Source organism: Stylophora pistillata, chromosome 1 (genome assembly GCF_964205215.1).
Source record: "Stylophora pistillata chromosome 1, jaStyPist1.2, whole genome shotgun sequence".
NCBI classification, from domain to species: Eukaryota; Metazoa; Cnidaria; class Anthozoa; order Scleractinia; family Pocilloporidae; genus Stylophora; species Stylophora pistillata.
In genome coordinates, this window is record NC_142519.1 from 12,146,245 (window position 1) to 12,217,320 (window position 71,076).

Here is a 71,076-nt window from a genome sequence, read left to right on the forward strand (position 1 = left end):
TGAGACGGAGGAAACGCGATTTTTGTGGCCAGATTTGGCCTACTAACGCGGTTGCGATCTGATAATCTGTACGGAAAGTTTTTAAAGTTTGTAAGTATAGGAAGCGTTTTAATATTTTCCGGAGTTCTTTTTCCAGCGAAACAACGGTCATTTGTAGAATTTCAACTGGTGAAATTTATTTCGATTGTTAGAACTTAACTTTAAATTCGGTAATAACATTATTAGACAGTATCAAGACAAAGGCGGCAAGATCGAAAGACAACAGTATCGAGTGCTGCGCGCTGATTCAAACACCGTCCAGCTATCTATATATAATTTGGATATATCAACAAAGTTGAAATGGTAAATTGGCCACCGTAACGATTACAAAAGCTGACGTTTCAAGCGTTAGCCCTTCGTCGGAGCGAATGACGTATAGTCATTGGAAAATGAATAAATAATTTTTATCGATACACTTCCTTAATTCAATTTATCAAAGTCCGTTCCTTCTCAGACTCTACCAAGCAGCCGGCTGTTATTCCAGAGTATTGCTAGAGCATCACAGAAGACCAACATTTCAATAGAATGAATGTATGAGAATCCCAAAAGTTCTCGAGATACTAACTGATTACAATCCAATAAAAGAATATCATAGAAGTGCGCGGGGTACATAGTATGCGGTAACAATCGAATGAAAGATTAATTCTAAAAGTGGTTCTTTATACTAACGAGACAATCCAAAGAAAGAGAATCCTAAAAGTGCGCGAGATGGGAACGTAAGAATCCTACATTTAAAAGATTTAAAAACAACATTACCAACAACGTTAGCATCACAAAATTTCTTTAACTTTAAAGAGGTGGTAAGTAGAGGTTTTGTCACGTTGTAATTATCATAGGAATTTAAAACAGAAACAAGGTATAATTGTTTCAGAATCGATTGCTTCCTTGACAAAAAAACTGATTAATACTGCAAATATTTAGATCAAGTTTTCAATAGAATGACGCTGGAAGTTCGTGTTGCAGAAAACTAATACCAATTTATAAGCTTAATAGAAAAATTGGTGAGAATAAGGGTGCATTTTAATGTTTAAATCAGCCAATTATGCCCAGCAGAGCCTGAGAGGTACTTTTTTCAGTTCTTTCCGTGACACTATAAAGGACAATAAACATCTCACAATCATTCCAAATTGGCCTCTCCCCGATGTGTGATCACAAACAAAACATTTCCTTGCAGACAATTCTAATAGGCTTGATAGGTGCATCATAGAAACTAAGCGAAGCAAAATCTCATTTTCGGAGAGAGAAATAAGACGAGGGAACCATGATATTTCTTTTGACTCCACAATTCTGTAAGCTCTACCGCGTTCCCACGTTTATTGTGTGTCTAATGTGTAATCGCTTCTTTATATATATAGGTAATATGAGAATCACTAATTTAATCAATCAACTGTCACTGTATCGCCTCCCGGTTAGCTCAATGGATAGAGAGCTGGACTGTTGTGCGGGAGGTCGAGGGTTCGAGCCCCGGCCGGACCAACACTCAAGGTCTTAAAATAATTGAGAAGAATATGCTTCCTTTCTATAACATCAAGAAATGGTTAGATATTCTAGTCTTCTCGGATAGGGACGAATAAATGGAGGTCCCGTCTCCTACAGGGTTAGGGGTAGGAGACGTTAATTTCCCACGCACGAGATTACTGTGTGATGGATGTCCTCCCCCTGGGGTGGGATGGGCGAGTTAGGATTGATTGTAGAGCGCTGTTGATCTGTCATTGTAAATAGCGCTCTATAAGTGATAAATTGTAAATTGTAATTGTGCAAGCAAAACGAAATATCTGGTTTCACAGGTAAAGAAATTGTTCTCGCGTGGGGGCGTCTCCATGTTTCCGACACAATTCCCTTGTTTGCACTAAGCGATTTACTTTCCTAGACCTTAGACATCAATCAAATGAAGCTTTCTCAACCGAAAAAGGTGTTACCCTGGCCAAAGCAGAGAAACATTTTTCAGTTCTTATGTCTAATCCAAGTGCGTTATGGAAAACTCTTAACAACATAACATCTCGCAAAGAAAGAACTCCCATCTCTTGCATTGAAGCCGACGGTGTTCAATACTGTAGCAACAAGTCTGTAGTAAAGATTCTCAATCATGCATGACCATTTTACAACAACTGGAACTAAACTAGCGCAGAAGCTCGAGTCTTACAGGTCCTAAATTTTCTCGACACTTACGATAAACTCAAGTCTACCCTATGAATTTACTTCCAGCCAATTACGGAAGACTTCGTTATTCGTCAGCTACAACAGCTCAAAACCACTAAAGCTATCGGTCTCAATAACATCAGTGCTTGTCTGCTAAAAGATTTAGTGACTGTCGGTAATCGGTTAAAATTTTCGATCTTTGTCGGTAGTCGGTAGTATTTTTCGCCCTTTGTCGCTAGTCGGTCCAATCCATTTAAATCCTTTTTTATGTCACCTCCTTCAGTCATAATTCTCTTTGCCAAAATTTCATCCTCTCTCGCTTCTTCTCGTGATTTACGTTTTTTCCTCACTTCCCTCTTGTCGCCTTTCTTTTCGGAAACGTTCATCACCTTCTGCTTGCTCGTACATGTATCACCTGCATCTGTCGCCTTAAGGTGGCTCGTAGCAGTTTCCTCGCGCGGGGAACAGGTCACTCTTGCGTGACGCGCGGGAGAGAAACGTGCGAAAGAAGCGCGAGATCAAAAGATGAAAATTCAAAACAAAGATGGCGGCGCGTGGAATTTTTTCTACTTTTGTGAGAAGTTTACCTAAGAGCTTGTATTTGATGTGTTGAGCGGCCACTATGAATGCAGGAGATAGAAACTAAGATAACGAAGACGATTTTCGGAGAAGTAAAGGTTGCTTAACTTCACATTTAAAAGAAATATTCAACCGATATGAAATCTTGCGACGGCGAAAAAAAGAACTCAAGTGAAAGATAATCTACCTGAAGTAGAAGAAGACTTTGAAACTTCAAGGAAAATAATATGATACAGCCAGAAGTCATGTGTAGGATTTTTAAGATGAGCTCGGGAGGCTGTCTTTGACGGCTGTTTAATGATTTTCTTAGCAGTAAACGTCTGTAAACATCAGATCGTAGCTGCTCGCGCGAGCACACGCAATTGTCAGCGGTAGCTAAAACAGATCACGAGCAAATGTCGATCCTATAGAATCCAGATTTTTAAAACGCGCGTGGAAATTGCTAAACTCACGAAAGCTATTGCGTGAAAACAAGTCCGGTGACCCCTTTTTTTTATTGTTCCAATATGATAATAACGTCGAAAGGAATCATCAGAAAAAAAAAATAGAAAATTCTACGGAAGAAAATTTGTGATGTGTGAAAATTGTCCTTTTTGTAGATTTTCTGAAATTCCGCTCCGTAGAATTTTTTAAAAATCTTTGTGCATTTTCCTTTTCAAGTGCCAAAAGCAATCACTGAAAAAAAATCAGGGGGTCACCGGGTTAGTTTTCGAATTCTTTAAGCCACAAGCTAAAAATTGCGTCTGAATAAGCCTATGAAAGTGTTGCCATGGAAACTGCTAGTGACGAAATGACACTTATTTTTGGATAACCAATGATTATGTAATTCAACCCCGTAAAAGTGTTCAACTGGCCTTGGTCAGTCTTTCTGTTGTATTCTTTCAAAGTTACAAACCATCAAAAAGATGAAAACCGGTACGAGCCACCTTAAGCGGCACAACGGGTTGACCGGTCCAGTTTGTAACCTGGTGATGATGATGATGATAAACTTTATTCATGTGTCAATGTATTTAGCTGACGCTAATTGGGGACACAACGTAAATGAATAACGTATTACGTCCTCCGGAACCGCCGCATTTTCTATGAAATTGACGAATTCAGATAATTTATTAACTTATGCAGACATCTACAGCGGTAATCATATAGACGCATTTTCCACACTCCGCATTTTCCACACTCCTAATTTTCCCCACTCCTTCTTTTCCACACTCCTCATTTTCCACACTCCTCATTTTCCACACTCCTCATTTTCCACACTCCTCATTTTCCACACTCCTCATTTTCCACACTCCTCATTTTCCACACTCCTCATTTTCCACACTCCTCATTTTCCACACTCCTCGTTTTCCACACTCCGCACTCCCCACTTTCCACACTTCTCATTTTCCACCTAACCGCTCACTACTAGAAAAGCGGACGTGATTCTTACGTTATACAGTGTTGCGCAACGTTTTATATTTATAGAGGTTTGTATGGGATGTTATCGGTTTGCCTTAAAAGAGCGATAAAAATGTCCCGTTTTGAAATAAAATGGACATACCTTACTGCCTTGTTTTTTACGTTGTTGATTACCAACGTCTCAGGCCATTTTGAAGAGTTTTCGGCGAGTTAGCGCTATTTTGGTGTTCAACCGCTAAGAAAAGGGTGTCTCGAAAACGCAGACCTCGAAATCACAGACCTCGAGAAAGTAAACTCGATCTCAGTTGCCCAGAAAACTAAAATGATCCAAATATTTTTTTCGAAATTTCGAAGAGAACCTTAGTTTTGAAGCAGTTGTTTTTTTTGGATGGGAGAGATTTAGTCAAGACAAGCATTATGTGCGACCGGAAGTCGACAAAGATCAATTAAAATATTTGCTTCGTGTTAAAGCCAGTGGTCCACAAACAAATAAATTTTGGTAAAAGTCGCTCTCAGTTGCTTCAATAAAGCTTACTTCGATAATTTACGCGGACACGTCCAACTTTGAGGGCGCTACAAACTCATTCATGGCTCCTTAATAGACAATCCCTGGTTTCAAGTCGCGGTTTACAAATATTCCTTGAAGGCAAAAATTCAAGTCCCTCGTCAGTTCGGCGATAGCAATCGCTGCCTTGGGAAAAACCACCACAGTGTAAAATGTTGAAAGGCTTCGCCTGCTTGTGTGCTATCGAGGCCATTCAAAAATACGAGGATATCTGAAACCCAAACATCAATACCGAATGGCTGCCAGGAAATGAAAACACTGACTTGTACGCCACCATTACGCATTACAGCACAGGCGATCCAAGCTCTCTTTGAGAACCACACAAGGAACACAATTTACATATTTATAAGGATTTGGATGGGATTTTCTACAAGATATCCACAGAGATAGTTAAAAGTGAAAATATTAAATAAAAATGGCTTACCTTGTTCCATTTCGCGTGTTGTTTGCTCCTGGTGTCGTTATTTTACCGATTTCACTTGATTTAGGCGGTTTTTTCGAATCCTGGTTTTCTACCACATAAACCCGCATTTCTACCACATAATTTTTTTTTCGACATTTGGTTATGTTAAAAAAAGGACTTTTTTTACGGGAGAATATTTAAAACTGCTGCACAGACTTTAGCAAACCGTAACTCGTCTCGGTTCCAAGTTTTTGTACACACGTTGCTCGAACCTCCGACGGATTCTTAAGGCTTTATAACTAGACGTCATCTAGACTCTTTAAACATTCTTCTCCCCTCTTTGTTTTTTTTCTTCTCGTGCTTAATAAAAATGTCTTCAACACAATTTGATTGACATAACGCCTTAGTCACGCGAGGCATTGCGAGACGAATATTTCCGCGCTTGGATTGTCTGCTTCTCAAAACCATTAACCAAATGTAGAAAAAAAATTTCGACAACTGCTATGTCGAGGCCTCGAAAATGCTTATAAGACGAAGGTGTTACAAATATGCGGCATCTAGTAAAGTTTGCGGTTTGTCGAGGTCTGCGTTTTTGGGTCTGTGTTTTCGAGAAAACCTAGTGGGGTTCTCGAAAACGCAGACCAAACCACGCAGACTCAAATTAAAAACCCTGTTTTTAGACAGTTAGGAGAGAACCGTGGTTGTGAAGCGTTACTTATGAGACGAAGATGTTACAAAATACGCGGCATCTAGTAAAGTTTGCTGTTTTTTAAGGTCTGCGTTTTAGGGTCTGCGTTTTCGAGAAAACCCAGGAAAAATCGTAGCAAAGGAGACAAAGATGTTACGAAATCTGCGGCATCTAAAGGTCGCTGTTAAAACCGATCGTGGTAATGCGTAATGGTGGCGTACGATGCCATTCCGTATTTATGTTTAGGTTTCAGATATCCTCGTATTTTTAAACTGCCTCGATAGCACACAAGCAGGCGAAGCCTTTCAACATTTCATACTGTAGTGGTTTTTCCCAAGGCAACGATTGCTATCGCCGCACTGACGAGGGAGTTGAATTTTTGCCTTCAAGGAATGTATAAAGCGCGACCTGAAACCAGGGATTGTCTATTAAGGAGCCTTATATAAGTTTGTACCGCGCTCGCACAGTATGTCGGGTAACAAAAATAAGCCCAACGAGGGTAGCTAGCGGCCTGCAATCTACAAACAAACCAGTTAGCTCCCCAAAAACTCTTCAAAATGGCCTGAGACGCTTGTAATCAACAAAGAAAACAACAAGGCAATAAGGTAAGTCCATTTTATTTTAAAACAAGACATTCTTTTAAGGCAAACCGATAACATCCTATACAAACCTTTATAAATATAAAACGTTGCGTAACACTGTAAGAGTCACGTCCGCTTTTCTAGTAGTGAGCTTGGGCTGCCTGTGAGCAATGCGACACAAAACTTGCAGGAGACAAAAAACTGCGATCACGATCCCAGACGGGAAGTACGAAAATCAGACGATACAGGAGAAGACCGAACTGAATTCCGAGCATTCTAGAAGGTTTCTATTGTTACAGACATACAGACGAACTTACACTCTGGATAGCGTAGTATCTTCGACTTCACAGAAGTCCGTAGATAAAAGAATAAGTTAACATCGGGGACTCTGGGATCAAAATCAGCAGAGCTCGTTGTGGGCTCGGATTCTATTGTTACCCTCACTCACTCAACAGGACGGCAAAGTAGCTTACGCCTCTTTTAGAGGCAGTAAGCAACAGAAATGAAAACAACGAACGTCGATGACGGGTAAAGCGAGGCCAGCCAAAGTAATTTGATGCTGTTACCCAGTAAGCGAGGGTTTGCATTTTTATTCGACATATAGCAAAAAAAAAAAAAATTAAAGCATACTTTAGATGAACAATTGACGAGTATTCCCACGAACAGTACAAAGCCATTTTACTTACATCATGAGTACATTTAAGTACATAACACGTTTGCTTATTTAATCATCAGGAATAGTTTGAGCGGAAAAAAAAACATTGTCAGACAATTAAATTTTTCTTTTGTAAAAGTCCTTACAACTACTCAATAACTTATCCCATGGAGGGCCGCTGTATGATGCGCAATTACCCCGCGTGCACACGAAACGATCATGTCACGGAAGGTCTGAAATATCTAAATTGGCTCAATGTGAACGATAGACTACTTAAAAACGACTTCTTAATGGTCCATAAGTGTATTCATGACCAGATACCCAGCTACCTTACTGGAAAATTTATTCAGCGTTCGAAGATTTACGACAGAAACACTAGATACAGTGGTGAATTAGACCTCCCAATTTGTACATTAAAAACAGGGCAACGATCATTTGCTTTTCGGGGTGCAAATCTGTCTAATAACCTTCCAAACGAGATTAAGAAAACATCTGACGTAAAAAAGTTTAAGGCTAAAGTCTATAATTATTTTTAAATCTGTAAGTTTTAATTTTAGCATATTATGATATATTCATGTAATTAGTTGTTACCATTGACGGCGGAAGAGCCCTAGACAGGGAGCTGTTCAAATAAAGTATGTATGTATGTATGTATGTATCGCGATTTTCAATTTTTATGTTAGTTTTGAATTCTTGAGTCGCCATTCTCGAGGTTCGTATTTGTTTTTTTTTGTTTTTGTTTTTTTTTTTTTTCTGAGTTTACCGTGTTACCGTTTCACCGTTGTCCACTCGCTTCCGAACAAAATGGTGTTCAGCAACGAGACAGACGAACTTTGTGCATGTTTTGTCTGAGTGCCGGATTTTTACTTGCAGGTTGCAAAGGATTCATTCTTTAGACAGTGTAATCCTCGGCTCCAGTGAAATTAAACGGCTTAAATTCAGACATAAATATATACATTTGAATTTATCTGAAACTGGCCCTTAAGGGCAACCTACAAAGATGAATTATTTTCGCGAAGAACTAGGCGCCAGAGTCAATTGAGAAGGGCTACTTCAATTTGGAATGGCCGAGCCGTGGAATTTGATACGACTATTTCATGACAATATTTACGAATATAAAGTTTTTCGCCAATTTTACCACAATAACTAAGGTATTCAACCTTGGTGGTTAATCACAAAAGAGGTCTCGTTCAACATGTTTTAAAACCTGTGGTTTCCGCAGTAACTTTGGGCAACCTTCAGTCCAAAAGCTAAAACCATGATGTTTTGCGTTGGCTCGCTAATCTAAAACCTTAATAATAATCAGGATAATTGTGCAGGCGGAAGATTTACCTTTTGGTAATATGAGGGTCTGAATTGGGGAGGGGGTCCATCTGCCGATTGTCGGTTAGAATTTCGTTACGTCATCGGTAGTCGGTTAAAATTTTCAATTTTTGTTGCTTGTCGGTAAATGTCGGTTCATGATTTCAAACGCAACTCAGTTATTCATATTTGTTAGGTAATTCAGACAGTTTCTAACATGCGGTGCAGGCGTCTTATCAGGGCGAGTTAACGTTGAATAGCTTGCGATCGTTTGTTCGACCTGTCATGTTCCATTTGAAGCTTGAGTGGACAATGCGTGGAAGTTAGTTTTGCTCCTCTGCAAGGGGCATTTCATAGATCAGGCAATCAAATTTACTTTGGCACTTTATCGAGATCTTAACACCACAATATGTGTCACTTGGAAATGTTCCATGTTGCTCTTTAAGTGTTACGGTGATTTCCGATTGAAAACCGACGATCCCTTGTGTTCCTCAACGCGCTGATAGCGGTGTCAGAACGTATACCCGAAAAAGTTTGCATCGTAAAAGCCAGACTTTATAGCCAGAATATCCAGAAGGAAGCTATCTTCCTACTTTGAAAAATAAGTGAGGATAAGATTTAAAGAGAATAAAAATACGCAGACGCTCGATTATGCTGACTCAGTGCTAGTTGGTCTAAGCCACACCCTCTACCGCCTACCGCCGTGAAAAAAGCCGACCGACAAAAATTTAATACAAAGACACAAAGCGCACAAACTGATTCTTACAAAGCCCGGTCAAGCGGCCAGAGGGTCTCTATATTTAGCCGCCACTACTACAATAGACCGCTCTAGAAGAATGACACTTGTTGCCACCTACAGGTATATAAGCGAGAAATCAAAACAGTTTGGAGCCCCCCATGGGATAAGTTCTTTCGGATAAGCTTTTGCTTATCCAAAGTTCCCGTTTTCTTCACAACTTGTCGTTAATTAAGAAAAAAAATGATCGGTGAGTTCAACAGATTTAATCGTGTAAATTTTCTACCTTTAGAAATACAAAAAGCTAGCTTTGGTAGTTTTCATGGTAGCCAGTTTGTCAGTCACGTCAGTCAGTTAAGACGTTTCCTACCCCTATCAATAGGGTATGTTTTCCCTTTAGGTATGTTCGAAGTCAGGTCTGTTTCTTTCGTCAACTAGTAAATTTACCAGCGTTTAAATAATAACATTTTTATTACGGGCGTCCATTTTTGATAGGCGACAGCAGAATGTAAGATCAAAAAGCGCGGGAACAGGGGAGTTCTAGGACATGCACACGCAGATAATATTTTCACCACATACAAATAATATATTCCGTCCTAAATGAAAGTACATAACAACCCAACGTTTTTATGAACAAAACCTAAATTTTTAGTAATCGTTGTAATAACTGTAATTACAAACTGTCCTGTTTTCTGTTGTGACAACGGCAAACACACTTCGCCATTGTAACAGAAGATGAAAAATAATCAAACTTACCTTGCGCGAGGCAGTAATGAGGAAGTCGCAAGTTGAAATAATAGGCTGTTTTACCTTGTGCTTAGCAATGATTTATGGTCAGCTAAAGAGGTTCTATTCATTTTGTTCTAAACAACCGTGTGAAAAAGAGGTAATTTGCATAAGTGCGAAATAGTCAATTAGGAAACTGAAGAAAGTCACAGAATCATCGAAATTTAGATCGTTATTCGCTATTGCTAGCTGAGTAGACTCCAACAAGGAGAAGAAGAAAATGGTAAGTCCTTACGTCAGTATGCAGCTTTAGAGCAGGGCCCCACGATAAAGCTTTTAAACAGTAGTCGTAAAAAAAATGTTAATAGTAAAAATATTTATGGTAACCGGCGTAAGGAGAAAAAAAACCACCATCCGTAACGTGGCCATAATTTTATTCTTTAAACTTTCGAACCATCACCCAATAGGAACACTCCACTATTTGGTGCATCTTTTTAATATCATTACTATTATTCATTTATGAATTTTTTTTGGCGAGTTCAACCTCAACGCCGGTAGGTCGGTTGCCGAACACTGTTGCAACGACACGAAGTTAATTTTTTGCAGATTCCATGAAACATTCAACCCAAACTTAAAATGGGACTAATTCGGTAATCACCTCGGCCTATTTAAGAGATTAAACTGAAAGCGTTCTCCAAAGATGCCAGGCTTTAAATTGCGAACGAGGGTATCAATTTTTTGCAGCACGAGATAATAAAGAAATTATTTTGTACAATTCCTTTCCGCTTATAATTAAAGAATTGAGCATATGCCCAAAAGTCGCATTTCCATTTCAATGGTAATGAATTGTTTTTAGTTCGTGCACACAAATATTGCAACGTCTCCTTTTTAGTGGGCACCGTCAATTATGGATAAACCACATTTCGTTGGATTTTTTTTTTTTTTTTTTAACGCAGCGACCATCTTAACGCGCGGGGCTGACGTAAATGTACTTTGTATTAATTGAAAAACAATAACGGGGAAAGTGCGCTTTAGTCCTTCTTTCATCGTGTGCGTGCATTGGCACAAACGTCCTTTAATCTATCTCTATCATCTTATATAGTAACAAATTTTACGTGCGTCAGCTCGCTGTTCGTAGCACAAATTGGATTGACGCCTACGCGATAAATAAAAACTAAAAAAAAAAACTCAAAACAACACTAAAAGTATTGTGGATTACAATAATAATCATCGACGTACTCAGGTGCTGTTGTAGACTGCACTTTTCCCATTCGATGTGGAAGGCCTCCTTTATGTTAATTCAAAAATTCTCGAAGCAAGAGAATCCACCATAAAAGTCGTATCTTGTACGCGTCTATATGTTCAGGGGAAAAGAATGCTTATGCACAAAGTTTAAGCCGGTCATCTTAATTTGTTCAAAACCGTTAAAGGGTCTTTCCTTTTTAATGCTGTACAGGCGTTGCAGAAGATGCAAGAAAAGAGGTGTGAGATCAAACAGTTTTTCGAGGAGTTACCCAGAGTGCCACTTGGTAAACCCCTGCACGAGGTTTATTTCTTCTCTGCTTAGGATTCCCAGCAACGAATTTCCAGGCTTTCCTGGATTTGAATACATGCTTGAACACCAAGATTAGTAGACCCTTACAGGATGACTGCTCGAGATTCCTTTAGGATAGGCCAATTCTGCCCCTTGGTGGACCTGGGAAAGAGAGGAAGTTCATGGTTTATTTCTTCTCTGATTTAAATGCATGCTTGAATAGCAAGATTGGTAGACCCTTACAGGATGGCTGCTCGAAACACCTTTAGGAAAGGCCAGTCGCACGCTTTGGTGGACCTGGGAACGTGGTAAAATGCAACGAGAGCGAGTTCAACCACTTATCAAAGGTTGAAATCTCTATTTTCTCAAGTATATACTGAAACAGTAAATAGCGTCGTAAGATCGCTCTGATCGGCCTGCACTCAAAATCCGAGCATCCTTTACTATGCACCTCCGAGCAACTCACCCATTATTGGCACACAAAAATTATGATAACCGTTACTGGAATAAAAGAGTTAAAAAAGAATCACTGACATAGTATATACTAGAGCAGACATTGTCTAAAGATTTTTAAATGTAAATATTTTCATAATCTCATTGTTCCTTGATATTCTGCGACATGTGGTTCGCAAGCTGAAGAAGGTGGAAATGTGACAACAAAAAGTACTCAGGGCGCTTTAACATCAAAATTATTTCATACAGGCGAATGATAAATTACACATATATGCATAGCTAGGATAACGCCTAAATAAAGATATTGATGGGACAAAATCCATCTCAAATATATCTACTATTTTCAATATTTCAGTACAATAGGGGAAGACGTGCACGAAGGGAGACATGGGTTTTTAGAATTGTTACGATACAAAATTCACCTGCATAACACCACTTCCAGATAGTGGAAAGACGAGATATGGCCACCGCCCTAGATCCGAAGTGCACTCGGATTACTGGCCCTCCTTCCGTCAGATGGACCAAAGAATTAACAACATAACTGCACATCAAATGATTGTCCACCGACTTAATTTCGTTGACTCAGTCACTATGGGGTTGACACCCAAGAAATCGAATCCTGCTGGAAAATTTTAAAACTGGACCAGTCAACACGCTGGAGGATAAGGAGGGAAGAACGGGAGCCTCTCAGAAATCAAGGCAGCCTTTTTGGCCGTTTTAGCCAATCAGTATCTAGTTCAAAATCCGGTTTTGTAAATAAGCTACGGGTTTTACTTTCAGGTTTTGAGAGAAAGTTAGATAAACAATTAAGCTCTGTCCATGACTTTGTTGAAAAGTTTTTCATAGGTTAGGTCTATTGACCACACTGGTCCAGAAAGATTTTCTGACGAAAAGACGCACTTTTAAAATGTGCGACTTTACCTTGAATTTTAACTCACTTTTAAAACAGATCTTTTCGAATTCCCCGATGTTGATTTCTCTTGTAACATATTTTTGACGGGATGATAAGGGCTTTACTACACGCATCATCTAGCTGCAATGCGTTTTTTGCCGTAGGTGACTATTATAATAATGGGGAAAAAAGATAGTTTATTCATTTTCATGGATAGAGGCAAAGCCTTTGTTGGATTCAGAGAGCAAAATGACGTTTTCAAAGCACCTACAAAAGTCACTGTGGTGATGGTTTGCCTTTATTTTGGAAGTGTTTAACGCCGAACAATTCAGAGTGTTCAAAAATTAATTGTGATTGAAAGTTTAAGAGATTGGTGATTCAATCGTAATTGAAGGAGCAAAAATAGTAGCATTTTAAAACTAGAGTGCGATTTAATGTTGTTGTATCGATAGGTGACGCTGTTGTGAGTAGGAAAAAGGGTGCGGCGATATCCAGTTTTTTTTACTGCTTCATATGCATGTCTCAGTTTTCCGTTCTTTATTTAGCCTTTACAGATTTACAGTAAAAGTTCAATAATATCTCAATGCACGTTGTTGCAGAAAAAGCAGGAACGCGCGCAAGCGAAAAAAAGGGCGTCCTGATATTTGGGGAAGAGAATCGCCTAAACAAAAACGGCAGCATGGGAAAATTGATTTTCAATATTCTCCACTCTTACTTCATATCCTCTCTATGAATCCTGTGTCTGAATCTCCTTAAAAAACTTATGAAGTAAACACCGTTGGTATCGAGGTTTTTTTCCAAACCCCATCGCACTACATAAGACTCTACTCTCCACCAGTCTTTCTCGTCAGTTCTGTAACCGAGCTCGATAAACGAGCTTTGTCGAGCTCGATTAGTTATCGAGCTCGATAAGTTATCAAGCTCGATAAGTTATCGAGTACGATTAGTAATCGTACTCGATTAGTAATCGTACTCGATTAGTAATCGTACTCGATTAGTAATCGTACTCGATTAGTAATCGTACTCGATTAGTAATCGTACTCGACTTGTAGTTATCGAGCTCGATTATGAAACGTGGTTTGCTCATCGAGCAGGAATGGTAATCGAGTACGACAAATGCATATCGGGCTCGGTTGCCCAGGAACAAAATGTGATCCGAACTATTGATCCTATTGTTAAGCTTAACTAGTTAACCTGACTTCATGTGTCAGTCATGGGCTCAATTAATTCATTTTGCATGTCTTCGAGCTTCCAACTCACCTTGGAGCGAAATTCAGTCTAGTGTTTTTATCTGATGCAATAAACTTTTAGCGTTCAAGCATAAATTTTAAAAGACGGTCAAAGAGTAAGAAAATCAAATTCATAGCCAAACATGCACAAATGGTGTGAGGCGCTTCGTGATGTTTGATATGGCTCGAGGGGCTCAAGATACATCTTAATTGTAGAAAAAAAAAAAAAAAAAAAACTACAATTATTTGAAATAATGTGTAATAATACATGTAATCCGCTGGAAAATCAGTTAAGGTCTCAGAATTATTAATGTCAGTTATGTTTTTTTTTCCTTTTTCCTTTTACTTATTCATGGTATCACAAACGAAATGAGGACGAAATACCATATGGAAGGCAATGTCAATGGCCACGAATTCACGATCGAAGGTGAAGGAATTGGAAACCCTTACGAGTAAGTGTCTCTTAATTTAAAAATAGAACATCTTAGATTATTTCATTACCATGCATTACAAACAAGAGAACATCAGGGGATAGAGAATTAGGATTATGCCCAAAGATTAATCGGAAGATTTTCAGTCATAAACCATGAGCTTTTTTCTATTCGGGTTTGCAAATTACCTATGGTCCATGACATCGACTTCTCCATCAACTTCCAGAATCAGGCGAGAAGCTCAGTCACAACTAAACCCATTTACCATTCTTTTTTCTTACATGAAAGGTTGTGGAGTATTGTCTTATTGAGTTCAAATTGTGATAATAAATATTTGGTTCCCTCTACTGAATTCTCGTGCATTTCCAGTTACACATGAGCCGTTTCTGAAAACAATTTCCAATACACTTTTCCTCTTTTCATGTTTAGGGGGACACAGATGAGCGAATTATGCATCATCAAGCCTAAGGGAAAACCCCTTCCATTCTCCTTTGACATACTGTCGACAGCGTTTCAAAATGGAAACAGATGCGTCACTAAGTATCCTCCAGGCATGCCTGACTATTTCAAGCAGTCCTATCCAGATGGAATGTCATGTGAAAGGTCATTCATATTTGAGGATGGAGGAGTTGCCACAGCCAGTTGGAACGTTCGGTATAAATGTAACTTCTCGCATGGCAGTTAGAGAACATTTTTAAAAGAAATTAAATCTTCAAGAATATTTTTGACATAGAGCAGGGAGTGGCCGTTTTGAAGATGCAATTTAGTTGTGATTTTCTTCCAAAAGCTCATTTTGTTGACACACAGGTTGGGAAAAACCACATAAAAAATATTATAACCCGAGGATATGCAGCCTGCTTCAGTTTGAAATGAGTTTTGGCCTCATCATGTAAGACGCCATTTGTGAGTAAGAGGGCTAAAACTGGAAAATGACTAAATTTATGACTAGGCTTTTAAGCATTGCTCTACTGGATATACACTTTGCAGTATTATTATTTGAAGCAGCTGCAAGATTGATTTAACCTTTATTTTTAACTGATACTCCAAAGCTTTCTCAATTTTGCAGTCCTGAAGGAAATTGCTTCATCCACAATTCCATCTATCATGGCGTAAACTTTCCCGCTGATGGACCCATAATGAAAAAGAAGTCAATTGGCTGGGATAAGTCGTTCGAAAAAATGACTGTGTCTAAAGAGCTGTTGAGAGGTGATGTGACTCAGTTTCTTCTGCTCGAAGGTGGTCGTTACCACAGATGCCAGTTTCACTCTACTTACAAGTAAGATTTTCGTGTCTGCATCAGCTCTGACGATTGTGAAACGTCCTCTTTGAATATACGGCTCTCTTCTGTTTTGTGTTTCCCCAAATTAAAGAAGTTAAAGAGAACCCAGGGATGAATAGGGCTTCAACAGAACGGCAGAGTAACAATTCATCTTAAAAAAAATATTCGGTATCGCATGAGTGAACTCTACAAGTAAGGGCGATGGACAAAATAACCCTTTAATGATCAAAAGAATTGTTGAGTTAATTACTAAATTAAATTGCTATAAAATTACTAAATTCTGAGAAATCAAAGGCAAAGTTTTATTAGAGTTGTTCATAAAGCAAGTGTTGTCTATTTTTTCTTAGTTGTTTTTAACTGTTCTTTCGGATTTTTGGTTCTTTTACCTTTTTTTTTCGTTCTTTTAATTATTTTCTTTTTTTGCACAGACCAGAGAAGCCGGTCACACTGCCCCCGAATCATGTTATAGAACATCACATTGTGAGGACCGACCTTGGCCATAAGGAAAAAGGTTTTACGGTCAAGCTGGAAGAACATGCTGCGGCTCACGTTAACCCTATGAAGGTTAAATAACTCTATGTAAGATGCAAGCATTTTCATTACTTACAATTAAAGCCCTGAATTCATTGTAACTCGAATCAGGTCAGTTGAATAATAAAAAGAAAATTGATATAATAAACGGTGTATTGTCATTATCTTATTTCCTGCAGCCAGAATTGCTCCCTGAGACTAAAAACTGGGAGCACATGTATTGCAGATTTGTTTGCAACTATTTTCCGTGACTGCCTACACATAGTTAGACGCCCACAACTCTTTTTCAATAAATCTCATCCTCTCTATCGGGTCATGTAATAGGAGAGTCAATTGGTTAGCTCCGGAAACTGAATGAACTGCCAGCCAGAAGAGCGAAGACTCTATTTAATTTATCGCTGAATGAAAGTAATGACACAGAGAAACTGAGAAGAAATTATTTAAAAAAGCAATCGAGAAGAAGGGTTATGCTAGCTGAAGGCTCAAATCGTAGATTGCTCCTGGAGGGGAGACACTGATGTTTGCGGTGTTGCTTGTTGACCCTTTATTTAATGCGGTATGGAGGTGAAGAACAACTTACGTTGCGGTGTCGCAGAGATTCAAACCTTACAGTGTATGATGTTTGTAAGTTTAAAGCGACTGTGTTCGGTAAAATAAACCATTTTCGGTGTTGCAATTTATTCTTTAAACCTTTTGATAATCCGACTTAATCTTTGATCATTGGCTGATTGTCCCCAGGCTCTGCGTTCTTTTATATTTTACTTGACCTATATATGGAGCTCTACCGTACGCGCAATCGGCCAGCCAAAGATTAGGGCGTGGTAAAGATGAGTGAGACCAGACTAGGTAAATCCGGATGGTTTTTTTTTTTTATATCGAGGTGTCGGTGTGTTGATAATATTTCTTGCGGTGGTGCGGTGTTTTTCCTATTCTGTTTGCGGTGTTGCCGTATTCAGAACTACCCATGTACCTCTTTTACTTGAGACGGAGGAAACGCGATTTTTGTGACCAGATTTGGCCTACTAACGCGGTTGCGATCTGATAATCTGTACGGAAAGTTTTTAAAGTTTGTAAGTATAGGAAGCGTTTTAATATTTTCCGGAGTTCTTTTTCCAGCGAAACAACGGTCATTTGTAGAATTTCAACTGGTGAAATTTATTTCGATTGTTAGAACTTAACTTTAAATTCGGTAATAACATTATTAGACAGTATCAAGACAAAGGCGGCAAGATCGAAAGACAACAGTATCGAGTGCTGCGCGCTGATTCAAACACCGTCCAGCTATCTATATATAATTTGGATATATCAACAAAGTTGAAATGGTAAATTGGCCACCGTAACGATTACAAAAGCTGACGTTTCAAGCGTTAGCCCTTCGTCGGAGCGAATGACGTATCGTCATTGGAAAATGAATAAATAATTTTTATCGATACACTTCCTTAATTCAATTTATCAAAGTCCGAAATAAGACGAGGGAACCATGATATTTCTTTTGACTCCACAATTCTGTAAGCTCTACCACTTTCCCACGTTTATTGTGTGTCTAATGTGTAATCGCTTCTTTATATATAGGTAATATGAGAATCACTAATTTAATCAATCAACTGTCACTGTATCGCCTCCCGGTTAGCTCAATGGATAGAGCGCTGGACTGTTGTGCGGGAGGTCGAGGGTTCGAGCCCCGGCCGGACCAACACTCAAGGTCTTAAAATAATTGAGAAGAATATGCTTCCTTTCTATAACATCAAGAAATGGTTAGATATTCTAGTCTTCTCAGATAGGGACGAATAAATGGAGGTCCCGTCTCCTACAGGGTTAGGGGTAGGAGACGTTAATTTCCCACGCACGAGATTACTGTGTGATGGATGTCCTCCCCCTGGGTGGGATGGGCGAGTTAGGATTGATTGTAGAGCGCTGTTGATCTGTCATTGTAAATAGCGCTCTATAGGTGATAAATTGTAAATTGTAATTGTACAAGGAAAACGAAATATCTGGTTTCACAGGTAAAGAAATTGTTCTCGCGTGGGGGCGTCTCCATGTTTCCGACACAATTCCCTTGTTTGCACTAAGCGATTTACTTTCCTAGACCTTAGACATCAATCAAATGAAGCTTTCTCAACCGAAAAAGGTGTTACCCTGACCAAAGCAGAGAAACATTTTTCAGTTCTTATGTCTAATCCAAGTGCGTTATGGAAAACTCTTAACAACATAACATCTTGCAAAGAAAGAACTCCCATCTCTTGCATTGAAGCCGACGGTGTTCAATACTGTAGCAACAAGTCTGTAGTAAAGATTCTCAATCATGCATGACCATTTTACGACAACTGGAACTAAACTAGCGCAGAAGCTCGAGTCTTACAGGTCCTAAATTTTCTCGACACTTACGATAAACTCAAGTCTACCCTATGAATTTACTTCCAGCCAATTACGGAAGACTTGGTTATTCGTCAGCTACAACAGCTCAAAACCACTAAAGCTATCGGTCTCAATAACATCAGTGCTTGTCTACTAAAAGATTTAGTGACTGTCGGTAATCGGTTAAAATTTTCGATCTTTGTCGGTAGTCGGTAGTATTTTTCGCCCTTTGTCGCTAGTCGGTCCAATCCATTGAAATCCTTTTTTATGTCACCTCCTTCAGTCATAATTCTCTTTGCCAAAATTTCATCCTCTCTCGCTTCTTCTCGTGATTTACGTTTTTTCCTCACTTCCCTCTTGTCGCCTTTCTTTTCGGAAACGTTCATCACCTTCTGCTTGCTCGTACATGTATCACCTGCATCTGTCGCCTTAAGGTGGCTCGTAGCAGTTTCCTCGCGCGGGGAACAGGTCACTGTTGCGTGACGCGCGCGAGAGAAACGTGCGAAAGAAGCGCGAGATCAAAAGATGAAAATTCAAAACAAAGATGGCGGCGCGTGGAATTTTTTCTACTTTTGTGAGAAGTTTACCTAAGAGCTTGTATCTGATGTGTTGAGCGGCCACTATGAATGCAGGAGATAGAAACTAAGATAACGAAGACGATTTTCGGAGAAGTAAAGGTTGCTTAACTTCACATTTAAAAGAAATATTCAACCGATATGAAATCTTGCGACGGCGAAAAAAAGAACTCAAGTGAAAGATAATCTACCTGAAGTGGAAGAAGACTTTGAAACTTCAAGGAAAATAATATGATACAGCCAGAAGTCATGTGTAGGATTTTTAAGATGAGCTCGGGAGGCTGTCTTTGACGGCTGTTTAATGATTTTCTTAGCAGTAAACGGCTGTAAACATCAGATCGTAGCTGCTCGCGCGAGCACACGCAATTGTCAGCGGTAGCTAAAACAGATCACGAGCAAATGTCGATCCTATAGAATCCAGATTTTTAAAACGCGCGTGGAAATTGCTAAACTCACGAAAGCTATTGCGTGAAAACAAGTCCGGTGACCCCTTTTTTTTTATTGTTCCAATATGATAATAACGTCGAAAGGAATCATCAGAAAAAAAAATAGAAAATTCTACGGAAGAAAATTTGTGATGTGTGAAAATTGTCCTTTTTGTAGATTTTCTGAAATTCCGCTCCGTAGAATTTTTTAAAAATCTTTGTGCATTTTCCTTTTCAAGTGCCAAAAGCAATCACTGAAAAAAAATCAGGGGGTCACCGGGTTAGTTTTCGAATTATTTAAGCCACAAGCTAAAAATTGCGTCTGAATAAGCCTATGAAAGCGTTGCCATGGAAACTGCTAGTGACGAAATGACACTTATTTTTGGATGACCAATGATTATGTAATTCAACCCCGTAAAAGTGTTCAACTGGCCTTGGTCAGTCTTTCTGTTGTATTCTTTCAAAGTTACAAACCATCAAAAAGATGAAAACCGGTACGAGCCACCTTAAGCGGCACAACGGGTTGACCGGTCCAGTTTGTAACTTGGTGATGATGATGATGATAAACTTTATTCATGTGTCAATGTATTTAGCTGACGCTAATTGGGGACAACGTAAATGAATAACGTATTACGTCCTCCGGAACCGCCGCATTTTCTATGAAATTGACGAATTCAGATAATTTATTAACTTATGCAGACATCTACAGCGGTAATCATATAGACGCATTTTCCACACTCCGCATTTTCCACACTCCTAATTTTCCCCACTCCTTCTTTTCCACACTCCTCATTTTCCACACTCCTCATTTTCCACACTCCTCATTTTCCACACTCCTCGTTTTCCACACTCCGCACTCCCCACTTTCCACACTTCTCATTTTCCACCTAACCGCTCACTACTAGAAAAGCGGACGTGATTCCTACCTTATACAGTGTTGCGCAACGTTTTATATTTATAGAGGTTTGTATGGGATGTTATCGGTTTGCCTTAAAAGAGCGATAAAAATGTCCCGTTTTGAAATAAAATGGACATACCTTACTACCTTGTTTTTTTTACGTTGTTGATTACCAACGTCTCAGGCCATTTTGAAGAGTTTTCGGCGAGTTAGCGCTATTTTGGTGTTCAACCGCTAAGAAAAGGGTGTCTCGAAAACGCAGACCTCGAAATCACAGACCACAGACTGCAGACCTCGAAAACACAGACCTCGAGAAAGTAAACTCGATCTCAGTTGCCCAGAAAACTAAAATGATCCAAATATTTTTTCGAAATTTCGAAGAGAACCTTAGTTTTGAAGCAGTTGTTTTTTTTGGATGGGAGAGATTTAGTCAAAACAAGCATTATGTGCGACCGGAAGTCGACAAAGATCAATTAAAATATTTGCTCCGTGTTAAAGCCAGTGGTCCACAAACAAATAAATTTTGGTAAAAGTCGCTCTCAGTTACTTCAATAAAGCTTACTTCGATAATTTACGCGGACACGTCCAACTTTGAGGGCGCTACAAACTCATTCATGGCTCCTTAATAGGCAATCCCTGGTTTCAAGTCGCGGTTTACAAATATTCCTTGAAGGCAAAAATTCAAGTCCCTCGTCAGTTCGGCGATAGCAATCGCTGCCTTGGGAAAATCCACCACAGTGTAAAATGTTGAAAGGCTTCGCCTGCTTGTGTGCTATCGAGACAATTAAAAAATACGAAGATATCTGAAACCTAAACATCAATACCGAATGGCTGGCAGGAAATGTAAACACTGACTTGTACGCCACCATTACGCATTACGGCACAGGTGGCCCAAGCTCTCTTTGAGAACCACACAAGAAACACAATTCGCATATTTATAAGGATTTGTATGAGATTTTCTACAAGATATCCACAGAGATAGTTAAAAGTGAAAATATTAAATAAAAATGGCTTACCTTGTTCCACTGTTTGCTCCTGGTGTCGTTATTTTACCGATTTGACTTGATTTAAGCGGTTTTTTCGAATCCTGGTTTTCTACCACATAAAACCGCATTTCTGCAGCATGAATTTTTTTTCGACATTTGGTTATGTTAAAAAAAAGAGACTTTTCTCTACGGGAGAATATTTAAATCTGCTGCACAGACTTTAGCAAACCAATGTAACTCGTCTCGGTTCCAAGTTTTTGTACACACGTTGCTCGAACCTCCGACGGATTCTTAAAGCTTTATAATCAGACGTCATCTAGACTCTTTAAACATTCTACTCCCCTCTTTGCTATCAATAAAGCTTACTTCGATAATTTACGCGCAAACGTCCAACTTTGAGCGCGGTACAAACTTATATAAGGCTCCTTAATAGACAATCCCTGGTTTCAGGTCGCGGTTTACAAATATTCCTTGAAGGCAAAATTTCAAGTCCCTCGTCAGTTCGGCGATAGCATTCGCTGCCTTGGGAAAAACCACCACAGTGTAAAATGTTGAAAGGCTTCGCCTGCTTGTGTGCTATCGAGGCCATTCAAAAATACGAGGATATCTGAAACCCAAACATCAATACCGAATGGCTGGCAGGAAATGAAAACACTGACTTGTACGCCACCATTACGCATTACAGCACAGGCGATCCAAGCTCTCTTTGAGAACCACACAAGGAACACAATTTACATATTTATAAGGATTTGGATGGGATTTTCTACAAGATATCCACAGAGATAGTTAAAAGTGAAAATATTAAATAAAAATGGCTTACCTTGTTCCATTTCGTGTGTTGTTTGCTCCTGGTGTCGTTATTTTACCGATTTCACTTGATTTAGGCGGTTTTTTCGAATCCTGGTTTTCTACCACATAAAACCGCATTTCTACCACATAATTTTTTTTTCGACATTTGGTTATGTTAAAAAAAGGACTTTTTGTACGGGAGAATATTTAAAACTGCTGCACAGGCTTTAGCAAACCGTAACTCGTCTCGGTTCCAAGTTTTTGTACACACGTTGCTCGAACCTCCGACGGATTCTGAAGGCTTTATAATCAGACGTCATCTAGACTCTTTAAACATTCTTCTCCCCTCTTTGTTTTTTTTCTTCTCGTGCTTAATAAAAATGTCTTCAACACAATTTGATTGACATAACGCCTTAGTCACGCGAGGCATTGCGTGACGAATATTTCCGCGCTTGGATTGTCTGCTTCTCAAAACCATTAACCAAATGTCGAAAAAAAATTTCGACAACTGCTATGTCGAGGCCTCGAAAATGCTTCTAAGACGAAGGTGTTACAAATATGCGGCATCTAGTAAAGTTTGCGGTTTGTCGAGGTCTGCGTTTTTGGGTCTGTGTTTTCGAGAAAACCTAGTGGGGTTCTCGAAAACGCAGACCAAACCACGCAGACTCAAATTAAAAACCCTGTTTTTAGACAGTTAGGAGAGAACCGTGGTTGTGAAGCGTTACTTATGAGACGAAGATGTTACAAAATACGCGGCATCTAGTAAAGTTTGCTGTTTTTTAAGGTCTGCGTTTTAGGGTCTGCGTTTTCGAGAAAACCCAGGAAAAATCGTAGCAAAGGAGACAAAGATGTTACGAAATCTGCGGCATCTAAAGGTCGCTGTTAAAACCGATCGTGGTAATGCGTAATGGTGGCGTACGATGCCATTCGGTATTTATGTTTAGGTTTCAGATATCCTCGTATTTTTAAACTGCCTCGATAGCACACAAGCAGGCGAAGCCTTTCAACATTTCATACTGTAGTGGTTTTTCCCAAGGCAACGATTGCTATCGCCGAGCTGACGAGGGACTTGAGTTTTTGCCTTCAAGGAATGTATAAAGCGCGACCTGAAACCAGGGATTGTCTATTAAGGAGCCTTATATAAGTTTGTACCGCGCTCGCACAGTATGTCGGGTAACAAAAATAAGCCCAACGAGGGTAGCTAGCGGCCTGCAATCTACAAACAAACCAGTTAGCTCCCCAAAAACGCTTCAAAATGGCCTGAGACGCTTGTAATCAACAAAGAAAACAACAAGGCAATAAGGTAAGTCCATTTTATTTTAAAACAAGACATTCTTTTAAGGCAAACCGATAACATCCTATACAAACCTTTATAAATATAAAACGTTGCGTAACACTGTAAGAGTCACGTCCGCTTTTCTAGTAGTGAGCTTGGGCTGCCTGTGAGCAATGCGACACAAAACCTGCAGGAGACAAAAAAACTGCGATCACGATCCCAGACGGGAAGTACGAAAATCAGACGATACAGGAGAAGACCGAACTGAATTCCGAGCATTCTAGAAGGTTTCTATTGTTACAGACATACAGACGAACTTACACTCTGGATAGCGTAGTATCTTCGACTTCACAGAAGTCCGTAGATAAAAGAATAAGTTAACATCGGGGACTATGGGATCAAAATCAGCAGAGTTCGTTGTGGGCTCGGATTCTATTGTTACCCTCACTCACTCAACAGGACGGCAAAGTAACTTACGCCTCTTTTAGAGGCAGTAAGCAACAGAAATGAAAACAACGAACGTCGATGACGGGTAAAGCGAGGCCAACCAAAGTAATTTGATGCTGTTACCCAGTAAGCGAGGGTTTGCATTTTTATTCGACATATAGCAAAAAAAAAAAAAAAATTAAAGCATACTTTAGATGAACAATTGACGAGTATTCCCACGAACAGTACAAAGCCATTTTACTTACATAGTACATTTAAGTACATAACACGTTTGCTCATTTAATCATCAGGAATAGTTTGAGCGGAAAAAAAACATTGTCAGACAATTAAATTTTTCTTTTGTAAAAGTCCTTACAACTACTCAATAACTTATCCCATGGAGAGCCGCTGTATGATGCGCAATGACCCCGCGTGCACACGAAACGATCATGTCACGGAAGGTCTGAAATCTCTAAATTGGCTCAATGTGAACGATAGACTGCTTACAAACGACTTCTTAATGGTCCATAAGTGTATTCATGACCAGATACCCAGCTACCTTACTGGAAAATTTATTCAGCGTTCGAAGATTCACGACAGAAACACTAGATACAGTGGTGAATTAGACCTCCCAATTTGTAGATTAAAAACAGGGCAACGATCATTTGCTTTTCGGGGTGCAAATCTGTCTAATAACCTTCCAAACGAGATTAAGAAAACATCTGACGTAAAAGAGTTTAAGGCTAAAGTCTATATTTATTTTTAAATCTGTAAGTTTTAATTTTAGCATATTATGATATATTCATGTAATTAGTTGTTACCATTGACGGCGGAAGAGCCCTAGACAGGGAGCTGTTCAAATAAAGTATGTATGTATGTATGTATGTATTTATGTATCGCGATTTTCAATTTTTGTGTTAGTTTTGAATTCTTGAGTCGCCATTCTCGAGGTTCGTATTTGTTTTTTGTTTTTTTGTTTTTTTTTTCTGAGTTTACCGTGTTACCGTTTCACCGTTGTCCACTCGCTTCCGAACAAAATAGTGTTCAGCAACGAGACAGACGAACTTTGTGCATGTTTTGTCTGAGTGCCGGATTTTTACTTGCAGGTTGCAAAGGATTCATTCTTTAGACAGTGTAATCCTCGGCTCCAGTGAAATGAAACGGCTTAAATTCAGACATAAATATATACATTTGAATTTATCTGAAACTTGCCCTTAAGGGCAACCTACAAAGATGAATTATTTTCGCGAAGAACTAGGCGCCAGAGTCAATTGAGAAGGGCTACTTCAATTTGGAATGGCCGAGCCGTGGAATTTGATACGACTATTTCATGACAATATTTACGAATATAAAGTTTTTCGCCAATTTTACCACAATAACTAAGGTATTCAACCTTGGTGGTTAATCACAAAAGAGGTCTCGTTCAACATGTTTTAAAACCTGTGGTTTCCGCAGTAACTTTGGGCAACCTTCAGTCCAAAAGCTAAAACCATGATGTTTTGCGTTGGCTCGCTAATCTAAAACCTTAATAATAATCAGGATAATTGTGCAGGCGGAAGATTTACCTTTTGGTAATATGAGGGTCTGAATTGGGAAGGGGGGTCCATCTGTCGATTGTCGCTTAGAATTTCGTTACGTCATCGGTAGTCGGTTAAAATTTTCAATTTTTGTTGCTTGTCGGTAAATGTCGGTTCATGATTTCAAACGCAACTCAGTTATTCATATTTGTTAGGTAATTCAGACAGTTTCTAACATGCGGTGCAGGCGTCTTATCAGGGCGAGTTAACGTTGAATAGCTTGCGATCGTTTGTTCGACCTGTCATGTTCCATTTGAAGCTTGAGTGGACAATGCGGGGAAGTTAGTTTTGCTCCTCTGCAAGGGGCATTTCATAGATCAGGCAATCAAATTTACTTTGGCACTTTATCGAGATCTTAACACCACAATATGTGTCACTTGGAAATGTTCCATGTTGCTCTTTAAGTGTTACGGTGATTTCCGATTGAAAACCGACGATCCCTTGTGTTCCTCAACGCGCTGATAGCGGTGTCAGAACGTATACCCGAAAAAGTTTGCATCGTAAAAGCCAGACTTTATAGCCAGAATATCCAGAAGGAAGCTATCTTCCTACTTTGAAAAATAAGTGAGGATAAGATTTAAAGAGAATAAAAATACGCAGACGCTCGATTATGTTGACTCAGTGCTAGTTGGTCTAAGCCACACCCTCTACCGCCTACCGCCGTGAAAAAAGCCGACCGACAAAAATTTAATACAAAGACACAAAGCGCACAAACTGATTCTTACAAAGCCCGGTCAAGCGGCCAGAGGGTCTCTATATTTAGCCGCCACTACTACAATAGACCGCTCTAGAAGAATGACACTTGTTGCCACCTACAGGTATATCAGCGAGAAATCAAAACAGTTTGGAGCCCCCCATGGGATAAGTTCTTTCGGATAAGCTTTTGCTCCTCTGTAAGGGGCATTTCATAGATCAGGCAATCAAATTTACTTTGTCACTTTCTAAAGATCTTAAAAGCCCGATACATGTCCCTTGGGAATGTTCCAGGTTGCTCTTTAAGGTGATTCTCGTTTGAAAACGATCCATTGTGTTCCTCAACGCGCTGATAGAGGTGTCGGAAGGTATACCCGACATAGTTTGCATCGCAAAAACCAGAAGCTATCTTTCTACATTGAAAAAGAGAGGATAAGATTTAAAGAGGAGAAAAATACGCAGACACTCGATTGACCGACAAAATTTAATGCAAACACACAAAGCGCACAAACTGATCCTTTACGAAGCCCGGTCAAGCGGCCAGCCGGAGGTTCTCTATATTTAGGCGCCACTACTACACTGGACCGCTCTAGAAAAATGACACTTGTTGCCACACACAAGTAAATAAGTGATCAATCAAAACATTTTGGAGCCCTCTATGGGCCAGGTTATTAAATAGTTTTGCAGTTTGGCTCAAACAGTTCCAGATGAATAAGTAAACCTGTTTTGTAGGTAAACGTATTGCCTGAGTGGTATGTTGTTGTTCCTTTCTCTAGAGTACTGATCATTTGTTGAAAGAATTTTTTTTTATTCTGTCTTTTTTAAAAGCTGATTAAAATATGCACAGTAATATAATAATGATAATAATTTAAAGAAACTAGTTGGAAAGCCTCATGGTTACCCTAATCTCTGGGAAGCAACAATGATTACATAAAGTATGCTTCGTTTAATTTCTCCCTTCCATCGTCTCATTTTTACAACATAGAGACTGTTACGTATGATGCACGATCCTCGCAGTAGATAGCGCTATTTAAGCAATAGAGAAATTCAGACCTGAAAAAAATCAGGCCTGTACGGGACTCGAACCACTGACCTTAAGTTGACCACTCAACTTAACGGCCTGCTCTCAGTTGGCTTGTTAGCTCAATTGGTTAGAGCGCTGCACTAGTATCGCAGAGGTCAGTGGTTCGAGTCCCGTACAGGCCTGATTTTTTTCAGGTCTGAATTTCGCTATTGCTTAAATAGCGCTATCTACTGCGAGGATCGTGCATCATACGTATCAAATACCGCAGTTCAAAATATATGATTTTCATATATTTATTCTATCTCATAGAGACTGTTGCTACAATCTGAGGACACGGTCTTAATTGCACGTGGCAAAAAATTCTTATGCCAAACGTATCACGTTTTAATAACTACCACTGAATTTGCAGATAATTTTTTTTAACTATCCAGCATAACACAAACTTGAACTTAACTGATGAAGAATAGACGTAAAATTTTGAAATAAAGGAAAAAAGCGCCAGCTCACTCCAGAGGGTTGTAGCCTGTCAAAGCTACTTTTCAGAATGTTTGCCTTATCCAGAGTTAATATTTAGAAAAACTATCCTAGGTTTAGCTGCATTTATTGATAAACTCTGAGGGTCTTGTTGCTAAAGGACTTGTAATGCGTTCATAGAAAAGTTCGATTTGCCTGTTTCTGAAAAAAAGATTAAAGATTGCATGCAGACAGTGGTGGTGGATCCAACACTCGAAGTCAAAATTCCAAAAAACATATAGTTTACGCTGGTTATGTTATCAGTTCTGTCTTTCTGAAACTTAAACGGCAAACTTATTTAAAACAAATGATCATTCCAAAAACAAGCCTCTGATCGACGGAACGGGTCACTAACCAACTAATTGCAAAGGCTATAACCGAACAGTCTCACGTCCAACCGCAAGGACGCGAATGAATTTGTGAATTTTCACAGAATAGAGATTTTAAAGCTGAACTTTGGACCGTAAGCCCTTCGTTATTCACCCTGACTGTCAAAACGCCATATTTAGAAAAACATACACTAAGGTGACCAATTCGCATTATCGAATCAGTCGATGAAACCAAATTGTTTGAATAGGTTATCAGTTCTGTCTGTGTGCCACCTTTGAAAGTGCATATTTCCTCTTTTTTCCCTTTGCTAAAAGAAAAGCAGTAATTAATTTTCTTAGACGGCAAGTTAATTACGAAAAGAAATTCTTTTTCTATAAGCGAGCCTTCCATCTTCCTAACACTCTCCTATCCAACGACAAGGAATCGAAAGATTACTTATATTTTTGAAGGTTTGAACGTGCCTCTAAATATAATTAGTAGTAAAATTTTACGTAATCAGGGAAGGTTAGAGTGTCTGTTTATCTTCCATGATTACATAATCATTCATCTTAATTTAGTAACACTGCAAGAAATAAGTTTTTTCAGCGTCAAAACGCAGTGTGACGCGGACAAAATTAAATAAAGCCACTACGATGGCTGTGTCTATACAAGATGACACGTGCAGTTTTCATTTCATATTGCTGCAAAGTTCCCGTAGAGTTTAGCCGCAAGGTTTCAAAACTCTAGAATTTCCTTTTCTATTCCATTCCGATTGACAGACATTTTGGCGCCCAAATGATAAATAAGTATCCTAAATTAGAGTCGATTCAAAAAAGTGATGAATACATTAGACTTTGGAGCTCTTAGCTTTGAAAATTTCAACAATGCACATGCGTTGAGCATGAACCAATTGTTAAATTTCACATGATAGTTCACGTGGGATCGTTATCATTAAAGATAACATGATAGTTCACGTGGGATCATCATTAAAAATCACATGATGGTTCACGTGGGATCATCATCATCAATGAGTCTTTGTTTGTTCTATTTAGCTTTAAAATCAATTCACCCTAACACTGCAGTCAGTTCAGCTTGGTCGGCAACGGAGTGAACTTCAACAGATTATCTTAAACCCGAAATCAAGTTTTGAAAATCAAGCCATTTATCCTCAACATGTCTCATTCAAAGCAAGTAAGTTAATTCAAGTAATTCACTAAGCAAAGACAGTTGCAACTAAATCTACCCTGCTGACAAGGAATAACATAAAATCGTCTTAACGCAAACCGCTATGCCACACCCAAAACATGCTCTGCAAAACATGCTCTGATGAGCTGTAATTTTTAGCAATTACAGAAAAGAGACTTTAAAAAATGTAGGTTTCGACAGGATTAAAACTTGTGCCTCTTAGATACCAGTTGGGTGCTGCTACTAACTAACTAGGAGTCCGCGCGTTGGGAGCGAGGCAAATATTTGACGGTTATCCTTTCACGTGAAGGAATCTGACCTTATTCTTTAATGAAATGAATTTCATTTGACCAGCGGATGAAAATTAAATAAAGCAATGATCCTCGTAGGTGACTTCTAATTTTTCTGCGTGTTCTGACATGTTCTCGAGTAGGATTCGCAATAGCAAAGGGAAAAGTTATTGGAACAGATGCATGCCCCACATACCACAGACAGAAACATGCCATACGAAGAACTATTGATCCTATTGTTAAGCCTAACTAGTTAACCTGACTTCATGCGTCAGTCATGGGCTCATTTAATTCATTTTGCATGTCTTCGAGCTTCCAACTCACCTTGGAGCGAAATTCAGTCTAGTGTTTTTATTTGATGAAATAAAATTTTAAAAGACGGTGAAAAGTAAGAAAATCAAATTCATAGCCAAACACGCACAAATGGTGTGAGGCGCTTCGTGATGATTTGATATGGCTCAAGGGGGTGAAGATACATCTTAATTGTAGAAAAAAATAATTACCATTAGTTGAAATAATGTGTAACAATACATGTAATCCGCTGAAAATCAGCTAAGGTCTCAGAATTATTAATGTCAGTTAAAATGTTTTTTTTCCTTTTTGTTTTCACTTATTCAGGGTATCACAAACGAAATGAGGACGAAATTCCATATGGAAGGCAGTGTCAATGGCCATGAATTCACGATCGAAGGTGAAGGAATTGGAAACCCTTACGAGTAAGTGTCTCTTAATTAAAAAACAGAACATCTTAGATTATTTCATTACCATACATTACAAACAAGAGAACATCAGGGGGATAGAGAAGGAGGATTCTGCCCAAAGATTAATCAGAAGATTTTCAGTCATAAACCATGAGCTTGTTTCTATTCGAGTTTGCAAATTACCTATGGTCCATGACATCGACTCCTTCATCAACTTCCAGAATCATGCAAGAAGCTCAGTCACAACTAAACTCATTTACCATACTTTAATCTCTTACATGAAAGGTTGTGCAGTATTGTCTTATTGAGTTCAAATTGTGATAATAAATATTTGGTTCCCTCAACTGAATTCTCGTGCATTTCCAGTTATACATGAGCCGTTTCTGAAAACAATTTCCAACACACTTTTCCTCTTTTCATGTTTAGGGGGACACAGATGAGCGAATTATGCATCATCAAGCCTAAAGGAAAACCCCTTCCATTCTCCTTTGACATACTGTCGACAGCGTTTCAATATGGAAACAGATGCTTCACTAAGTATCCTCAAGGCATGACTGACTATTTCAAGCAGTCCTATCCAAATGGAATGTCATATGAAAGGTCATTCATATTTGAGGATGGAGGAGTTGCCACGGCCAGTTGGAACGTTCGGTATAAATGTAATTTCTTGCATGCCAGTTAGAGAACATTTTTAAAAGAAATGAAATCTTCAAGAATATTTTTGACATAGCGCAGGGGGTGGCCGTTTTGAAAATGCAATTTAGTTGTGATTCTCTCCCAAAAACTCATTTTGTCGACACACAGGTTGGGAAAACCCACATAAAAAATATTGTAACCTGAGGATAAGCAGCCTACTTCAGTTTGAAATGAGTTTTGGCCTCATCATGTAAGACGACATTTGTGCGTAAGAGAGCTAAAACCGGAAAATGACTAAATTTATGACTAGGCTTTTAAGCATTGCTCTACAGGGTATGCACATTGCAGTATTATTATTTGACGCAGGTGCAAGATTAATTTAACCTTTATTTTTAACTGATACCCCAGAGTTTTCTCAATTTTGCAGTCTCGAAGGAAATTGCTTCATCCACAATTCCATCTATCATGGCGTAAACTTTCCCGCTGATGGACCCATAATGAAAAAGAAGTCAATTGGCTGGGATAAGTCCTTCGAAAAAATGACTGTGTCTAAAGAGCTGTTGAGAGGTGATGTGACTCAGTTTCTTCTGCTCGAAGGTGGTGGTTACCACAGATGCCAGTTTCACTCTACTTACAAGTAAGATTTTTTTGTCTGCGTCAGCTCGGACGATTGTGAAACGTCCTCTTTGAATATATGGCTCCCTTCAGTTTTGTGTGTCCCAAAATTAAAGAAGTTAAAGAGAACCCAGGGATGAGAAGGGCCTCAACAGAACGGTAGAGTAACAATTCATCTTAAAAAAAAATATTCGGTATGGAATGAGTGAACTCTACAAGTAAGGGCGATGGACAAAATAACCATTGAATGATCAAAAGAATTGCTGAGTAGATTACTAAATGAAATTACTATAAAATTACTAAATACTGAGTAAATTAAAGGCAACATTTTATTAGAGTTGTTCATAAAGCAAGTGTTGTCTATTTTTTCTTAGTTGTTTTTAATTGTTCTTTGGTTTTTTTTTTTTTTTGCTTCTTTGCCCTTTTTTTTCTTTCTTTTAATTATTTTCTTTTTTGCACAGACCAGAGAAGCCGGTCACACTGCCCCCGAATCATGTTATAGAACATCATATTGTGAGGACCGACCTTGGCCATAAGGAAAAAGGTTTTACGGTCAAGCTGGAAGAACATGCTGCAGCTCACGTTAACCCTATGAAGGTTAAATAACTCTATGTAAGATGCAAGCATTTTCATTACTTACAATTAAAGCCCTGAATTCATTGTAACTCGAATCAGGTCAGTTGAATAATAAAAAGAAAATTGATATAATAAACTGTGTATTGTCAATATCTCATTTCGTGCGGCCATAAATGCTCCCTGAGACTAAAAAATGGGAGCACATGTATTGCAGATTTATTTGCAACTACTTTCCATGACTGCCTACACATAGTTAGACACCCACAACTCTTTTTCAATAACTGTCATCCTCCCCCTATCGGGTCATGTAATAGGAGAGTCAATTGGTTAGCACCGGAAACTGAATGAACTGCCAGCCACAAGAGCGAAGACTCTATTTAATTTATCGCTAAAGGAAAGCAATGACACAGAGAAACTGAGAGGAAATTTTAAAAAAAAGCAAGCAAGAAATAGCGTTATGCTAGCTGAATGCTCAAATCGTAGATTGCTACTGGAGTACCCTTCCCTTCCCTGGCAAAGGCTTCGCATCGACTTTGCTGGACCAGGTCAGGGAAAGATGCTCACTGTAGTGATTGATACCCACAGCAAGTGGCCGGTGATTTTTGTGATGGAGATCACTACTGCTGAAGAAACCGTTAGCACGCTGCGCTCTCTGTTTGCCCGCATGGGACTCCCTGACCAGATAGTATCAGACAATGGTCCACAGTTCACATCTGAAACTTTTAGGAAGTTTGCAACTGCGAATGGTATAAAACGTGTCACTGGTGCACCTTATCACTCTTCAACCAATGGTCAGGCGGAAAGATTGGCACAGAGTTTCAAGAAAGGAGTTAAGGCTGACAAGCCCGGTAGAACCCTGCAACACAAGCTTGATACGTTTCTGTTAGCTTATCGATCAGCGCCACATGTCATTACTGAGCTTAGCCCTGCACAGCTTCTCCTGGGTCAAAATGTTATGAGAAAGTTGGACCTGATCAAGCCAGATGTTACAAGCGAAGTCAACAAGAAGTTGCTCTAGTCCAATAACCACACCTTGAAGTCTTTGGACCAAAACCAGAACGTATGGGACCGCAACTACCGCAGAGGTCCAAATTGTATGCGTGGCACCGTCACTGAACAAACGGGTCCGAGTCCTGTACAAAGTCAAGGTAAATGACCAAACCTGGAAACTTCATGTCGAGCAGCTACGGGATAGCAACCTTTGCCCACCTGACGTGGAAACGATTGATGATTGTGCTGATCCTGGGGAGGTCGAACGTGGTATACCTGCTGTAGTTACGGATACCGAGTGAAAGGACACACCATCCCTGGCTGCGACGCCCATTGGGAGTTTCCCCTCCAGAATAGCAAGGTCATCAACTGGATCCAAAACCTGAGTTGATTACCACCCGTGCCGGTCGTTTGGTTAAACCAACTCCTAAGTTGAAGGACTATGTTTGCAACTAGAGGGAACTGTACTGTTTCTTTGTCGGTGGTCACAGTACCAGCATGTTATCTGAGATACTTTGAAATTTGTTTCTTGGATTTTGTTTTATTCTCTTTGTTTCATTAGTGTGTTATTAAGTCTTAAAAGGAAGAAAATTGTTAGATTATCCCCATTTTTGGGTTCCCTGTTTTATGTAGAAGCTAGTGTCACGTGACCTGTTTTCCATATTTGATACTGTACACGGGGTTTCGATCTGAGATTAAAAACAGCTCTTAGTGCCATCTTGATCTGGTTTACTGTGTTCCCGGCCTTGTATTCGGAATACACTACACATTGCCTTGACAAAATGAGCTTGTGGGGTTGAATAATAAAAATAATAATAATACAACTATCTTAAAATTTGTACAGTTGAAGTCCTCCTCTTTGCAGATGGTCTTCTTATGTTTATAATGTTTTCAAATAAAAACCTTACATTTCGGAATTCAATGGATTACCTTGAAAGGTAAGAACACACGTATGATGAACGTGAATGATCTTGAGCCTGAGTAAAGCAGAGTTAACTGTCTGTAGCTGTACCTGATCACGTTCTAAAACAACATTCAATAAACTTTAACCGTTACATACATACATACATGCATACATACATACATACATACACACATACATACGTTAATTTACCACTCCCCATGGGGGCTTTTCAGGGCCAATTCCCACCCAGCAACCACCCCGGGGGAGGACATCCATAACAAAGTAATCTCGTGCGTGGGAAATTAACGTCTCCTACCCCTAACCCTGTAGCAGACGGGACGTCCATTTATTCGTCCCTATCCGAGAAGACTGGAGTATCTGACCATTTCTTGATATAGAAAGGTAGCACATTCTTCTCACTTGCTTTAAGACCTTGAGTGTTGGTCCGTTCAGCTATTACTGATGTATAAATGCATCTACGCTCTATACAAATTGCTAGTTTTGTTTGATTCGTGGAATTACTAAGATAAAATGAGGCACAACCGTATAAAGCTACAGCTGAGGTTAAGAAAATGACTAAGCTCACCTCGACTTGCGCCTTCGTCAATCCATACCATCTCCTTGTACATGGTTCCCGTTCCAACCATCCCTCCTTCGAAACACCGCTCTAAAATACCTCTCTGTTTTATCTGAGATACGAGTACGTTTTGCCATTGTATTTCCTCACGAACAACAACAACTATTTCGCTAAAAGCTTACCAGACGGCACTTTGTGGAATTTGTTACTCGCGGGCGAACGCGGATTATTCCATAAAGCGATTTCATTGGCTGTTCTAGACAATGCTTCAAATCAGCGGCATAAGACGGCTCAGACGACTCAGACGATCATTTCACTTGGGTACTACCTACCTTCTCAATTGAGAAATACCGGGTGCATGTTATCCTGTGAGAAAATGTGACACGGGTGTGTTACTTGCAGGAACATCAAAGCATAATTACAAATAAATTTTTTATGCATGTCTTTTAATGGCAGAGATAAAATTTAGACAGTTCCAGAGGCTAGCTTCTCCTTTAAGTGCCACTCCCGCTAAGAGCGGTCCTCTCGACTTCCCGACCAAAGAAAATTTTCCTTATTTTTTTTCCTATGAAAAGGGTTTAGGACACATGTTGCTGCTGCTGCTGTTTTTATCGTTATTGCATGGAACATTAAAAGCCAATTTACACAACCAGCATACAGCATTAGCTAATCTTGGTGGGTATTAGTAATAAATAAGTAAATTCTACACATTGTAAACTGAAGATATTTCATTACTACTACAATATCACTGCAGCTATAAGCTATGCATGTTTCAAAAATAGTGTTTGTTTTCTAATTCTCTTTTTTTTTGCCTCGCCATAAGTGAAAATTGACTTTTGGCTAGACCAACCGTGTAGACAACTATCAAGTGTAAATTTCACAGCTTTTGTCGAGCGCGCTGCGATTGTAATAGTGTAGTTCACGGAATTCTCTCTGGCCTGGAGTTGTAGTAATCGAAACTATGTAAGTATTGTCGTTTTAAGTTGGCTCAAAGTATTTCTTTCCTATCACCTTTACTTATTTAGGTTTCAACCCACATCGTTCACCGTAAATAAATCGTCTTTTTTATCAGCAATTATGGTGTTGAGAAGTTACGATTACCGCAGTCACACCCACCCCACAATGGCAGTTAATTTTCGTTAGTCCCCCTTTAAATTCTGTTGGCGACAACTTATTCCCACTTCGTTTTCCCTAAGAACCACGTGATCCAGAATCCTCGGCCCCTGGCGATAAATAGTGACAGGTCCCTTAGCTTCTGTTTACACTAACTATCCCCACTGCGAATGTAACTTATCTCCGTATATAAAATACCTGAAAACTAGTTAATGTAACGATCGAACGTCGTGAAATGGAATCAAGCACAGAGTTAGAGATAGTCTTCCTAAATTTCTTGGAAACATGTGCATTCGTTACCATGTCACTCAGTTTCTTGAGTAAGGTGACCTTCAAATCTCTGCCTTTGAAAGAAATGTCAACAAAAGCACACATTTTCCTCAGCGTGGTGACTTTAAACTTCCCTAACGTGTCATTTGTAACATGTTCCCAAGTAATGTGCCCATCATATAATACTGGATGAGCAAGTCTGATCTCGGAAATAACATCCGCTACATCCTTTTTCCTTGCTTCGTGTTCAAGGTAACCGCTTTCTTCTTCAATGAGACTTTTGTCGTCGTCGTCGTTTGCATCCTGCTCCGGATCCTTCGGGACTGTGGCTTCTCTTCATCTCAAAGGAGAAAGCCACATGAAAAAGGTTTGAGCCTGGCTCTTCGTTAGCCATTCACTTCTGGTGAGTTTTTAGATAGTAGTACCTCAAATGACTTGATACGTCGTCCTGGCATTCCAGGAGAGATATCGGGGCTGAAACTCTTAAATACCTGTTGCCACTTCAATCTTTGCTTTCCATGAAGAAATTTTTTGCGATAAATTTCTCAAAACATATAAATAACTGAAGAACCTCTCCTCTCCGATAAACAAACACGTGGGTAACAGACTTAGTTAAAGCGAGGGAGCTGGATCGAGGCATGCCAGAACCTTCACCCCCTCAAAAACATCGAACAGCGTGGGAGGGTAGACCGATTTAAGCTCAAATACCATCCCCATTCCTTTACCTCACTCCATTTATAACATTCGGTTCTAATTCGTTACATCGACTACTTTTTAGTTACAATTTACATACCTGCTAAACAATGCAAGTCATGAAACAAATGGACTAGTTACCATAATCACGTCAAGCAATATATCAGGCCGGGTTTCGTTACAGGGAAAGATTAAGCTTGTCCCTAAAGAACGTTAGTAATAGTAATCAAATAGTAATCAAAGTTTAATGTCTTTACGTGGGGCATGGTTACCCATATTGCCCGAGCCAGAGGCTCATGTAGGAAACGCAAGACAACAACCCACCCATCCCACCCCAGGGGAGGACATCCATCACACAGTAATCTCGTGAGTGGGAAATTAACATCTCCTACCCCTAACCCTGCAGGAGACGGGACCTCCATTTATTCGTCCCTATCCGAGAAGACTAGAATATCTAAACCATTTCTTGATGTTATAGAAAGGCAGCATATTCTCCTCAATTATTTTAAGACCTTTAGTGTTGGTCCGGCCGGAGCTCGAACCCTCGACCTCCCGCATATCAGTCCAGTGCTCTATCAATTGAGCTAACGGGGAGGCGGTTAACGTTGTGGACTATAACAAAATAAAATCTCTGGTGATGGCAGCAAATGTTCAGCAAGAAGGGCCAGTTGACTGCATTCCGTTTGCTAAACCTCGGTAGAAACTGCAAGAATTCTTGCAGAAGGTTGTTTTGTAAATAACACAGTAACGTACATGCATTTTAACTTGTTTGTGTGTCCTTTTAAACTACACAGTATGTCTGCAATGACCAGAATGCCAAATTGGATTCTTTAATATTGATCTTCTCCACTCTGTACGTGGCTCTAGACCTGATTCAAGGAAAATTAACTCATGCAAGCACAGGTCGCCCAAGCTCTACCACTGGCTCTTTCACAGTGGTTTATTAAAGAGTTTGTATAGTGGTTTAGTTGGACTTGCTTTTGAGCTCCGTAAATGTAAAGTTGTGTGAAGTAATCAAAGAAATAAAGTCTTACCTTCATAGAGAGTGGTCTGTGTTGTTCTCCTCGCGATTTGTGGCCGTTTTGATGTGTTAGCTTGACTCCCTAATCACCACCGAGTCACCGTGCACAAGATACGGGAAGGTCGGAAACTTCTGTTGATACATGCTCGCCGAAATCGCTCGAAAACAACACTTAAAGTGGTACTGAAACGAAATTATCGTATCTGAGATTTTCGCTCTAATCTGTGGTTTTGAATATGCTAATCATCGTGAGATAGTTTGCTTTGGCCTAAAAGAAGCGAAATATATCTTTTTTAACCGTTCAAATAAAAAATTTTACACAAAACCATGTCCGGGCTCTGGTACAGAGCGAAATGGATTGATGACGTCACTGGTTGTGTTCACTCCGATAGCGTGATTTATTTCACTCACTGTTTGTTTGTATTCGTGGGCGAAGGAGATGGCAGATATTAAAGTTTTGTCAAGTGAATCTTCTTCTGAACGAAGCGAAGTTGTCTGCATTAGCGAAGAGGAAGATGGTGGCGTAAAATGGGGTTGACAGGCCTATACGACTCCCCGGCGTGTGTTTAGAGTAGCCTATTCAAAGTTTAGCCCTCACGAGTATGTCTTTGAGCGACCGCCCTCTTTTGTAAGATACGAGCGGCGGACTTTTGTATAGTTCGCTCAGTAGTGGTTGTGTTGCTATTAAATGCCAGTTTTTCATGAGAATTTGCTTTATGTGTGGCACTAAGTACGCACATCAGGGATTGCGTCTTTTTCGAATCGTTCGCCTTTGTAGAGGTACAGCTATTTTTTTGACTGTCTCGATCGTTAAGTTGTCTTGATTGCTTTCAGCTTGCGCCACGCGCGCTGATTCGATCGTACTACAGTTCTTAGTGTTCAGTGTTCCAGCCGTTTTAGCTCGTTTTCTTTTCTTTATTTCGGTATTAAAACGACCGATTTTACGTTCATAGAAGCACATGATCGCCTTTACTGTTTCTTGCTCCGCGTTGTTAAGGATTTGCTTTAACTCATTTTTGAAATCCTCGTCTGCTCTTATTTTGGCCCTCGCCCTATATTGTAGGGATTCTGGGCATGTTCTGCGAGGCATTTGGTACAGAGGGATTTGTTCGTTATCCTCAGACTTGCCGAGTAGATCATCTTCAGTGGCACTGTCGTATGAGGCTTCCACGTTTACTTCACTCTCTGAATGGCATTGCTTTGGCCTGGGGCATTTAGTAGCCCATCTGCCATTATAATGTCTTTCGACATTTTCTGTAGATGGTCAGGCAAGACCGCGGTTTCGATCCTAATCTTGTGGATCTCGTCAGTTGCCGATTAACTAAATATACTGGTAGAGATTCGTTCTCGGTATCAGTCGGGAATTTTGCTCCCTATCCAGGCGAAACTCTCGCAGATAGCCAAGATGCCGATGTGGCCGCCGATGAAGAAGAAGAGGATGGCATTTTGCCCGAAATCCTCTTTTTCGGCTTCCCAACATGCAAGCCACACTCCATGCTTTTACCCTTCTTTCACAGAAGTACACAACCAGTGACGTCATAGGGCTGTTTTGGCCGCGCCAAGATGGCCGCCAATTTTGATCTCAGCCGGTCAACTTGGAATGGTTAAAAATGTACTTTCCGCTATGCGTTGGCCCAAAAAAGTACACAGCGTTTGCAAATAACGTTCAAACTCTATTATATTGCAAAAATCTCGGATATGAAAATTACGTTTCAGTCAGGTAGCACTTTAACTACTTTCCCTCGAATCAAAACTTGGCAGCACCAAAGCCAAATAGTTTCCCTTTAAGTTCACCGAAAAAATCCCACAAAAGTTGGTTTGTCGAGCAACCAATCCAGCAAGAATTGCAAATTAACGGCCGTTCTAAGTTCTTCTAAAGCGTGGAAGGAACATGTTGTGCAGCTGAGAGACCGTTAATGTGCGGTCAACCTGGACCCTAGTCAAATATCTCTCAACGGGCTTGCCTGTAACGATGATGATCGCTCATCATTTCAGATTCTACCTCTGCAACATGGTTTTTTTTGTTTTGTTTTTTTTTTGTTTCATTTTTTTTTTCATTTGCATATGAACTGAAAATGTTTCGCTTCTTTGGCTGGGATTTGTCAAAGAAAGCTTCATTTGAATGATGTCTAGGGTCTAGGGAAGCAAACCGCTATGTGCAAGCAGGGGTAGTGTGGAGGGAAAGAGGGAGGAGGGGGGGAGCGGTAGAATTTACAGAATTTTGGACGCAAAATTAATGTATCATATCGGCTTGTTAGCTCAGTTGGTGAAGCACTGCACTGGTATCGCAAAGGTCATGGGTTCAAATCCCGTACGGACCTGAATTTTTTTCAGGCCTTTTTTCCACTACTACATAAGTAGGGTTTATAACTGCGAGGATCGCTTTCATACATTTCAGGAAACCGCAGTACACATATATTAATTTCATATATTCGAAATTCATTGATTTTAAGACATTCTTTCACTGGATTGTAAGGTTAGTATCTCGTGAACTTTCTGGATTCTTATGCATTCATTCCATTGGAATGTTAATCTTTTGTAATGCTCTAGCGATGCTCCAACATAACAGCTGGTAGAGCCAGAAAAGGATCAGACTTTGATAAATTAAATCAAAGAAGTGTCTCGATAAAAATTCTTTACATTGATTTCTGTTCCGTCGGTTGTGGAGCAAGACCGTTATCCAACACATACAATGAGCACAATCTGAGCGGGTAGGTATCTTCTGCTGAAATCTGAACCGGCTTAGTACTCAATATAGTAAAATAGCTTAATTTAGGATATTTCAATAAATATGCAAAGCAAGGGTGTTGTTCGAGATACTTTTGTTTTACAAAACGAGAATGAAACTGAAGATGCCCTTACAGCAGTCCTAATCTATTTTAGCGATTTTATTCATGTTTTGTTTTTGCTTCCCAAGTCGTTTGCCATTTCTTCCTTTAAATAAACCCCGCGAATGTAAAAAAAAAAAAAAAAAAAAAAAAAGCTGCGGTGGCAACAGACTGCAGACATATATGATTCATTAGGCAATGGACTTAAACTATCTCGAAACAAAAACAGAGAAGTGTAAACCAGATACACTTTTCAGAGATTTCAGTTGCTCTATTTATTTTTCTTCTTGTGTTGCGGCAGGAGTTTGTTTTCTATAAATTCTGAGATATTGTGCAAAAGTCAACTCAGGGTACCATGTCACAATTTCATAGCATAGCCCCATACAAGGGAGGCAAACAAAGTTGTGAGTGGCAAAATGGAGACAGTGATGGAACCGAATCGTTAAGAAAAAATCACTGAGAGACTTGTTCCCAATTGAGACTTGACTTGAGACTTGAATTGAGACTTGTTCAGAAATCTTTTTATTGCTGCAAAAAATGAGAAAATAACGGTGTGCGCAACATATTATATCGACGTCTTTCTTTATTTTTCAACTGACCTGCTTCGTGTTATAATGAATTTAGGACAGTGATTGGAAGTAATGAAAATCCCTCCAGCTTACAAAGGGTCAGCATGTGCCACAGCAATTTCTTCCAGCTTGACCGTAAAGCCTTCTTTCTTTTGGCCGAGGTCGGTCCTCACAATGTGATGTTCTACGACATGATTCGAGGGCAGTGTACCCGACCTCTCTGTTCTGTGCAGAAAAAGGTTAAAGAAAGAGAGAAAGAAAAAAAAGAGCAAATAAAAAACAAAACAGAACGATCCATTAAAACCAAATAAAAAACACATGGAAAGAAGTGAGTGGCTATTTTGTCCATCGCCCTTCGAATTATCATGTGTGAATAAAAGGAAGGAAAGAAAAGGTTCAGAAGTAATAAGGGGTTAGTTAACTTTCTGCTTCTTGTGGAGTTCACTTATTCGATCGCATGAATTAAAGAGCATTTCATAATCGTTGGAGTTTATCCGGAAAAAAGTATATATATATATTACTTGAAAGTAGAGAGAAACTAGCAACTGTGGTAACGAACTCCTTCGAGCAGAAAAAATTGAGTCACATCACCTCGCAACAGCTCTTCAGTCATTTTTTTTGAAGGGTCATATTTTCATTATGGGTCCATCAGCGGAAAAGTTTACGCCATGATAGATGAAATTTTATATCATAACCAAAGTAAAGTGTACGCTCTTATTGAATAAAGACTGATAGTTTCTAAAGAAACTGTTTGGGGCTGCGTCGGTGGGGGTAACGAAATAATTTGAATATATCAACAAGGTTGAAATGGTAAATTGGCCACTGCTACGATCATAAAAGCTGACGTTTCGAGCGTTAGCCCTTCGTCGGAGCGAATAGAGGAATTTTGGATTGTGTCTGCTTTTAAAAGCAGAAAATGGAGCTACGTTATTGGTGGGAACATGGCAACGAGAAAAACACGAATAAATTACTGGAATGAAAAGCGTTCGTTGATACCTGTGTGATTTAGACTGCCGGTTTTAAAGATGAGCCTTTGTTCAAGAGTTTTACGGCTTTCCGTGCTACCTAAGTGTAAGGAAAGACCGCAGATTGTCATATGTTACTTAGAATGATTAGGTAAATTAAAATGTCTAACGACTGGTTTCGATGTGTCCTTGTCATTCCTCTCCACGTCGCGAAGGTGTTCTCGGAATCGATCACCTAGTCTTCTGCCTGTTTCGCCGATGTAAATCTTTTTGCAATAAGTGCAAGTTATACAATAGATTACATTGGCGGAGGTGTACGTGAGGCGATCGGTGATCTTAATTGATCGTTTAAGTCCCGATATTTTCTCAGTGTTGTAAATGAAACGACACGTTTTTCATCGTGCACGAGCGCATTTATAAGTGCCTGGTTGGTCATTAGTCTGAAAAGAACTTCTGACCAAAAAATTGCTTATGTTTTTGTCGCGTTTCAATGAAAAGAGCGGAGGCTGCGAAAAGATAGTGCTTCTCTGGATCGTTTTGAAGTAATTTAAAGTTTTTAAGAATGATGGATTTAACTGAGTGGTTGTGAGGGTGAAACGTGAGAGTGAATGGAATGCGGTCGGAATCTTCCTTTTGTGACGTTTGTAGTGCTGAATGTCGATCAATAAGTTGGGCGCGGTGGTAACCCGCTTGAACGACAGAATCAGGGTAACCGGTGGCGCGGTGGTAACCCGCTTGAACGACAGAATCAGGGTAACCACGTTTATCGAAAAACTGGCACATTGACTCTGATTTGTGGTGGAAATCAGAGGCATCACTACATAAACGACAGTTTTTGGTCAGTTCAGTGTCCACTATTTACCCATGGGTGTACGCTGCCGATGGGAGTTAATGCAAAGACTAGTTTTCATGCGCTTGTTTTTCCTGGTCACGTATGATTTCAGTGTTAAATAAAAGGGAACTATGCATCAATTTTATGTTATAAAACAAATGGTAAACACCACAGCGTACATTAGTGAATTATGGATGTACTTGGGAGGTCTGCTACGCAATCAAGAAGCTAGAGTCGCTCTTGGATATTGCTTCATGCGACCTCCTCGCGCGATCCTCGCGCTTTTTTCGTGTGGTTTTTACCATAAATGGATGACGCAACTTTCTTCGAGACTGAAAATTGAGAACCTTTAGAGTATCGGTTAAAAAAAAAGGTTAAATTAATCTGCATCTGCGTCAAATGGCTGGCTTGACTTTGCAAACGAAGATTAGGAAGGTTGTCAACGTTGACGTCGGCTGCAGGTACGTTCGTGGCTGACCAGACCGATGCGGGAAAGGCAGATCCGCCGGCAGTATTTGCAGAGAAAGGTAGTGTCCGGAGTGATGGTAGAGGCGGCGCGGGCCTTCCTTCTCTGTCGCTTTTCTTTAAGTACCTCACGTCTATCCTCCTCAAATTGAGCGGTGGCTTGGTTGATTGGGTGGTGCCAGGTACCACGGTCTATAGCCAGGTCAGACCACTCTTTGCGGTCGATGTTGCAGGTGCTGAGTGACTTCTTTAGGGCGTCCTTTAACCTCTTTTTGGAGCCCCTCTCTCACGATGTCCGGTTGAGAGTTCACCGCACATGACAATCTTAGGTAGGCGGTGGTCTTCCATTCGGAAAACATGACCAGTCCATCGGAGCTGGTGCTTCAGGATCGTGATCTCAATGCTGGGAATCTTGGCCTGCTCCAAGACTTCGACATTGATGTTAAAATCACACCAGTGAATGTTGAGGATGGTGGGCAGGCAGCGCTGATGGAAGTGCTCGACGAGGCGGAGGTGGATGCCGTAAGTGACCCTTGTATTAGAGCCGTAGAGAAGGGTGGTGAGAACAAAATCCGTGTAGACGCAGATCTTTGTTTTGCTTTTCAGGTTCTTGTTGTTCCACACTCGTTTGTATAGTCTGCCGAAGGAACTATTAGCCTTTTCTATTCTGTTGTCTCTTTCCTTGTCCATCTTGGCGTCGGATGAGATGGTGCAACCCAAGTACGTGAACTGCTGGGTTGATTTCAGTTCTGTGTCACCTATGCTGATGCGGGAGGGTGGTATTCTACTTGAGGGGCAGGCTGGTAAAGGACTTCTGTCTTCTTGAGGCTGACCTCGAGGCCAAACAGCCGCGAGCCATCTGCAAAGCATGACGTAGTGCGCTGAAGAGCTCGCTCGGTGTGGGAAACAAGGGCAGCGTCGTCTGCGAAGAGAAGATCCCATATTAGGCTAGTGATTAAGACGATAAAACTGAGTTGATCTTAATAGGAACTAGACAACAATTAGGTAAGATCAACGATGAATGGAATATTTCCGTAGGTGATTGTGATATTTATCCTAGTTCCTGTGTTAGAAATCTCGGTGCATGGTTTGATAATAAGTTGTCTATGTCAACGCACGTTAATAAAATTTGTAATTCCAGGCACGCGTTTTATCACCTACGTAATATTAGGAGGATTAAGAATTATTTATCTCGCGATTCGTTATTAACGCTTATTCATGCTTTCATCATTAGTCGTTTAGACTATTGTAATGGACTTTTGTATGGCCTTCCTAAGTTGCAAATAGTCAAATTGCAACGTGTACAGAATGCTGCGACTAGACTTGTACTGAGTTTAAGTAAGTATTCGTATATTTCTCCTGCGCTTTGTCAAATTCACTGGTTACCAGTACAACATCGTGTTCATTTTAAGATCATAATTTTAACATTTAAAGCTATTCATGGATGGGCGCCTAGGTATATCATTAAACTAATTAACATCAAGCCTAGGTCTGTATATAATCTTAGATCAAATCAAAGTTTATTACTTGACCCTCCTAAGGGGAAAATGCTTGCCACGTTGGGGGACAGATCATTCTCTGCTGCTGCCCTGTACTTACGGAATGCTCTGCCAGCTGAATTACGTGATATTCAATTATTTTCCATTTTTAAATGTAAGCTGAAAACTTATTTATTTCGTGCAGCTTTCTCAAAGTAGCCTGCCTGACAATTACTTTAATTAGTATTACTAATTAAGTTCCTTATTACGATCCTTATTCCTAATTAAGATCCTTATTATGGATATTCCATATTATTCTTATTTTTAACATACATTGTTAATATTAATGTACATGTAGTTAGTTTTATAAATTTGAATTTACTGTAGTATTCTAATTTGTTAAGTGCTGTTGATCATTGAATGAAAATAGCGCTCTAGAAATTATTATTAAATTAAATTAAATCAAATATCAGCCTCTCCTGGGTCTTTGTGTGGGCACGGAGTCACCGTAAATTGAAGAGACTACCATCCAGACGGTACCTGATGTACACTCCTTCGTCAACATCCAAGTCTACAGTAGCTTGCTTGAGCATCATGCTGAAGAATATGCTGACGAGGGTCGGTGCCAGGACACAGCCCTGCTTCACGCCGTTGGAGATAGGAAAGGGTTCGGAAAGGTTGCCATTGAGTCTGATCTGGCCACGTTGGTTCTCATGCAGCTGGATAACCATCTGTAGAAATTTGGGGGGGACAGCCAAGACGTTCGAGAATAAGCCATAGACCAGACCTGCTCACGCTGTCAAAGGCTTTTGTAAGGTCAACAAAAGTGACATAGAGTCCTTTGTTGTGTTCACAGCACTTTTCTTGAAGTTGGCGGAGGACGAACACCATGTCCGTCGTGCCTCTGTTGGCTCTGAAGCCACACTTGCTCTCGGAGATGTTTTCTTCGGCGATGGTTGGTACAAGCCTGTTAAGAAGGATCCTGGCAAGTATGTGATGCCCAGGTAATTGGAGCAGTCAGACTTTACACCCTTGTTGTTGTACAAGATTATAATAGAAGCATGACGAACATCTTGCGGCAACTTGCCCTGCTCCCAGCAACAGACGAGGAGAACGTAAAGTTTCTTAAGGAGCGCCAGACCCCCATTCTTCCAGATTTCTGGTGGAATGCCGTCAACTCCTGCTGCTTTGCGACTCTTGAGTTGATTTATGACTACTCTCAGTTAATCGAGTGTGGGGGGGGGGGGGGGTTCATCGAGCTCCTCTTTGAGTGAGAGTTGAGGAACACGATCAATGGCAGAGGTCTTCACAGTGCGGTTAGTACTAAGGAGGGTCTGGAAGTGTTCGGACCAGCGAGCGAGGATGCTGGGGTTGTCAGTGAGGAGAACCTGACTATCTGCGCTGCGTAGGGGGCTCTGGACCTGGTGGGTAGGGCCATACACTGCTTTCGGCGCCTCGTAAAAGCCTCTATAATCACCCACGTCAGCACCCAGCTGGGTTTTCATAGCCAGGTGGTCCCACCAATTGTTCTGTATCCCTCTGAGTCCGCGCTGTAGAGCACTACATGCGCGTCGAAAGGTAGCCCTCTTCACAGGACAGGTCAGTTGTGCTAGGTGGGCTTTATGAGCTGCCCTCTTCTTTGCTAGTAAGTCCTCGATCTCCGTTTCATTTTCATCAAACAAGTCCTGGTTCTTCTTCTTTGAGTGCCCAAGAAGGTCTTCAGATATCTTTAGGATGGCCGATTTCAGGTTCTCCCAAAGGGTGTCAGGGGTGGGGTCAACAGCTTGGGGGAATTCGTCGAGTTTCAGCTGCAGGTCTGCCTGGAACTTGGCTTTCACCTTCTCCCGGCACAGACTGCTGACGTTGAATTTCTTCACAGGGATACCTATCTTCTTTGGTTTGGGTTTGAACTGCAGTTTGAGCTTGCAGCGTACCAGACGGTGGTCAGTGTGGCACTCTGCACTGGGCATCACTCTTGTGTGTAGAACGTCTTTCAGGTCTCTCCAGCGAACGAGCACGTAGTCAAGTAGGTGCCAAAGTTTTGAACGAGGGTGCATCCAGGTCGTTTTCAGGCTGTGTTTCTGTTGGAAGACTGTGTTGGTAATGACGAACTGTTGCTCTCTACAGAACTCCGGCAAGAGGCGCCCGTTGTCGTTACAGTTTCCAACGCCGTGTCCTCCGAGGACTCCTTTCCAGGCTTCGGAGTCCTTCCCAACTCTTACATTAAAGTCACCAACAATAAGGACCTTGTCGACTTCAGGGATGATAGATAGATAGATAGGTAGATAGATAGATGGTTTTATTAAAAAACTTAGCAGCCAAAAGGCTAAATTATGTTGTTGTTACAATACTAAGTAAAGATATATATAAAAACTAGACAAAAAAAATTACAAAATGTATTTAAAATGTGAAAAAATAATATATACCTGTTTATATATGTATATGTAAGTGTATAAAAGACGACAAGTTAAATAATCAGATATATTACATAATGACATGTTCATAATTGAGATAATTTAATTATAAAATGGTGCTAGCCTTTCTTGCATTGTTATTAATAAAACTTAATTGTGTTCTTTTAGTTGAAAACTTGGCGATACTAAATGTTCTTTTCTTCCTTAAATTGTAATGGCAGTTATTATCGGCAAGCAAAAGTTTGTTCAGTTTGTGTCCTGGTCTGCTTGCTTCCTTAAAAAGTTCACATGTAATCATGTGGCGCCTCTCCGATAGTTTTGCCAAGCCAGTTTCATCCAGTGCTTGCTCGTAACTTCTGTCCAGATGAATAATGCGTAAGGCACGCTTCTGACATTGCTCCAGGTAATTGGATAGGTATTGTGGTAAGCCATCATGAAATAATGCACATGCATATTCCATCACTAATCGAATACACGTGGTGAGGAAGGTTGTAAGTTCCTTTGGTTTAACTTGGGCTCGTTTAAGTTGACTCAGAAAGTATAAACGCTTGTTAACTCTCTTGCTAACTTCATCCAGAAGATCATTCCACTTAAGATCGTTTGCTACGGTTACGCCAAGAATTTTGGCTCTGCTGACACAATCAATGGTCTTGTTATTGACCTTTATTGGCTCAAAGACCCTTTTGGATCATGCAAAGCTAATCCGAAATTCTTTAAATTTATCTTCATTCAGTTGGAACTTGTCAGCAAACACTTGTTGGGAGAGGTCGTCGACATACTGGGTGCTGTATAAAAGTCTGCGCAGATCGGAATGGAAGCTGTCTTTGTCCGCAGGATCTGCCAGAAGAATTGGGGCGTAGACACTGAAGAGTGTGAGATGTTGCTTGCCCTCTAATGGTAGGCGCATGGACATGGTGCGGTCTGTGTGGCCTGTGGGTAGGCCATCGAGTTTGGTTGCGATGGAGTTCCTCACCATGAGTCTCACTTCCGACTGGCGTCTCTCATTTGGTTGTTTCCCAGAGCAGAAGAGGGTGTAGCGAGCGCTATGTTCTTTGAGGCTGCCGTCGTCAACAAAGCGGACCTCGCTGAGAGCTGCTATGTCGATGTTAAGGCGAGAGAGTTCGTGAGTCACAAAGGCTGAACGGCGTTCCGGACGGTTGCTGTCAGCCGTGTCGAACATAGTCCTGACGTTCCAGCAGGCAACGTTGATGACCTGTTTGTTTTTCTTTGGTGATTTCTTGCTTTGGTCGGCCGCACGATAAGATGCCCGTTTACCGCGGCTAGCCAACTGGGTGGTGATGAGGAGGCGAGTTTTCTTTAGGCGAACCTTTTCTATTGCCCCTCTCCATGTGGAGCAGGCAGTGCTCTCCCTAAATAGGGCTGCCCGCTCGCTTAAGGGTGCTACCGAGTGGTGTCGTCGCCTCCAGGTCGACAAATAGGCGACCATCTGTCCTGAGCCGTTTGCATGCAGAATCGGGAATATGGCTTCCAGTGAAGTCTTTATCATGACACCTTTTGCTGTTCCTTACGAGAAAGGGGGAGGGGGGAGGGGGTAGATTCTTAGTGGAGGGGGTACTACATGGTTATAACTAGAAACCACGGGGAACAGTCGCTGCCTACAAAACATACAGGGGGAACTATACAAAGGTGACTGCCAATTAAGTTGCAACGAAGGGGGGGGGGAGCGTCTTAAGGATACCGAGGAATCAGGCCAGTTTTATCATGAAACAAGCAAAATCCACAACCCCCTCCCAGGTGATAAATAAATACTAGCTCCGTAGATTAAGTTTACGCCCTATATAATTGCGAATCCTACTCAGGAACAGGCTAGAGCACCCAGAAAAAATTGCAAGTCACTTGTGAGGAACATTGATTTAGTTGATTTTCATTAGCACATTAAATGAAATACATTTCATTTAAAGATTGAACTCAGATTCCTCCACGGGAAAGAAGAACCCTAAAAATTTGCCTTGTTCCCAACGTGTGGACTCTTAGTCGGTTAGTTAGTAGCAGCGCCTAACTGGTATCTAAGAGGCACAGGTTTGAATCCTGTCGAAGCATTTAGGCATTTTTTCTGTAATTGCTGAGACTGCAGCTCACATGCGACGATCATTGCCTTACTTGATTGTAGTCTAGGGCCATAATGTTTGCAGAACATGTTTAGGGTGTGGTTTGCGTTAACAAGATGTTTACGTTATTCCTTGTTAGCAGGTTACATTCAATTGCAGCTCTCTCTGCTTAGTTTTAACTAATTAAAAGTTCTAGAATTGCTTTGAATGAGACATGTGGAGGATAAATGGCTCGATTTTCAAAACTTGATAGCGAGATAAAATAATCTGTTGAAGTGTTAGGGTGGATTGATGTTACGCTCGAAACTTCAGCTGTAGAGTCGCTGTTATGTAAAATTCACAGATCATTTGATTCCTTGTCGTTGGATTTGAGACTTCAGTTATAGCCAATGCATTTTGTTGGTAAGTGACCCGTCCGTCTATCTAAGGCTTGTTTATGGAATGATCATTTCTTTAAATCAATTTGCCGCCTAAGCTGATCAAAAGTGGCAGACAGAATCAACCTTACGTGAACTGTATGTTTTTGGAATTTTCACTTCGAGCGTTGGATCCACCGCTGTCTGCATGCAACCTTTTTATGCGTTGCTTCAGAAACAGGTTAAAATATGAACGCAAAACAAGTATTTTAGTTTCAAGATCTTCAGAGCTTTATCAACAAGTGCAGCTAAACCCAGAATAATTTTTCTCAACTGTAGGTCGGTAAGGCACACATCAAGTAACGTAGCTCTGACAGACCACACCGCTTTGAAGTGAGCTGTCTATTCCTTCCAGTTACCAGTGAACTTCAAGTTTGTGTTACACTGGATAGTTCATAAGAAAAATTATCTGCAAAGCCATTAAGGTAGAAACCAGTTATTAAAAGTGAGAGGTTTGGCATTATGATTTTTGCCACGTGCAATTAAGACTATTGAGTAGATTGCAGCAACAGTCTTCATGTTTTGAAAAGGTTCATTAAATTCATTTTCTTTTTCACAACGTATGCTTCATTGCTTTTTCCAAAAGTTATTAAGAAGCAACAACTTAAACACATTTGTTTACACGCGTGTCAGCGAAATGGTGTTTAATTTTTGAGTTTTGACGCACATCCAACCAAGATCAACGTAGAGAAGTTGTTCAATAATTAATCTCTGTCGTCTATATTTTAAGGAAACAAGCGCAATTTAAGTTCTTTTAAGTCGAAGCATACATATAAACGTAATTTGTTGCATAAGCGTCGCATTTTTGGTCGAAAAGCCCAGAAAAAAGGTTGTCTATCAATGTTGCTATGCATTAGATCTGTAACTGCCGCTAAATTACAACCGATACATGAATATATTTCCGTACTGAGCCAGTACGCTAATATATTCAATGGCTTTGCCATTTAATGAAAGGGATTTTCAATCAAACCATGTCTGTTACTCGAATGCAGACCTTTCTTTTTGAAATACAGTTAACTTTAAAAACGAAGTGCCTCGTGAGAACTTGGGAAAGTCACTCCATTCATTTAAGGATCCATGGCGTCTACACTTTTGTCCCATCTTCCTCCTTCACGGTATTGGTTCGTTACTTTCAAAAGCTGCATTTTGATTTTCATCTAAGCGTTCAAGAGTGTACAGTGCCAACCGTCAAATGCCGCCCATATTTTTGCACCACTAAATTAATCCAAGTTTTTATCCCAAAGTGGCATTTTCAAAGGCCGAACACGGATACAACTGATAACATGATCTGCAGGCTCAATCGCAGATCCAAATAGAAAAATGGAAACAACGAACGTCGATTGACGTGTAAAGCGAGGCCAGCCAAAGTAGTTTAATACTGTTACCCAGTATGCGAGGGTTTGCACTTTTCAATCCACATTGAGCAGAAAAAAAGGAATTTTAATTCCTTTAAAAAGCAGACTCTAAATGAACAAATGACGACTATTCCCACGAAAGGTATTACGTTTTATTACATAACACGTTTGCTTATGTAATCATCAGGAATAGTTTGAGCGGAACTAAAGCATTGCCAGACAATTAAATTTTTCTTTTGTAAACGTCCTTAAAACTATCTGATACGCAATTAGCCCGCGTGTGCTTGAAACTTCTTAAGCAAGTTATCACGATTTTCAATTTTTGTGTTTGTTTTGAGTGGCCATCCTCGAGGTTCTTAGTTTTTTTTTCTAAGTTTACCGCGTTACTGATTCACCGTTGTTAACTCGCTTCCGAACAAAATGATGTTCAGCAACGAGACAGACGAAATTTGTATATGTTTTGATAATAAGCTCTGAGTGCCGGATTTTTACTTGCAGGTTGAACAAAGGATTCATTCTTGAGACAGTGTAATTATCGGCTCTTCAACGGCTTCTATTTAATATAATTATATGCATTTGAATTTATCCGAAGATGGCCCTTAAGGGAAACTCACAATGATGAATTAATTTAGTTTCTCGAAGAATTAAGCCCCAGAGTCAATTAAAAAGGGCTACTTCAATTTGGAACGGCTGAGCCGTGGAATTTGATTGGAATATTTCATGACGATATTTACAAACATAAAGTTTTTCTTTTTTTTCGCTAATTTAATTACTAAGCTATTCAACCTTAGTGGTTGATTAGAGAGCAAGTCTTATTCAACATGTTTTAAGACCGGTGGTTTCTGCAGTAAATTCGAGCAACATTTTCCAAAATAAAGCTAACCTTGATGTTTTGCGTTGGCTCGCTAATTTGCGGGTTTTTATGAGCTCTCGTGGATAAAACCTTGATAAATGTGCAGGCGGAAGAATTGCCTTTTGGTAATTTGAGGGTCTGAATTGCGCAGGCGCGGTCCATCTGTCGATTGTCGGTTAGAATTTCGTTACGTTGTCGGCAGTCGTTTAAAATTTTCATTTGCATGTCGGTAAATCTTAGCTCTTGATTTCAAACGCAACTCAGTTATTCCTATTTGTTAGGAAATGCAGACAGTTTCTAGCATGTAGTGCAGGTGTGTTATCAAGGCGAGTTAACGTTGAATAGCTCGTGATCGTTTGTTTGCCCGGCCATGTTTCATTTGGAGCTTGAGTGGACGATGCGGGGAAGTTGGTTTAAGCTCCTCTGTAACGAGCATTTCGTACCCCACGCGATCAAATCTACTTTGGCTTTTTCGGACGGTTACATCGGTGATTACCGATTGAAAACGATCCTTTGTGTCCCTCAACGCGCTGATAGAGGTGTCGGAACGTATACCTGACATAGTTTGCATCGCAAAAAATAAGACTTAATAGCCAGAACAGCCAGAAGGAAGCTATCTTTCTGTATTGAACAAAAGGGGAGGATAGAATTTAAAGAGAAGAAAAATACGCAGACACTCGATTGTGTGGATAATCAGTGCTAGTTGGTCTAAGCCCCACCCCCCCCCCTCCCCTACCGCCCACCGCCGTGAAAAAGCCGACCGACAAAAATTTAATGCAAAGACACAAAGCACAAATACTGATCCTTACAAAACCCGGTCAAGCGGCCGGAGGGGTTCTCTATATTTAGCCCCCACTACTGCACTGGACTGCCCTGGAAGAATGACACTTGTTGCCACACATAGGTAAATAAGTAAGGAATCAAAACATTTTGGAGCCCTCCATGGGCTAAGTTATTAAATAGTTTTGAGGACGTATACAAAGGAAAAATTTAGTTATCTGACATTGTTCCGCTCAAACAGTTCCAGATGATTACTTACGTAAACGTGTTATAGAGGTAAACGTATTGCGTAATTGCTATGTTTTTGTCCCTTTCTCTAGAATACTCATCATTTGTTCAATGAATGTTCTTTTATTCCTTTTTTAATGCTGATTGAAAAATTCAGATTAATATAATAATGATAATAGTTTAAAAGGGCTAGTTCGAAAGCCTCATGGTTACCCTAACCTCTAGGTACCAACTATGATTACATAACATAAAGTATGCTTCTTTTAATTTCTCCATTCCTTCGTTTCTTTTTTTAAACATAAAGACTGTTGCTGTAATCTTAAGTCACAGTCTTAATTGCACGTGGCAAAAATCATCATGCCGAACGTATCACGTTTCAATAATTACCATTGAATTTGCAGATAGTGGTTTTTTTTTTAACTTTCCAGCGCAACACAACCTTGAAATTAACTAATGAAGAATAGACACAAAATTTTGAAAGAAAGGAAAAAAGCGTCAGCTCACTCCAAAGGGTTATGGCCTATCAAAGCTACTTTTTGGAATGTTTGCCTTACAGAGAGGTAGAGTTTAGAGAAACTGTCCTAGGGTTAGCTGCATTTATTGATAAAGCTCTGACGTTCTTGCAGCTAAAAGGCTTGTAATGCGTTCATAGAATTTTAAATAGCCTGCTTCTGAAAAAAGATTAAAAGTTGCATGCAGACAGTGGTGGTGTATCCAACGCTCGAGGTCAAAATTCCAATCAACATACGCTCCACGCTGATTATGTTATCAGTTGTGTCTGTCGGCAACTTAGACCGCAAATTGATTAACAACAAATGAGCATTCCAAAAACAAGCCACTGATCGACGGAACGAGTCACTAACCAACAATTTGCAAAGGTTACAACTGAATAGTCTCAAATCCAGCCACAAGGACGCGAATGATTTTGTGAATTCTCACCGAACAGAGATTCTAAAGCTAAACTTTGGAGCGTAAGCCCTTCGTCATTCACCCTGACGCTCAAAAACACCATCTTTAGAATTACATAAACTAAGGTGACCAATTCACCTTATCGAATCAGTCGATTAAACCAAATTGTTTGAACAGGTTATCAGTTATGTCTGCGTGCCACCTTTGAAGGTGCAATTTTCCCTTTTCTTTATTTTTTGCTAATAGAAAACCATTATTTAATTCAATAATACATTCTTAGACGGCACGTTAATTGTAAAAAGAAATGATTTTTCCATAAGCGAGCCTTCCATCTTCCTAACAGATTACTGTTATTTTAGAAGGTTTGAAAGCGCCTCTAAATATCATTAGTAGTCAAATTTACAAAATAAGGGAAGGGTCAAAGTATGCACTAGAAAGTTTAGTGTGTATGATAATCATTCATCTTGATTTAGTAACGCTGCGGGAAAGAAGTTTTTGCCGCGCCACAACGCAGTGGCGCGTCCAAATCCTATCTAATTTATTAAAAGCCACTACGATAGCCATGTCTATATAAGATGATAAGTGCAGTTTTACTTTTCTGCAAAGTTCCCGTAGAGTTAAGCCGCGAGGTTTTAAAACTTTCAAATTTCTTTTTCTGTTCCATTCCAATTGAGACAGACGTTTTGGCGCCCAAATGATAAATAAATATGCTGAATGAGAGTCGATTCGAAAGAACAATGAATGCATTAGACTGTTTGGCTTTGGAGCTCTTAGCTTTGAAAACTCAACAATAAACGTGCGTTAAGCGTATTGTATTGTATTGTAATGTTTATTTAGACACGATCAATTCATCAGCCTATAAAAATACATATCACATACGCTAAGATATTTAAAATTAAAACTACATACTATAACACTAAAGCTGTTTTCCGTGAGTGCCGTGCGTTAGACTTAAAAAATGTCATTGATCTTACGTTTAAATAACCCCAGAGACTCTGTGTTCCTTATATCGCGTGGTAAACTGTTCCATAATGTGGCGCCATTGTAGCTAAAGCTTTTTCTGTAATAATTAGTGCGCGGTAGTGGAACATTAAGCTTATTTTCAGAGTCCCTGAGGTCATAAGCAGAGTCACGCCACGTAAACTTTGAATATAGATACCTTGGAGCTAGCCCGTGCAGACATCTAAACATCATGGTGGCTTTATGGATTTCCTGCTGGCGTGCAAGATTTTTCCACCCTAAAAACTCGAGTAGCTCAGTTGCATCAGCATCATAGTTAGAGAATGTCAACACACGGGCTGCTCTATTCTGCAATTTCTGCAGTTTGTCTCGTAGCGTTTTCCCACAGCTACCCCAAACAATGTCACAGTAATCAAAGTGAGGTTTTACTAAAGCTTGGTAGATGAGATGTAAGGTTGATGCTGGGATCAGGTGCCTAATTCGCTTTAGGGCCCCGATACCAGAGGCGATCTTTTTCGTTAGTTTTTCAATGTGACTATGCCAATCGAGTTTATCGTCTATTATTACACCAAGCGATTTTGTAGCTGAAACCTGGCTCACTTGAGTATAGTAACGCTCGAAACGTCAGCTTTTGTAATCATTACGGTGGCCAATTTACCATTTCAACTTTGTTGATATATCCAAATTATCACTTGAGTATTGTTCATTCTAATTGTTGGTGAAGCTGTGAGAGTATTCAGTCTCTGCCTCGACCCTATTGGCATGAATTCGGATTTAGTCATGTTCAACGTGAGTTTGTTCGCTTGTAGCCAGTTGAAGACGTTTTCTAGGTCTTCATTTAGACAGAACTGAACGTTCTCAAGATTGCTTCCCGCATATGCGAGGTGCCTGTCATCGGCATACATTCTCGGTTTACAATTTGATAAGCAATTTCGAAGATCGTTGATATATAATAAGAACAATAATGGACCGAGAATGGTCCCTTGAGGGACGCCGCAAGTCAACGAGTAGCTACTGGATAGCGACCCGTTGACAGAGCATTTTTGTGTTCGGTTTTCCAAATATGACTGAAACCATCTGAAAGATTTTCCATGTATACCATAATAGTTTAGTTTCGATAGAAGGATCTGATCAGTGATCAACAGTGTCAAAAGCCCTTTTCAAATCTAGAAAAATGACTCCATTGATTTTCTCGTTATCAATATTATATGCCCAAGAATCTGTCGCTTCCAACAAAGCTGTTACAGTTGAATGATTAGCACGAAACCCTGATTGGTTTTGACATAAAATATCGTGCTCTTCCAAATAGGCATATAACTGTTCATAAACTATCCTTTCAAACACCTTCGCCATTATTGGAATCACCGATATTGGGCGGTAATTGTTAGCATCACCGCGGTCACCTTGTTTATAAAGAGGGGTAATCCTTGCATATTTCCAGTCGTCTGGGAACGTCCCTTGGCTAATAGATTGATTGAAAATATCACATATCGGCACACAAATGAGATCAGCACATTCCCTGATAAGCCTAGCAGATGTTTTGTCAAGGCCTGTTGCCTTTGACTTGTCTAGTTTATTTAAAAGTGAAAATACTTTAGTTGGATTGGCGTCAACCAATTATTAAATTTCACATGATACTTCACAAGGGATCATCATTATTCAAAATCACATGATGGTTCACGTGGGATCATCATCATCAATGAATCTCTGTTTGTTCTAGTTAGCTTTAAAATCAATCCACCGGGAACTGAATGAACTGCCAGCCAGAAGAGCGAAGACTGTAATTAACTTATCGCAGAATAAAAACAATGGCATGGAGAAACTGAGAATAAATTTCTTAAAGAAAGCAAACGAAAAATAGCGATATGCTAGATGAAGGCTCGAACCATAAAGAGCTACTGGAGGGGGAACATTGAGGTTTGCGGTGTTACGTATTGATCCTTTTTGCGATGTTGCGGTTATCTCAAACCTTAGAGTGTGCGATGTTTGAAAGCGACGGTATTCGGTGAGATAAACCATTTTCGGTTTTCCAATTTATTCTTTATACCTTTTAAATAACCCGTGGTTAATTGTCAAACAATTAAGCAATACATCCAACTTAAACATTTAGCGATAAAAACGAGCGATAAAAAATCTGAACGACGTTTTGACCGCTCTACGGTAATTTTCAAGTTAGAGTGCTTGAGTAAATTTCCGCATAAATACGATTTCTGAAACAACGGAAGGAAGGTAAAAGCTAAGTATTTACATATAAACAATAGAGGTAATAACTATTAACAAAGTGCAAAAATGAAGTGTAAATAAGCGGTGAAAAGGATAAAAATTAATTAATATGAAGTGTTAAGCAAACAGCTTCGCGCGAGTGTAATCGCTCTGTTTGTTCAGTTTTGGCTGAAGGTCACGAATAGAAAACATTTAGAAAATCAAACAATCGAACTTGTTTGAGCATTTCCTCAGGACCCTAAAGTTCTTTGCGATTTCACATGATTCGATTCCATGTTCTCTTACATGGTTGCCGATTACCGATCGTTTATGTTCCTCCACACGTTGATGTAGCTGTCGGCTTGTAAAGCCGACATGATCGGTATCGCACAGATCACACTTAAAGAGATATACAACGTTTTGCTGGTTGACAATTGGAGATTTAAGTTCCTTAGCTTTGAGCTCATCTTTGATCTTGCGGCTTGTAAAGACAGGGGGTACTTCGGTATTTATCTTCCGCCTAAGATCACTAACAACAACAAACATATTAAACATATGTGTGAACTGCGGTTATGAGACGTATATGAGAACGATCCTTCGCAGTAAAGCACTATTTGAGCAATAGTGGAAATCAGACCTGAAAAAAATTTCAGGCCTGTACGGGATTCGAACCACTGACCTCTGCGATACTAGTGCAGCGCTCTACCAATTGAGCTAACAAGCCAACTGGGAGCAGGCCATCAAATTAATTCGATATAAACCCGTAGATGATAAATCAAACAACAACAAACATATGAAACATATGTGTGAACTGCGGTTATGAGACGTATATGAGAACGATCCTTCGCAGTAAAGCACTATTTGAGCAATAGTGGAAATCAGACCTGAAAAAAATTTCAGGCCTGTACGGGATTTCAGGTTGCTCAAATAGTGCTTTACTGCGAAGGATCGTTCACTCACCAGAACAAAGGAAAGGTAATAAGTAAGCGCAATCGCTTGCGCATTTTTTTTCCTCTTCTGCTGAACGAAATAGGTACTAGAAAAAGAAAGATCGGTTAAACAAGTCCCCAAAAAATGTGTGTATGAATTTTCCTGGTCTTGGGCATTTTCTGCCCAAACATCTCCGACAGCGGCTGAGCCAATCAAAGGTACCTCATTCTGAAAGAAATTTGTCACCTTTCGTAAACATAGGCATACTACGCATGCGGGAGTTATTTTTCTGGGTATGTGGGTTGAAATGGGACGCTAAGTAACTACTGCTGGTGTCTGAATAATTGTTGGCAAAAATAAATTGCATTGGCACCACGCTAACCGCAGTCCCCTCCACAGCCCTAGTTTGAACTCGTCGCGCAACGCTCTCTCTACAACTTTGCGTGACGAGACCAAACAACGACCTGCTCGTAGGCTGTAATAATGCGTACTGCCACCTATTCGTCAGAGACAAAGTCGTAATTATTATTCTGGCCGTAAAGGGCCAGAATCAGCGATTCCGTTCGGCTTTTCTGTGCAGTAAAATGCACAATAGGCGTTACGTAGCACTTTTTAATTGGGCTACCGAGCAATGTGGTGGACAAAGCCTGGGAACGAGATTAAGTTTTGGCATAGAGTGTCAGTCAGGCTTGAAGTGGTGGACCGCGCATAAACGATAACCAGGCTTGTTACAGTTTATACTTATCTTTCGAGTGAACTTAAAAATATCTATTTAAAGCACAAACCATAGTTAATCGAGGGGACTGGTTATGAAAGCCGGCGAACTTCAAAGGACCGGCCTATTGTTTGGGTTTTGAGGTTGAGATGCACCGTCACGTGACATTGACCGTGCATCTAAAAACAACATGGCGGACGCGTGTGATGACATGTTCTTCTTTGGAGACGATTTAGAGGCAATTTTAGGAGTTTTAGAAGAAGAAGAAGACCTTGATGAGTACTTCAGAGAAGCAGCTGCTGATGTAAGCTATAGAATCTGTTTTAATAGTTAAAATATAGCCTAAAAACGTCAAAAAGGAAGATTGAACATGAAGGTCGAACAGACTAGCTTTCGACATCATGCTTTCGATCAATCACTCTTATTTCGGGCTCTATTTATAAACCATTTCTTGCCTAAACGTTATTTTATCAGCTGTTGATTTAAAGATGATTTATGAACCTAAGTAGTGTGTGATGTTGATCGTGAATTTGGTTTTGCAGGTTCACCCACTGAGCGTCACTTGCCCTCATTGTCCAAAGAAATGTAAGAGTAAGAGCGGACTGAAACGTCACATCACTGTTAAACACAAAGATAAAACAGAAGAAACAGAAGAAACTGAGACAGACAAACCAGAAAATCGAGATCTATTAACTGTGGAAACGTATGCAAGCATCGTTGGCAATGCTAAAGTGAAACTTAGAGACAGCAAAATTTATCCAAAGGTAAACAGAGACGAGATATGGTCCTACAACTGCAACACTCTACAATCTTCAACACCTAAATTTTCTGAAATTCAGGGGCTTTATATTCAATTGGCAAAGTCTGGAAATGCAGAGAGGTTTTATGCAGCCTTTTACGCTAGCATAGTCTTGCATGCTTCGAGCCATTTTGTAGGATTATCAAGAAACTCTGCTACATTACTTTGTTCAAAAGTGGCCGACTGCCTTTTAACACATAGCAAAGAAAAAGCAGAAACTCACACATGTGAACCATTGACGAAATTATCTGATAAAGAGAAGTCAGGGTTACAGTATATTGGAGGCTATGTACTACATAAGCTACATAACAAGCACAAACAAGCAAGTAAAACACTAGAAAATGACCACGCAATCTCACTGATAATGGCTGGGAAATGGGACAATCCTATTGGTGAAGATCAGAGATTGACTACAACATTGAATCGAGGTGGACTGTGGAAGATCACAAGAAATGCTCAGTCTGTTTTTGAAAGAACTGAACACTATTTCAGGGAAGCTACACGTAAAACCAGTCTGAAAAACATTCCTTTAGCTAATATTATTTCAAGATCAATGCATGATGTAACTGTTGTCGCATCTCACTCTGCCATGTTAGCCGACTCTGAAGTTGAGATTAGTAGCCATGTTGCCAAAGATGTTCTCCACAATATTATTAGTTTGTATGTTAGAGTTCGTTCTTTTTCATTTGTGAAGGACGTTATTCAAAAACACAAAATTAGATTGAAACAACTGAAATCAAAAGCTCTTCGCTAGGACATCAATAGGTCATCAACAGACTAATTACTGTAATATTCTTTAAATTCCCAAAACAAATAGACTTTTCTGTAAATTTAATGTTCCTGTTTTATTTAAAAAATATCATAATAAGTTTGACTGACGCTGTGCCTAGAATATGTATTTCAGGAATTATGCTACAAATATTCAAGTAGAAATACAAAGGAGGCAAATGTTTGAAAGTCAGTCCTTATGTATTATATTATTAAAACTTATATTAAATTATTAAAGCACAATTGTTAAAACCAATGATGTTTGTGAGTTGAATACATTGATATGAAAATGATATGGAATATATCAGACTGTTTACAGATAAGTAAGAAACCTTTCCCAACAATAAATGGGAACAATTAATCCTATTGATTTATGAAACACCAAATAAAACAGTGTTATGATATAATGCTATTTACAAATTTACAAAAAACCTGATAGAGTGAGCACACTTGAACAATGAAAGAAAATATTTTTAGGGGATAATCAAAACAAGGGATTAGTCTCTAAGATAACTATTAATCCAAAATCCTCACAGAATAAGTATGCTCACTCTAATGTATTATTTTAAAATTACAAGATCACTCACTATATATTTATGAATAACCCTATGATACAAAACAAGAAATTGATACTTTTTATATTTTCCTAAGTTTTAAGCTATGTTTTAAGTTAGATACACACTCATTTGGAGATACACAGGCTATAATAATCAGCAATGTCAGCATTATTTAGTTTTCTTCCTTTTTGGGACAGGGTCATCTGAGACATTAACCCATGCCTTGTTTTTGTCTTTCCTGCCTCGGGTATTACCAGACTGACAGGTGACAACGCGTTGCACTCTGATGGTGTTATTGTTGTAACCAAATTGACGCATATCTGGGTTGTCACTTCTCCTACCAAGCTTCCTCTGGTTCCCAAAATACTCCTCAAGGAGATCTTGGCAAAAGCGCTCAGTGAGCACATATTCCATCCCTTCATTAAGTAGAAACTTTGTAGCCTCTACAACTGAATGAACTGTGATTTTCAAGCCTTCGTAGGTTTGCCAAGAGAGAAACATCTTGCTCCTTGCATTGTTGGTGTACTCACCAGGACGATTGGCCACACTCTCTCTCCAATTTCTCAAATAACCAAGGAAATCATTGGTTAACCAGGCAAACCGTTGATCATTCACTGATGAATATGGCTTGAGAAATGGCTTTCTTTTACGCACATGCTCATGTTGGTTGCGAACATTCAGACAATCAAAGAAGTTGTCCATCATTTCGCACAATTTAGATGTGGCGATGGTGTCGGGAGGACCAAATGACTTAAGAACATTTGCCACTGAAGCACTGAGGATCTGGACAGCAAGGTTGACTCTCATTGTAGAGTAAGCACTGAGCTTAATATGGTCATAAGTTAACCGAGGAAGCAGCTTTAGGCCATTGTCAAGGTCTTGATGAAACAGCTGGATAAAATGCTGCCAGAGGATATAGTGGCCATCATTCCACATGTACCTACAGAATAAGACATTGGTTATTACTATCAATCACTAAATCAAACTACTTCCTTATCGTAGTTTACACCTAAATCATTATATGAATTCTGTAAATGTAATGTTGTTTTGAATAACTAAGGAAATGTAAATCCACCCAAGTTTTCAAGGGAGTTCCCAATCACAACCCCCCTCCTTACGTAAAAATCTTATTGTTTGTAACCATAGTAACCATGTTAGCTAATGTTATCTAGTCAAAATACCAATAATTCTAGCTTGACTATATTATTTCACCTCTTACTAAAAGCAAGGGAAATGTTTGACTCTGTTGTCAATTATATGAATAAATCATACAATTTCTAACATGGATGCATTGAAAGTGCAAATTTTATTCTGTGAAATTATATCTTTACAATAATAGTTTCAAATATATCGACTTACCGAGTACATGTACCATGACCAGAGCTGTAGACACAATTTCTTGTAGTCTTAATGAGATGGGGAGCATCAGAACAAAAATATATGAACCTGTCGGGTGCATAGAGGTTCACAGTGCGATAGCACACATCAGTTCCAGCATTACCATCAAGAGCTTTGTGCATTCTGTACAATGCTCGGTTGGGTGACGCTCCATCTGATGTACTTGCAATCACCCAAAGATTACAAGCTAACTCAAGCACACATACTGCTTGCCAAAACAATGGCATAAGCTGATAAGATGTAATCCCATCGGTGGCAAAATAGGCTAAGCTGAACTTCAACTCAGTACAGAGACCTCTGATATAAAAGACCATAGCATGGCTTGCAATCTTGTCAGCTTTTTCAAGTGTTCCAAAGTTTATATCAGGATCTCCCAGGTCAAGGAAACCAGTTAGTTCCCCAGATACTTTGTCAAATACCAGATTTGACAAAATTTTCATTTCGTCAAAAAGGAGCACAATGTATCGTTGCACATCGAAGTAGCTGTTTGTAAGAACATTCAACTCCTCAAGTACTTCCTCTTGAATGCCAGCTTTGGGTCGTATACAATTTCTATAGTCCTTCAATGTGCGTTGGCTCGGCAGTACAAGGATGTTACTTTTCCTGAGCTCTTCATAGCATGCTGGGGACTTGGTAGCAAGTGACAAGCAGTATCGAATGATCATAGGATGGTATCGGACACCAGTTTTACTCTTTGTCATCAATTTCTTTTGCTGCTGCCAGAACAGATCCATGAATGGAGTGATATTTTCATTGGATGTCCCCAATATACTTGTAATGTCATTGCTTAACTGGTTGTCTACTTCTACACTTGACTTTTCTATCTCTGATTTCATTTCTTCAAGCTTTCGTTCTAGTTCTGCACACTTAAGCCTCTGTGTTTTTAGGGTTAGCTTTATTCTCTCTGGTGTTGTGTGAGAGACTGGAGCAAACAAATGAGCAGGCTTTGCAAGCTTTCTTTGCTTTGCTTTCTGATCCACCTCTGACTTGTGAGAGTATTTGTAGCAAACACAGCACTGCTCACCATGCTCCACCAAAACTTCACAGTCCCGTGTTCTCCAATATTCCAGCTGTGGGAATATCTCAGAATCATCTCTGAATAACGGATCCACTGACTTCGGTATAATGTGGTGTACGATATCGGATGACAGTTCAAATGGTCTCACTCCAGGGCAAATCAAGAGAACATCAATTCTCTTGATAAGTTCAGAGACTGTGATGTTCATAACGGATCGCAAGGTTTCAAGATGAATCGCATGATCATCTGGCAGAAACCATCCAAACACAGACACAGAAAAACCAAGACTATCATCGATGGTGAGCTGAATCTTTGGTAACACAAGCAGAGAACTCTCCTTTGTCAATACAATTCGATCGATTGCTGCCTCTAAGATCCACTCACTTAGAATTTTCAAAGATTTCACTCGTTTTACTAGATCTTTAAAGTCACTGTAGCATTTTTTAGGGGCCACTTCTGGGATTTCGTTGACTGCGCTTCGAGGTGGACGCACATTTACTGGTGTTGTGAAGCTACGCTTCGGCATGTTTACTGTTGGCAAGGCACCAAACTTCGGTTTCTTTTTCTGCATCTTTTCAGATTGAACTAGAGTAGAAACAATCACAAACAAACAGAATCAGAATATAACGTTTGAAGTTTATCAAAGCTCAAGTTAATTGATAAGCTATGCACCTAAGCACCGCGCAGATTATGTCTAGGATCGCGTGTAGTTAAACTTATAAGATTGCATTTAATACTTACAAATCTCAATATCCTCGGGCCTAAAATGGTTTTCGCACGTAAAGACACGATCATTGTCGATCTGGCGCTTGAAATCTTTGTCTACAACGCGTGTTTTGGTCAATTCGTTTAGCCAAAGTTCTCGCCATTTCTTGTATTCAGCATTGCGAGGGGCAGGAAGTTTCCAGATGCCGATTCCTTTCGTTTTGCGGGACGAGCCGCAACCAAAAACAGAGCAGTTATCTCCGGGCATTCCTTCTTCATTTATAGATACATACAAGCAGTATTTAAGAAGGAATAGTAATATTACAGACGTAAAACGTGCAGTCATCAGTACAAACGCTCACATGTGAGACGCCATCTTGAATCTATGTGATGCACGGTCACGCTAGGTTGAACTCGAAAAACCAAAACAATAAGCTATCCCTTTGAAGTTCGCCGGCTTTCATAACCAGTCCCCTCGATTAACTATGCACAAACCTAATACTGTGAATCGCTTCTATTGTAAACGTACTCATAAAAACAACAACCGCGGGAGCAGTAAAAGTTTATTTGCTGATTGTTTCAATTCGATTAATAATACAATTATCTTATGTGAGCATTGGCGATTAGATCCGTCAGTAGATTAACGTAGCGAACGAAACAAGTATACCTTGCTGACAAAAAAAATCTTGTGGAAGTCACTACCACATAACTTTAATTTCAATCACTCAAAAAACTTGCAGTCCATAAAATGCCTTCTGTGATACATCGTTCCGAAGCAAAAAAAAATTCATAGCTTTGTTAATAAATGTAAGCAGGAGAAATCCTTGTAAACAAAGTCATCGTGTTCAAATGCAAATTTTTGTTAAGCGACCCCGCATTTCCTCTAGTGATTTTAGTTTTTCCAAATTGTCATGGATGGCATCAATTTGTTCCAAAGTCTTAATCTCCATAACTCTCCATGTTAAGAAACAATGAAAAGCACTCAACAGCGATTTTGCTAAAACAGCAAAGCCTTCAATAGCGCTGCGCGGATAGTCTAAAAATAGATTTGTGATGTTTGGATCCCCCCGCCAATTTAGGACAAACACTTGGAGAAAGTTTTTGGAACGTGACGACTATCGAGAACCTAATTTTGCTCTAATACTTGCTTTTAAAGAAGAAACGGTCGCAACTAGGAATTGTTGTTGGGGAAAATGTGACAACGACTCAAGGTATCCTGAAAGTGTACCAGATTCTCTGAAAGAATTGATAAAAAACGGGCAGAAGGCATTCATACCTTTCCCGAAGCCGAAGTATGGATTAAAGCGTTGTCAATGATGGGTCAATGCGTGCTCTTAAGAGAAAATTTCACTGTGGAAAATGTTAATTATAATACATACATTTCTGCAGTACACTGGCCAGGTGGGAAAGTACCGACCGATAAGTTTCCTGAGCCTTTAAAGGCGAATTTGTCCAAGAAAGAAATTGACCTTAAGTCGCGAGTTAAGCGAAAGGCGCCAAAACAGCGACCATACGAACAAGGAGTGAAGAAGACAAGAAAACAATTCAAAATCGACTCTGTAGGAGAAACAACTGATCATTTATTCGAAAGTGACGCTAATTTAAATTATTTTAGACAAGTAATTTGGATATCAGATACAATTAATATATGAATTTCATATATTTTGAACTGCGGTATTAAATACGTGTGATGCACGTTCCTTCGCAGTAGATAGCGCTATTTATGCAATAGCGAAAATCAGACCTGAAAAAAATCAGGCCTGTACGGGATTCGAACCACTGAACTCTGCGATACTAGTGCAGCGCTCTACCAATTGAGCTAACAAGCCAACTGGGAGCAGGCCGTTAAGTTGATTCGTAATAAACCCGTGATGATAAATCAGATACAATGAATATATGAAGTTCATATATTTTGAACTGCGGTATTAAATACGTATGATGCACGATCCTTCGCAGTAGATAGCGCTATTTATGCAGTAGCGGAAATCAGACTTGAAAAAAATCAGGCCTGTACGGGATTCGAACCACTGACCTCTGCGATACTAGTGCAGCGCTCTACCAATTGAGCCAACAAGACAACTGGGAGCAGGCCGTTAAGTTGATTCGTAATAAACCTGTGATGATAAATCAGATGCAATGAATATATGAAGTTCATATATTTTGAACTGCGGTTATAAATACGTATGATGTACGATCCTTCGCGCCGGTGGGAGTAACGAAATAATTTGGATATATCAACAAAGTTGAAAAGGTAAATTGGCCACCCTAACGATTACAAAAGCTGACGTTCGTTACTCCCACCGACGCAGCCCCAAACAGTTTCTTTCGAAACTATCAGCCTCTATTTTAGAGAAGAGGAATTACCAACGAAGGACAAGAGCACACAAACGGCGTCGAGTGCAGAGCTGAAGTCAAAGATCGAGACGCTTTTAACAACAAACGAGCTAAAGACCAAGCTCTCAAGTAATGTTATTAATCATGTCGCTATGGTCAGTACTGTTTCATATGAAATTGCCATAAATGACTCAAACACTATGAAACATTTGACTGGTCTTTTGAGCGGTCAATTTAAGTTGCTCTTCAATTTTCTAAATGATGTTTGTCCACTTGATAACCTCACTTATTGGAGTCATAGTGGCAAGAAACGTTTGGCAAGAGAACCAACAGCCACACGAACTGACTCTCGCAAATCAGCTTGTAAGTGGTCTCCAGAAGAAAGACTCTTCATCTGCTTGCTACGACTTAAAAGGGGTTTTACCATCAAAACACTGTCTATTTTATTGAGTACCCCTGAAAAGCCAATTTAGGAAACTTCTATAAGAGACATGTTTACAACATTTATTCAGCTTATGTATAAAATCTTACGTGATATGAAGAGAGAGATGTTCTCTTCAAAAGAAGTTCTTCAGAAGTTTTTGCCTCCAGTCTTTAAAACAATGAAGATAATAAGATGTAGTGTAGACTGTACAGAGTTCTGGGTTGAGAAATCCAGGAGCTTTGCTAGCAGGGTAACACTTATTCATCTTATAAGCATGCCAAAACCTTCAAGTGTTTAATCGCAGTAACCCCAAATGGAGGAGCTTGTTTTGTTTCAGATCTCTATGAAGGGGATATTTCAGATGTGCAAATTTTCGAGGAATGTGGAATCTTGAAGCACATCGAGCCACAAGATGTGGCTTGTAGATAGAGGTTTTACAGTCCAAGATTTAGTTAATCCTCTACAGGCAGACATCAAAATACCACCATTCTTAAAAGGCAGATGGAATATAAGTACAGCTGAGGATCTTTCCACACGGAAGATTGCCAAAGCAAGAGTGCATGTGGAACGTTTTAATCAGCGACTCAAGCAGTTCAGACTGGTAGGAAGAACAATTATACCACTTTCACTTGCCCCTTTAGCAACTCAGATGGTTGTAGTTGCATGTGGATTAGTAAATTTCCGGGAAGTTCTTTGTAAATAAATTCTAAGACATTGAACTTTGCCAGCATAAACCTAGACTGCATTGTTTATTAATTGGTTTTTGACTTCATTTACTTTTTCTAAACACCTGTTTTCGGAGATGTTGTCCCATTTGAAAACAGTATAAACTAAACATTACTCATTAGTAGGGAAACAGAGATATAACCTTAAACAATAACCATACAGTCAAACCTGAAAATTCTTTTGAACTAATGGTGATTTTTCACAGATATCACCTCACTTACTACTAATTTCCCTATTTCCTGCTTGATTTTACTTTGCTGTAGCCTCTACTACTTTCCAACCCACTGATTAACCAAATTATTAATTGTTAAAAAATGTGTTTCATTAACTCTTTCACTCCTGTGATCACATTAGTAATTCTCAATACTGTCTACCATACAATTCTTTTAATGTTAGTGTAGAGAATTTGGTATTGGATCAACTAATAATCCCCTGAATGACATTTTTCTTAATTCTCATCACTTGTCTGCTTGATGTTGTACTGATATTGTAAGGAGAAATTCTCTTTTGGTCACTCATGGGAGTTAAAGGGTTAAGCTGTAATCTGGAAATGTTTTCAATTATTTACACCAAATCTGTACTCCACAAAAATAAAAACAATATTCATTATGTTAAAAGTTCTAAACTGTTTTAGACATATTGGGCTGTTCTTGACTAAATAGAAGTATTACTTCAAATGAAATGTATTGACCTGAGAATGTTAAGTGAACAAAGTTTAAACAGTGTAAAGTATGTGGCTAAGAGAGAAGCGTTGAGGCTGATCCTTGAATACAGACAGACCAGAATTCCTTTTTATGGTACTCCTTTAGACCATCATATAAAAATCATGTGTTGACGGTTCTTCACCTCCATACCGCATTAAAAAAAGGGTCAACAAGGAACACCTCAAACCTAAATGTCCCCCCTCCAGTAGCAATCTATGATTTGAGCATTCATCTAGCATATCGCTATTTCTCGTCTGCTTTTTTTAAAATTTCTTCTCCGTTTCTCTGTGTCATTGCTTTCATTCAGCGATAAATTAATTACAGTCTTCCCTCTTCTGGCTGGCAGTTCATTCCGTTTCCGGCGCTGACCAATTGACTCTCCTATTACATGACCCGATAGGGGAAGGATGACAGTTATTGAGAAAGAGTTGTGGGTGTGTAGGCAGTCATGGAAAATAGTTGCAAATAAATCGGCAACACATGTGCTCTCAGTTTTTAGTCTCAGGGAGCATTTATGGCCGCAGGAAATGAGATAATGACAATACAGTTTATTATATCAATTTTCCTTTTTATTATTCAGTTGACCTGATTCGAATTACAATGAATTCAGGGCATTGATTGTAAGTAATAAAAATGCTTTCATCTTACAAAGACTTAATCAATATTCAAAGGGTTAACGTGAGCCGCAGCATGTTCTTCCAGCTTGACCGTAAAACCTTTTTCCTTATGGCCAAGGTCGGTCCTCACAATGTGATGTTCTACAACATGATTCGGGGGCAGAGTGACCGGCTTCTCTGGTCTGTGCAAAAAGAAAATAATTAAAAGAAAGAAAGAAAAAAAGGGCAAAGAAACAAAAAAAAAAACCAAAGAACAATTAGAAACAACTACGACAAAAATAGACAACACTTGCTTTATGAACAGCTTTAATAAACCTTTTGTTTTAATTTACTCAGTATTTAGTAATTTAATTAGTAATTTAATTTAGTAATTTACTCAACAATTCTTTTGATCATTCAGCGGTTGTTTTTTCCATCGCCATTGGAATTTATGCGTAAATAAAAAGGTAGAAAAGAAAAGGTTTAGGCCGAAGAGGGGATGAGTTATCTTTTTGTTGCTTGTGGAGTTTACTCATTCGATACTGAATATCTTTTTCTAAGATGAATTATTACTCTTCCGTTCTGTTGAGGCCCTCCTCATCCCTGGGTTCTCTTTAACTTCTTTAATTTTTGGAAACACAAAACAGAAGAGAGCCGTATATTCAAAGAGGACATTTCACAATCGTCGGAGCTGATGCAGGCACGAAAATTTTACTTGTAAGTAGAGTGAAACTGGCATCTGTGGTAACCACCACCTTCGAGCAGAAGAAACTGAGTCACATCACCTCTCAACAGCTCTTTAGACACCGTCATTTTTTTCGAAAGACTTATTCCAGCCAATTGACTTCTTTTTCATTATGGGTCCATCAGCAGGAAAGTTTACGCCATGATAGATGGAATTGTGGATGAAGCAATTTCCTTCAAGACTGCAAAATTGAGAAAACTTTGGGGTATCAGTCAAAAAAAAGGTTAAATCAATCTTGCAGCTGCGTCAAATAATAATACTGCGATGTGTATACCCTGTAGAGCAATGCTTAAAAGCCTAGTCATAAATTTAGTCATTTTCCATTTTTAGCCCTCTTACTCACAAATGTCGTCTTACATGATGACGCCTTAAATCCTTTCAAAATGAAGTAGTCTGCATATGTTGAGGTCACTATACTTTTTATGTGGTTTTTCCCAACCTGTGTGTCGACAAAATGAGTTTTTGGGAGAGAATCACAACTAAATTGCATTTTCAAAATGGCTACTCCCTGCTCCATGTCAAAAATATTCTTGAGGATTTCATTTCTTTTGAAAATGTTCTCTAACTGCCATGCAAGAAATTACATTTATACCAAACGGTCCTACTGGCTGTGGCAACTCCTCCATCCTCAAATATGAATGACCTTTCACATGACATTCCATCTGGATAGGACTGCTTGAAATAGTCAGGCATGCCTGGAGGATACTTAGTGAAGCATCTGTTTCCATATTGAAACGCTGTCGACAGTATGTCAAAGGAGAATGGAAGGGGTTTTCCCTTTGGCTTGATGATCCATAATTCGCTCATCTGTGTTCCCCTAAACATGAAAACATGAAAAGTGTGTTGAAAATTGTTTTCAGAAACGGCTCATGTGTAACTGGAAATGCACGAGAACTCAGTAGAGCGAACCAAGTACTTATTATCACAATTCGAACTCAATAAGACAAATACTGCATAACCTTTCATGTCAGAGATTAATGTATGGTAAATGAGTTTAGTTGTGACTGAGCTTCTCCCCTGATTCTAGAAGTTGATTAAGAAGTCGATGTCATGGACCATGGGTAATTTGCAAACTCGAATAGAAACAAGCTCATGGTTTATGACTGAAAATCTTCTGATTAATCTTTGGGCGGAATTCTCCTTCTCTATCCCTTGATGTTCTCTTGTTTGGTAATGCACGGTAATGAAATAATCTAAGATGTTCTGTTTTTTAAGAGACACTCGTAAGGATTTCCAATTCCTTCACCTTCGATCGTGAATTCATGGCCATTGACACAGCCTTCCATATAGTATTTCGTCCTCATTTCGTTTGCGATTCCCTGAATAAGTAAAAAGGAAAAGGAAAATAAACATTTCAACTGACATTAATAATTCTGAGACCTTAGCTGTATTGTTATAAATCATTTCAAATAATGGAAATTGTTTTTTTCTACCATTAAGATATATCTTGAGCCCCTTGAGCCATATCAAATCATCACGAAGCGCCTCACACCATTCGTGCGTATTTGGCTATGAATTTGATTTTGATTTTCTTACTCTTTGACCGTCTTTTAAATATATACTTGAACGGTAAAAGTTTATTGCATCAAAGAAAAACACTAAACTGAACTGATTTCGCTCCAAGGTGAGTTGGAAACTCGAAGACATAAAAAATGAATAAAATGAACCAATGACTGACACATGAAGTCAGGTTAACTAGTTAAGCTAAACAATAGGATCAATTTAAATAGTTCTTCGTACGGCATGTTTCTGTCTGT

At 39.6% G+C, this 71,076-nt stretch overlaps 5 protein-coding genes, 2 long non-coding RNA genes and 2 pseudogenes across 8 annotated transcripts; 5 read left to right on the plus strand and 4 right to left on the minus strand.

Moving 5' to 3' along the window:
* Positions 1–9,650: 9,650 nt before the first annotated feature.
* LOC148741253 (uncharacterized) lies at positions 9,651–13,752 on the minus strand. The gene is made up of 2 exons (XR_015992880.1): positions 12,221–13,752; positions 9,651–11,507 (listed from the first exon to the last, which is right to left on the minus strand). It is a non-coding gene; the product is annotated as an uncharacterized LOC148741253 (long non-coding RNA).
* A 243-nt stretch (positions 13,753–13,995) lies between these two features.
* On the plus strand, positions 13,996–16,249 carry LOC148741254 (GFP-like fluorescent chromoprotein amFP486). The gene is made up of 4 exons (XM_088737301.1): positions 13,996–14,371; positions 14,780–15,004; positions 15,417–15,626; positions 16,058–16,249. Exons 1-4 carry the CDS (start codon positions 14,289–14,291, stop codon positions 16,200–16,202), a joined length of 663 nt encoding a protein of 220 aa, XP_088593427.1. The 5' UTR covers positions 13,996–14,288; the 3' UTR covers positions 16,203–16,249.
* A 3,681-nt stretch (positions 16,250–19,930) lies between these two features.
* LOC148741255 (uncharacterized) lies at positions 19,931–22,084 on the minus strand. Its single transcript, XR_015992883.1, has 2 exons — positions 21,430–22,084; positions 19,931–21,185 (listed from the first exon to the last, which is right to left on the minus strand). It is a non-coding gene; the product is annotated as an uncharacterized LOC148741255 (long non-coding RNA).
* A 6,957-nt stretch (positions 22,085–29,041) lies between these two features.
* Positions 29,042–32,113, plus strand: LOC148741256 (GFP-like fluorescent chromoprotein amFP486). The gene is made up of 5 exons (XM_088737290.1): positions 29,042–29,197; positions 30,100–30,197; positions 30,609–30,833; positions 31,246–31,455; positions 31,895–32,113. Exons 1-5 carry the CDS (start codon positions 29,180–29,182, stop codon positions 32,037–32,039), a joined length of 696 nt encoding a protein of 231 aa, XP_088593416.1. The 5' UTR covers positions 29,042–29,179; the 3' UTR covers positions 32,040–32,113.
* A 353-nt stretch (positions 32,114–32,466) lies between these two features.
* On the plus strand, positions 32,467–33,027 carry LOC111319831 (uncharacterized protein K02A2.6). The gene has a single exon (XM_022922564.2). It carries the CDS (start codon positions 32,467–32,469, stop codon positions 33,025–33,027), a length of 561 nt encoding a protein of 186 aa, XP_022778299.2.
* A 25,587-nt stretch (positions 33,028–58,614) lies between these two features.
* On the plus strand, positions 58,615–60,368 carry LOC148741257 (uncharacterized). Its single transcript, XM_088737345.1, has 2 exons — positions 58,615–58,849; positions 59,088–60,368. The coding sequence occupies exons 1-2, from the start codon at positions 58,736–58,738 to the stop codon at positions 60,096–60,098; spliced, it is 1,125 nt and encodes a 374-aa protein (XP_088593471.1). The 5' UTR covers positions 58,615–58,735; the 3' UTR covers positions 60,099–60,368.
* On the minus strand, positions 60,225–64,286 carry LOC148741258 (uncharacterized). The gene is made up of 3 exons (XM_088737245.1): positions 63,827–64,286; positions 62,029–63,670; positions 60,225–61,609 (listed from the first exon to the last, which is right to left on the minus strand). The coding sequence occupies exons 1-3, from the start codon at positions 64,134–64,136 to the stop codon at positions 60,838–60,840; spliced, it is 2,724 nt and encodes a 907-aa protein (XP_088593371.1). The 5' UTR covers positions 64,137–64,286; the 3' UTR covers positions 60,225–60,837.
* Positions 64,287–65,106: 820 nt separating this feature from the next.
* Positions 65,107–67,279, plus strand: LOC111319541 (uncharacterized; annotated as a pseudogene).
* A 1,334-nt stretch (positions 67,280–68,613) lies between these two features.
* On the minus strand, positions 68,614–70,638 carry LOC148741259 (GFP-like fluorescent chromoprotein amFP486; annotated as a pseudogene). The gene is made up of 4 exons (XR_015992879.1): positions 70,541–70,638; positions 69,912–70,136; positions 69,290–69,500; positions 68,614–68,777 (listed from the first exon to the last, which is right to left on the minus strand). The product of XR_015992879.1 is annotated as a GFP-like fluorescent chromoprotein amFP486 (transcript).
* Positions 70,639–71,076: the final 438 nt, after the last annotated feature.

Coding starts and splice junctions, on each gene's coding strand:
- LOC148741254 (XM_088737301.1), top strand. CDS start 14,289: ATGAGGACGAAATACCATATGGAAGGCAATGTCAATGGCCACGAATTC. Junction 14,372..14,779: donor GGAATTGGAAACCCTTACGA/GTAAGTGTCTCT, acceptor TTTCATGTTTAG/GGGGACACAGATGAGCGAAT. Junction 15,005..15,416: donor ACAGCCAGTTGGAACGTTCG/GTATAAATGTAA, acceptor TCAATTTTGCAG/TCCTGAAGGAAATTGCTTCA.
- LOC148741256 (XM_088737290.1), top strand. Junction 30,198..30,608: donor GGAATTGGAAACCCTTACGA/GTAAGTGTCTCT, acceptor TTTCATGTTTAG/GGGGACACAGATGAGCGAAT. Junction 31,456..31,894: donor CAGTTTCACTCTACTTACAA/GTAAGATTTTTT, acceptor TTTTTTGCACAG/ACCAGAGAAGCCGGTCACAC.
- LOC111319831 (XM_022922564.2), top strand. CDS start 32,467: ATGCTAGCTGAATGCTCAAATCGTAGATTGCTACTGGAGTACCCTTCC.
- LOC148741257 (XM_088737345.1), top strand. CDS start 58,736: ATGGCGGACGCGTGTGATGACATGTTCTTCTTTGGAGACGATTTAGAG. Junction 58,850..59,087: donor TCAGAGAAGCAGCTGCTGAT/GTAAGCTATAGA, acceptor TTGGTTTTGCAG/GTTCACCCACTGAGCGTCAC.
- LOC148741258 (XM_088737245.1), bottom strand. CDS start 64,136: ATGACTGCACGTTTTACGTCTGTAATATTACTATTCCTTCTTAAATAC. Junction 63,671..63,826: donor GCCCGAGGATATTGAGATTT/GTAAGTATTAAA, acceptor TTTCTACTCTAG/TTCAATCTGAAAAGATGCAG. Junction 61,610..62,028: donor GGTCATGGTACATGTACTCG/GTAAGTCGATAT, acceptor CTTATTCTGTAG/GTACATGTGGAATGATGGCC.